This window comes from Phacochoerus africanus, chromosome 9 (genome assembly GCF_016906955.1).
Source record: "Phacochoerus africanus isolate WHEZ1 chromosome 9, ROS_Pafr_v1, whole genome shotgun sequence".
Taxonomy (NCBI): Eukaryota; Metazoa; Chordata; class Mammalia; order Artiodactyla; family Suidae; genus Phacochoerus; species Phacochoerus africanus.
Genome location: NC_062552.1, coordinates 79407870 through 79475051, shown reverse-complemented (window position 1 = coordinate 79475051; position 67182 = coordinate 79407870). Strand labels below are relative to the sequence as shown.

The 67182-nt window shown below is 43.8% G+C and overlaps 5 protein-coding genes and 4 non-coding genes across 12 annotated transcripts; 8 read left to right on the top strand and 1 right to left on the bottom strand.

Moving 5' to 3' along the window:
* The first annotated feature begins 9905 nt into the window (after positions 1-9905).
* Positions 9906-9978, top strand: TRNAT-UGU (transfer RNA threonine (anticodon UGU)). The gene has a single exon. It is a non-coding gene; the product is annotated as a tRNA-Thr (tRNA).
* Positions 9979-11046: 1068 nt separating this feature from the next.
* On the top strand, positions 11047-11136 carry TRNAY-GUA (transfer RNA tyrosine (anticodon GUA)). Its single transcript is given in 2 exon segments — positions 11047-11083; positions 11101-11136. It is a non-coding gene; the product is annotated as a tRNA-Tyr (tRNA).
* Positions 11137-12014: 878 nt separating this feature from the next.
* On the top strand, positions 12015-12086 carry TRNAP-UGG (transfer RNA proline (anticodon UGG)). The gene has a single exon. It is a non-coding gene; the product is annotated as a tRNA-Pro (tRNA).
* Positions 12087-12490: 404 nt separating this feature from the next.
* RNASE4 (ribonuclease A family member 4) lies at positions 12491-30807 on the top strand. Of its 2 annotated transcripts, none has more exons than XM_047795593.1 (2): positions 12491-12630; positions 29555-30807. In XM_047795593.1, exon 2 carries the CDS (start codon positions 29572-29574, stop codon positions 30013-30015), a length of 444 nt encoding a protein of 147 aa, XP_047651549.1. In that variant the 5' UTR covers positions 12491-12630; positions 29555-29571; the 3' UTR covers positions 30016-30807. The 2 variants fall into 2 exon arrangements, with proteins under 2 accessions (XP_047651549.1, XP_047651550.1); XM_047795594.1 differs by lacking the exon at positions 12491-12630 and adding an exon at positions 12691-12779.
* ANG (angiogenin) lies at positions 12502-25019 on the top strand. Of its 2 annotated transcripts, none has more exons than XM_047795592.1 (2): positions 12502-12630; positions 24356-25019. In XM_047795592.1, exon 2 carries the CDS (start codon positions 24374-24376, stop codon positions 24815-24817), a length of 444 nt encoding a protein of 147 aa, XP_047651548.1. In that variant the 5' UTR covers positions 12502-12630; positions 24356-24373; the 3' UTR covers positions 24818-25019. The 2 variants fall into 2 exon arrangements, with proteins under 2 accessions (XP_047651548.1, XP_047651546.1); XM_047795590.1 differs by lacking the exon at positions 12502-12630 and adding an exon at positions 12659-12779.
* Positions 30808-36909: 6102 nt separating the features above from the next.
* Positions 36910-39666, top strand: EDDM3B (epididymal protein 3B). Its single transcript, XM_047797362.1, has 2 exons — positions 36910-36988; positions 38894-39666. The coding sequence occupies exon 2, from the start codon at positions 38912-38914 to the stop codon at positions 39350-39352; it is 441 nt and encodes a 146-aa protein (XP_047653318.1). The 5' UTR covers positions 36910-36988; positions 38894-38911; the 3' UTR covers positions 39353-39666.
* A 6017-nt stretch (positions 39667-45683) lies between these two features.
* On the top strand, positions 45684-45785 carry LOC125137096 (U6 spliceosomal RNA). The gene has a single exon (XR_007137400.1). It is a non-coding gene; the product is annotated as a U6 spliceosomal RNA (small nuclear RNA).
* Positions 45786-51971: 6186 nt separating this feature from the next.
* RNASE6 (ribonuclease A family member k6) lies at positions 51972-53891 on the top strand. Its single transcript, XM_047795341.1, has 2 exons — positions 51972-52237; positions 53106-53891. The coding sequence occupies exon 2, from the start codon at positions 53112-53114 to the stop codon at positions 53571-53573; it is 462 nt and encodes a 153-aa protein (XP_047651297.1). The 5' UTR covers positions 51972-52237; positions 53106-53111; the 3' UTR covers positions 53574-53891.
* A 5103-nt stretch (positions 53892-58994) lies between these two features.
* RNASE1 (ribonuclease A family member 1, pancreatic) lies at positions 58995-60846 on the bottom strand. Of its 2 annotated transcripts, none has more exons than XM_047797158.1 (2): positions 60684-60846; positions 58995-59793 (listed from the first exon to the last, which is right to left on the bottom strand). In XM_047797158.1, the coding sequence occupies exon 2, from the start codon at positions 59766-59768 to the stop codon at positions 59313-59315; it is 456 nt and encodes a 151-aa protein (XP_047653114.1). In that variant the 5' UTR covers positions 59769-59793; positions 60684-60846; the 3' UTR covers positions 58995-59312. The 2 variants fall into 2 exon arrangements, with proteins under 2 accessions (XP_047653114.1, XP_047653113.1); XM_047797157.1 differs by having other exon boundaries at positions 58995-59797; positions 60684-60838.
* Between the last annotated feature and the right edge of the window lie 6336 nt (positions 60847-67182).

The window sequence follows — 67182 nt, the reverse complement described above, 5'->3', positions numbered from 1 at the left end:
CGCTGGTTCCTTCCCCAGCATGGCACAGTGGGTTAAAGGAGCTGGTGTTGCCGAAGCTGTGGCATAGGTTGCAGCTGTGGCTCAGATCTGATCCCTGTCCCTGGAACGCCACATGCCATGTGTGGGGTTGGGGGGGCAAAAAAGAAAAAAGAGAAAAAAAATATTCTTTTTTAGGAATCTATCCAATTGCATCTCCATACCAGACATTGGTTACTCTAGGTTCATGAAACTTTTGATCTTCTCACTTAATATTTGTCTACTTGTTTAACATTTACCGAGAGAGGGTTGTTCAAATATCCAATGATGATTACGGATTTTTCTTTTTCTTTCTTTCTTTTTTTTTTTTTAAGGGCCGAACCCACGGCATATGGAAGTTCCCAGGCTAAGGGTCCAATGAGAGCTGTAGCTGCTAGCATGCACCACGGCCACAGCAATGCCAGATCCAAGCCAAGTCTGGTACCTACATCACAGCCCATGGCAACACTTAACCCACTGAGCTAGGCCAGAGATAAACCTGAGTCCTCATGGATGCTAGTCGGGTTCCTTACTGCTAAGCCACTACAGGAATCCCTGATTTTTCTATTTCTATTCTCAGTTCTGTCAACTTTTGTTTCTTACTTTTGAATAGTTGTTATTAGATACACAAAAATTATAGAATATTGTGAGATTTAAATAGAATTTCTTTTTAGGGCAGTTTTATGTTCATAGCACAATTGAGTAGAAGGTACATAGAGTCCCCATATACCTCCTCTCTCTATACAGCCTCCTCCACCATCAACATCCCACACCAGGGTGGTACTGAATGGTACATTTGTTATAATCAATAAATCACATTGAGGAGTTCCTGTCGTGGCTCAGCAGAAACAAATCTGACTAATATCCATGAGGATGCAGGTTCTATCTCTGGCCTTTCTCAGTGAGATAAGGATCTGGTGTTGCCATAAGCTGTGGTGTGGGTTGCAGATGCAGCTTGGATCTGGTATTGCTGTAGCTATGGCGTAGGCCTGCAGCTGGAGCTCCGTTTGGACCCCTAGCCTGGGAACCTCCATATGCCTCAGGAGAGGCCCAAAAAACAAAAAATAAAAATAAATCACATTGATACATCATTATCACCCAAAACCATAGTTTACATTAGGGATCACTCTTAGTGTTGCAGATTCCATGGGTTCTGACAAATGTATGATGTGTATCCATCTGTATCAAATAAAATAGTTTCCCTGCCCTAAAAATCCTCTGTTCTCTGCCAGTTCATCCCTTCCTCCCCTCTAGCCCCTGGCAAGGAACAACTTTTTGCTGTGTCCATAGTCTTGCCTTTTTCAGAAAGTCATATAAGTGGAACCATTCAGCACATAGCCTTTCAGATGGGCTTCTTTCACTTAGTAATATGCATTTAAGTTTTTGTCTTAGTCAGGTTGCTGTGCAAATACCATAGACTGGGTGACTTAACAGAAGTGTATTTTCTCATAGTTCTGGAGGCTGGAAATCCACAATTAGATTATAGTGATAGTTCTCTTCTTGGCTTGCAGGCAAGCATTTTTCTCTCTGTGTCCTCACATGGCAGAGAGGAAGAAAGAGAATGCAGGCTCTCTGGTGTTTCTTCCAGAAGGGCACTAATAGAAGGGACCCCATCCTCATGACTTCATCTAACCCTAATTACCTCCCAAAGACCTATCTCCAAAATACTATCATATTGAGGATTAGGGTTTCAACATATGAATTTTGGGGAAACATAGGCATTCAGTCTATAGCAATTCTTCCATGTATTTTCATAGCTTGATAGCTCATGCTACAGCTCTTAATGATGAACAATAGTCACTGAATGGATATACCACAAGGAATATCGTGCTTTTGTATTGAACTGACCCTTTTATAATAAAATAGTCCTTAAAATCTCATATAGTACATCTCATCTTAAATAATCTGTTGTCTGATATTGATATAGCTACATCAGCTTTTTTTCTTTTAAAGAGTTTTCATAGAATGCCTTTTCCATTTTTTTACTTTCAGCCTTTCTGCATAATGGAAGAAATTCTCACATATTGAGGTAGGGGAAAATCATTGGCTTATACATGATCTGGCTTGAACTTTATGCTAACTAGAATAGCCTGGCTTATGACTGTCAAATCTGCATTTTTGATCTGCTATATTAAAATCTAAATTAATTAACTGTGGTTTAGACATTCAGAATGGAGTTGGGTGGCCATTGTTGATGTGGTTTCAGACAGTTCCAACATCAGAACTTGAGTTTTATGAATTGAATCAAACTCAAGGACATCACCAGCTATTCTCAAAACAATACGTGCTAGCAGTTGCCAGGTGCAAGATTATGATCTCAAGATCTTATTGAAATGAGTCCCCCCCCTTGGCTAAAAAGGCAGCTGCAAGCCTTTTCAGCTATTCTTGCCTCATACCACCCTTCTTGTAATAATGTACCTGTACCCTATGTTATAATGTACTATGTATCCTATGTCCAAGCCACCAGCCCTGCTAATCCTGTTCCAAGCATTGCTTACCAGTTCGCTTTAAGGAGGAACACTGTCTGCTCTGGGAAGGGGGGAGGTTCCAGGGATGCTTACATGGGAAAAACAAGACCCTGTAATGTATAAAATTTGCTGAGAACAAAGACCTGGTGCTCAGACTCTGGAGATGACTCCTCTGAGCCTACTCCCTGGTGCTGAATAAACCTTGCTTTTCCACATCCCCAGGTGCCATTTGTTTCCTTCCGCTGCCACAGTTTTTTTTTGCAGTTTCTGCAACATTTTAACTATGCAACCACTTTGCACCCCAATCTATCCTTGCTTAACAAGCACTCTTGCTTCTTGCCAATTCCAATCCTAAATTTTGATAAACAACTTACCTTTGTGGTTTTTCCCAGTGTAATATTTCCCTATTTTGTAGGCCAGCAGAACACAATTCAAATGCTGCTCCAAATGGTGTCTTGGAGTTCCCCATCATTGCTCAGTGGTTAACCAACCCGACTAGCGTCCAAGAAGACTTGGGTTCCATGTCTGGCCTCGCTCAGTGGGTTAAGGATCCAGCATTGTTGCAGTATAGGTTGCAGATGAGGCTCGAATCTAGCGTTGCTGTACCTGTGGTGTAGGCCTGCGTTTGCAACTCCAATTTGACCCCTAGCCTGGGAAACTCAATATACCGTTGGTGTAGCCCTAAAAAAAAAATAAAAAAATAAAATAAAATAAAAAGAATTAAAAAAATCTGTTTTCTATAAATAGCATAAAATTGGGTCTCATTTTTACTCAGTCTAGCAGTTTTGGCTTCTAACTACCATATTTGTTCTACATTAAGTGCATTTCTGATATAGATGAGATTAAGTCTACCAACTGCTATTTGCTTTTTTAGGGCTGCACCCATGGCATATGGAAGTTCCCAGGCTAGGGGTTGAATCATAACTGCAGCTGTTGGCCTATACCACAGCCAAAGCAATGCCAGATCCAAGCTGCTTCTGAGGCCTACACCACAGCTTAAGGCAACATCGGATCCTTAACCCACTGATTTAGGCCAGGAATCAAACGCACATCCTTATGGATACTAGTGGGGTTTGTTACTGCTGAGCCATGGCGGGAACTTGCTATTTGCTTTCTATGATTCCCATCAATACTTTTTGAAAACAACTTTATTGAAGTATGATTTACATACCTTAAATTCATCCTTGTCAGTGTACAATGTAATTATTATATCAGTAGGTTTACCAAATTGCATAATCATCACTATAATCAAGGTTTAAAACAGTTGCATAATCACAGTAAGATCTTTCTTAACTTAAAATATGCACAGCCTAGGAGTTCCCACCGTGGCTCAGTGATTAACAAATCCAACAAAGAACCATGAGGTTGCCAGTTTGATCTTTGGCCTCGCTCGCTCCTTGGGTCAAGGATCCGGTGTTGCCGAGAGCTGTGGTGTAGGTTGCAGACGCGGCTCAGGTCCCATGTGGCTGTGGCTGTGGGGTAGACCAGCGGCTACAGCTCCGATTAGACCCCTAGCCTGGGAACCTCCACAGGCCACCGGAGTGGCCAAAGAAAAGGAAAAAAAAAAAAAAAAAAAGCACAGTCTAAAAGCTGAGAGTTTAGTTTCATTAGGGTCAAAATAAGGACTACAGTTAAGTTTTACTGGGGGGCAAAATGAAGATTATAGCTCTGAAATACCAATCCAAAGAGGTAGGGGGGAATGTCATTATATATGTGATTTTGTGCTTGGGGGGGGGTGGAATGTATCCATGCAGTCAAGCACACATTTTTTACAGGTTACTGTTAATCCCATGAAAGTTACTGCTAGTCATGAGGAGCAGATGGCATCATTTTAAGATTTTAGTGCTTTTCTAGATACAAGGAAATGCAAGAATTGGACACATAAAGTCTTCTCCTGAAAATATCTATCTGAAGACCTGTTCTGCCAGTTTTCCCAGAGCACAAAGTGCTTCACTTCTGATTTCCACCCTGAGCTCCTTTCAGGGGGTGTTGAAGATCAGTGACTGTAGTGGTTAGTGACTTAATCCTCGTAGAGGCAGATAGCAAGTGCCTATCTCCAGTTGGGACTATTTATCTGTTCTTTATCTGTTTGTTTCATTATTCCCTCTTAACCAAGAATTCCAAGAGCAGAGACCTGGTTGAGACCAAAAACAAACAAACAAAAGTATCTGGGCTTTGTTAGGACTGCAGCCTAGGAAGTACAAATCTTTTTTTTTTTTTTTTCTTCACTGTTGAAATCAGTGACATTTCTTTTTCTATTATTACTCAAATGAATTTATCACATCTGTAGTTGTATAATGATCATAACAATCCAATATCACAGGATTTCCATCCCATAACCCAAGCACATCCCCCCACCCCCCAAACTGTCTCCTTCAGAGACCATAAGTTTTTCAATGTCTGTGAGTTGGCATCTGTTCTACAAAGAAGTTCCATCTGTCCTTTTTTCAGATTCCACATGTCAGTGAAAGCACTTGATGTTGGTGTCTCACTGTGTGGCTGACTTCACTTAGCATGATAATTTCTAGGTCCATCCATGTTGCTAAAAATGCTGGTATTTCGTTCTTTTTAATGGCTGAGTAATATTCCACTGTGTATATGTACATCTGCTTGATCCACTCCTCTGTCAATGGACATTTAGGTTGTTTCCATGTTTTGGCTATTGTAAATGATGCTACAATGAACATCGGAGTACATGTGCATTTGCGAGTCATGGTTTTCTCTGGATAGACGCCCAGGAGTGGGATTGCTGGATCAAATGGTAGTTCTATGTTTAGTTTTCTGAGGACTCTCTGTATCGTTTTCCACAGTGGTTGCACCAATTTACAATCCCACCAACACTGTACTAGGGTTCCTTTTTCTCCACACCTTCTCCAGCACTTATTGTTTGTAGACTTTTGGATGATGGCCATTCTGGCTAGTGTAAGGTGGTACCTCATCATGGTTTTGATTTGCATTTCTCTAATAATGAGCGATGTTGAACATCTTTTCATGTGTTTTTCGGCCATCTGTATGTTTTCTTTGGAGGAAGTAAAAATCTAAGGAAGCTCTTGAATTGTGTTCAGTTGGATTACAAAATGAGGGAAGTTGACAAAAGCAAAAAATGGTGAAGTTACATAAATTGGCAAGAATTAGAAGTAAGAGTGCTTATTAAGCAAGGATTGGTTGGGGTTTGAGATGATTACATAGTTATGAAATGAGGAGGGACTACGCATTTTGAAACTACAAGATTGCAGCTAGCAACTGCTAGCAGATACTATTTTCAAAATGATTGGTGATATCCTTGAGTTTGATGTTCAAGTTCTCAGTGATTTGGGAATGTGTCTGAAACCACATCCACATTGGGCACCTAGCTCATTTGGATGCCTGAGCCATAGTCACTCCATTTTGATTTTTAAGTGATCTTAAGTATGTCATCATTTTTCTTTTCTGCCTTTCTTTGTATTAAACAAGCACTTGTATCATTCTGTTTATCTCCTCCATTTTGTTTTACTTTTAATTCTTTAAGTTCTTAACCTTAAATTTATAAAATGCATCATTTTCTTATTATAGTCTTCCTGAAATGAAAATTTTTTTATCTTATCCCAGACAATTCAAGAAACTTACATTGTAAGAAACATATAGCAGATGGAAAATTTTCTTTTTTTTAAAGATTGAATAATATTTCATTGTATACATGTATATGACATTTTCTTTATCCATTCATCCATCAATGAATATTTATGTTGTTTACATATCTTGACTACTGTGAATAATTCTACAATAAACATAGGAATGCAAATATCTCTTTGAGATACTGATATAATTTCTTTTGGATATAAACCCAGAAGTGGAATTGCAGGATCATAAGGTAGGGTTTTTTGAAATTTTTTCAGTAACCTCCATACTGTTTCTACAAGGGCTATACCAATTCACATTCCAAAGTACACGATGATTTCCTGGAGTGCACATCCTCACCAACACTTGCTATCTTTTGTCTTTTTGATAATAGCCATTCTAGCACGTGTAAGGTGATATTGTATTTTGATTTGCATTTCCCTGATAATTAGTGATGTTATTGCCTTCTCATATATCTGTTGGATATTTGTGTGTCTTATTTTAAGAAATGTCACCTCAGGTCCTTTGCTCATTTTTAAATTGGTCATTTAGTTTTTTGCTATTGAATTATATGAGTTTTTATTTTATTTTATTTTTTTGCTTTTTTAGGGCCGCACCCGTGGTGGCATATGGAAGGTCTCAAATCGGAGGGGGTCAAATCAGAGATACAGCTGCCGGCCTACACCACAACCACAACAACCCAGGATCCGAGCCGCATCTGCGACCTACACCACAGATCACAGCAACACTGGTCCTTAACCCACTGATCCAGGTCAGGGATGGAACCTGCAACCTTATTGTTCTAGTCCGATTCATTTCCCCTGTGCCACTCCAGGAACTCCGAGTTCTTGAAATACGTTTTAAATATTAATCCCTTAGTAGATATATGGCTTACTAATATTTTCCTCCATTTAGTAGAAAATATTCACTCTATTGATTGTTTCTTTTGATGTACAGAAACTTTTTAATTTGATGCAATCCCTCTTGCTTTTGTTGCCTGTGCTTTTGGTGTCATATGCAAAAAAAAAAAATCATTGCTCAAACCAATGTTGAAAGCCTTTCCCTCCATGTTTTCTTCTGGTTTTATAGTTTTAAGTCTAACATTTACGGTTTTTGAGTCTAATATTTAGGTGATTCTTTTTTTTTTTTTTTTTTGGTCTATTTAGGGCTGCACCCTGAGGCATATGGAGGTCCCCAGGCTAGGGGTCAAATTGGAGCTGCAGCCGCTGGCCTACGCCAGAGCCACAGCAACGTGGAATCCGAGCCAAGTCTGCAACCTATACCACAGCTCACGGCAACACTGGATCCTTAACCCACTGAGAAAGGCCAGGGATCGAACCCGCAACCTCATGGTTCCTAGTGGGATTCGTTAACCACCGCACGCCGGGAACTCCTGATGAAATCTTCTTAAAAGCATCAGAGTATATATGAGAAACAAAAGCCATACAATTTTTTTTTTTTCAGGAAGACACTTCAGCCTGACCTTGGAAATTCACTGCATTATAATTCTGCAAAATATTGAGCAGATGACCAATTACACGGGGGAAAAAAGTGACATAAATAAGACTCAACCAAAGCAACAGATGGCATACTGCAGAATTATGAGTTACAGGGAATAAAACAACTATAATTATTACTTTAAAAAGATAAAAGAAAAGCTGGCAAAAACCTGCAAGGAATAGGAAACTACAAAATTTCGTTTAGTAGGTTAGAAAAAGAAGCAAATAGAACTTCTAGAACTGAAAATTACAGTTTATAATTACAGTTTACAATTACAATCGACTCAGTGGGTGATTAAACATAGCTGCAGAGAAAATTAGTGGAAAATGAGTAAGAACGCAACATGGAAAGACAAAAGGACAGAAAATATGGAAAGAGGTAAAAAGAAATGGAGGACAGAGTGGGAAGGTCTAATATATGTTTAACTCCAATTTCATAAATGGAGAAGGAAAAACAGAGCAAAAACAACATTTAATTTTAATAGATATATGGCTGAGAATTTTCCAGAATGGAAAATACAATCTATAGACTTAAGAAATCCCAACTCAAGAACATCACACCTTCACCATTGGAAAAATATGGGATATCAGGATTATTTATTCCTGTTTTATATTTCTAAATTGAAATCTTCCCTGGATGCATCTGATGGGTGGACCTGGGTTACATGCCTACTACTCTCAGCTGCCAGGTGGGAAAGCAAGTTTTCTAGGACAGACTTAGAATAACATGTGAAATTACAAAAAGTAAGGCCATGTTTAAGAAATGTTGGACACTCACTCATAGGACAGATGCCTGCAACAGGGCTATTCAGAAAGCTCAAGTTTTCAGGTGTTTGCTGTTTTCTTTTTCACTCTCTTCCTTCAAGAGCATATAGTTTTAGAGGCTCTAACTCAATGAATGATGTAATTTGACCTAACCTTGACCTATCAGTCTGCAGAATGCTAGAAAGAGTTTCCTGGCTGTCTAAACTCCGATATCCTCCATCCACACCTCAAATTCAGCCTACCTAAATCCTAGCTCTTATTCACCCCTCTGCCTTCTCAGACACCCATCTCTCCTTTAGATTTTTTTTTTCCTCTATCATATTGCTTTTACAAGGTATGATATTTGAGAATCCTCCCTGACACTTTCCTCTTTATTTTCTCTTATTTCTTCTCTATTCATGTCTAAGTTCAGTAGACTGTCTAACCTGTATCACTCTCATTCATTCTCTCCTCTCCAATCCCATGACTATTACTCCCCTGCACTTTATGTTTGAGGATCTGCACCATGGCCAATCTCTGATATCCCCTTGACTCAGGTTTCTCTTCCCTTCAATTCGTTCTGCATATCCGTACCTGGTGAATTTCCACGTGCAATTTGTAAAGGGTGTACCTTCATTTCAGAAATGTCTTGGTAGGCTGCTATCCTGTCTTACCTTCCCTCATTCCCACAAGAGCCGGCATCTGCCCCAGCCAGGATTCTGCCTTGGCGGCTTAAGTGCCTAGGTCTCTCTCTTCAACTTGGCTCATAAATATTTTTCTACCAGGGATCACCATGCCCCCAAACCTGTATACATCATAACCTTTCTTCAAAACGCAGCTAAAGTCCCATCCCTTCCTTAAGGCCTGCCTCTGTGATGGCTCCCTTTTTATGCTTGTGAACCTTGGCACTGTCCACAGCCCCATCACGCCCGGCACAGCTGCCTGTCATTGTTCTCTTTCCTGAAAACTAAAGTTCTTTTATTATACAAGACTAAGACAGTGATTTCAAGGAGAGACCATAGCTGCATGCCTCTTTCCTAAGTTCAGAGCCTAGCCCAGAATTGGGTCCATTGTTTATTGAATGAAGGGATGAATTAAACAGCGAAGTAATGAGTGCCTGCTCTGCACCGAGACTCGAGCTGTAGAGGTCCCTAGTCTAAGGAACTCAAGGCAGATGGTTGCATGTCATTGGATGGCTTGAGTCAAGGAGAAAATCAAATGCAGATGTCCAGGCTTTATCTCCGAGATCTGTGGTTGGCAAATTCCTCTATGCCGAGTCTCCCTTTTTAATTTACACAATCTGCAAGAATGTGTGGGCGAAAAGCTTTCACTGCTTTAGACTGTGTTAGATTGGGCAGATTTCAGCAATCTTAAAATAGTGGTGGTGGTTTCTATCACTATCACCTCCAGCACCGCCCTGCCATATTGGGCAAAAGCCTACAAACTGAGTTCCAATAATTGGGAAGTAAATTGAAACGACGTTCAGGTTTTATTTGCTTTGCACAAGCAAAAACGCTAAATAAAGGGCCCCCCCCATCAAAGAGTTCCTTTTCTAAGAAAGAGATAAAACGTCTGCTCACAAGGCCCTATAGCTCAGGGGTTAGAGCACTGGTCTTGTAAACCAGGGGTCGCGAGTTCAAATCTCGCTGGGGCCTACCTTGTGTTTCTTATTGTTTTAAATGATTCTCAGCAGCCACTTAATCTCTGCAGAAATTCTGGTAATTCTACCTTCTCACCATTTCCCAGACTTCCCGAGCTGAACTAGGTTCCGGTACTAATGCGCAAGGGCTACATTGATGCCTGGCTTGTGGCGGAGTCTGCTACAAACCGCTGACGCCTTGGCTATGTGGACACACGGCAAGAACCCTCAGGACTGCCGGAGTCGGAGCCCAGAACAAGGTCCCCTCCCCTAAGGGAGAGAGCAGCGTGAGCAGTCCGGTTTAGGCGTCCCAAAGATTGTAGGGTGTCCGAGGTTTCACGCTTCAAGGGGTTTCGAGCTCTTCAGTATCCCAGCGGAAAAATTAGAGTCGAGACTTGAGTCACTAAATTCGTAACTGTCTCAAAGAAACTGTGGCTTCCTCTTTGAAAAGCCTTTAAATATTTTCTCCAAGAGTCAATTCTCATTGCAACATTGGGCTTGGCCTTATGTATTGTACATCACATCCTCTCCGTCCCCTACTCTGAGGACTTGTAAGCGGAAGAAAGAAGAAGCTCGCTTTTGCAAACGCTCCTGCATTGGGAAGAGAGCACAGAAGTGAGGAAATGACAGGCCCAGGCTCGAGCTCCGAGACCCATCCTTTCCCCTGGCTCGAATTTGCGCGATCTGAACAGTGTGTCCCACAGCCTTAGCCCCTAGTTATCTGATGCCCGGGTGATCCCTCCCGATTTTGACGCACATCTGGCCAAGGAGGTCCAGGGCTGCAAACTACGTGAAAACAGTAGCCGGGGGCGAGCAAATTGCCCCATCCAGAAACAGCCTCGAGATGCACAGGCTCTAGGTGCGCCTACGAAGAGCCCACTGGTTGGCCCTACTTAGAAACCCGTCCGTGAAGCAGGAGAATCCAGCTCCAGAGGGGCTGTCCCCAGAACTGTGGGTGCAGGAATTTCTCCCAAGCTGACTGCTCCGTAGGGTCCACTCCCCCGCGACTAGTGGGCCATTACTCACTGGCCTTTGTTTATCGATGTCCTCAACACAGAATTCTAAAAACCGTGTTTCAACACTTCCTTCGATAGCTCAGCTGGTAGAGCGGAGGACTGTAGTACTTCCTGGTGTAGTCATCCTTAGGTCGCTGGTTCGATTCCGGCTCGAAGGAGGGATCCATGTTTTGGGGTTTTGACAGAACAAGTCAAGTCACTGCACTCGGTTTCTTACCCGAGACCTCTCGTTGGCATAGAGTATGTATGTCCTGCACGCCCCCCTGACTCTAATTTGCCAGACCAACTCATAAGACCTTTGTTCACGTTATACACACATACGTTGATGCGGGGGAGGCTCTTTCAATTTTTTCAGCTGGTTACAGATTTTCACAGTTCCGCAAAAATATTTTGAGCTGAAAGAGAAATGGGATTTGACGTGAATTGGGATGAGCCTTGGAGAATTTCAGACTAAGGTAGCAATTTTAGCAAAGGTGTGGGGAAATGGAACATTTGATTGAGGGAAACCGCGAGGGGACTGGACTTTCGAAATCAGCAGCAGACTGGCTCACTTCCAGCAGATCAAAATACTGATTCCCCGTATTTGATGCCCATCAGTCCTACTCCTAGGATTTTGTACTTGTTCGACGTAGTAGCAGCCCGACATATACACATCCCGCGCGTCTGTCCGGGCTCAGGACCCTAGAGTCTTGCAAATGACCCCAGCTCGGGCCTCTCAAGCTCCAAGTCGGTTCTCTTCAGTCTACTCGCAGGCTGGAGCTCAAGGCTAGATTCCTCTGGGCAGGGCTTGTTGGAGCTCAGAGCTGTGGCCTGACGTCTGAAAAGCTGCCTCTTCTCATCCCATCTGTCATCTGGAGGAGTCCAGGATGTGAATCGAGGAGAATAGAATCAGAGTCAGACCTGAAGTTTCATGAAGAGGGAAGAGCTAAGCAAAACCAAAAGTAAATGTCACAGCAGAAAAATCTCCAGAGGGATCCGCCAACTGCTGAAGGAAAAATGAGATTCTGAGAAAATGTGCGCACAGCTGAACCACAGCGGCTCGTTGGTCTAGGGGTATGATTCTCGCTTTGGGTGCGAGAGGTCCCGGGTTCAAATCCCGGACGAGCCCAACTGCTTTTTAAAAAAAATTCCCCCCCCCATCCTTTGGGAACTGCTGAAAAGTTCAGTTTTGTACAAACTTTCTAGCACTTATGAACTATTCTACAAAATAGAGATACACTGATCGAACACATTGTAGGTGTGGCTGATGGCCTGTGCCAGATGAAACTGCCTGGACTCTCGCTGATCGCAAGAGCAGGGGCCAGGGTCCCCGGAGGCCGTGTCCTTGCGGCCGCTGAGCGTGGGACTCGGATGTCCAGGCTCGCTCCCCAGCCAGGCAGGAACACACCCGCTCCGCCTGGTGAGGGGGCTGCTTCAGAAGTCTGCTTTTCTGCTTGGGAGGCGGGTACTGGAAGGAGGGGCCTCACTTCCCGGGAGAGATAGGGCGAGGTCCCAACTACAAAAGGCTCGCCCTCCGACCTTCCTCGCCTCTTTGCACCTTTGCGTTTCTACCGACTGCCCAACGTCTTTACCGGGAGGAAGAAGCGGGTGAAAAACAAAAGCTGCTCTTTCCACGGTCCTGTCCATTTCTGCAGACTTGTTCCGAGGCCGAGGTGGGTTCACACTCCTGCTCCTCTGCTCCTCCTCCTTCTCCTTTTTGGTAGGTTTATCCCGGGCGTTTGGGCTTAGCAGAGGCAGTGTGGCGCTTTCTGGCGAGGCGTTTGAGGAACCCAACTGGAGGAGCGAAGGAATGGGAAGGAAGGTAAGTCTTGTTCTTGAAGAGTTAGAGATTCCGCATTCCTACTCCGATGCCTATTTTCCGCAGCTGAGTGGAGCCGCCAGCGTGACTGCCTATTGCCCAGAACATGGGCTCAATGGGGGACCCCAGAATTGGTGAACCGAAGGGAAATCCGGGGAGGCCCGCACCTTGTCACTACTAAGGATCCTTTGCTTGATACCCAAGTTGATAACCAGGTTTATGAAACAAGCCTTGTCGTTTTTGGAGCATAATTCTTGTTTTCGTTTTCTGTTTACTCCTTTGTCTCCTTGCCCTTACCCAACCCAGTTGTGAAATTCCTTGAGACGTTTTGGCAACAGCCTCTTCTCTAAGCTTTCTTACTGGAACTTTGAGATCCTCAGCTTTCTTACTCTGCGACGGCACATCAAATGGTAACAACACCGGGCTTATTTAGGAAGGACAGTAAAAACAGTTTTAGCACTTTTCAGGGGCTTGGGAAAACCTCAAATGAGCTGTAGGAGAGCAGAATTTGCCACCACCCCTCCCAAATGTCTCTTTGGCACATTATTTTAAGCTGGTTATTCTTCTAAGAAACAGCAGACAAGGGAAAAAATCCTGAAACTTAGTATGTTACTCTTTTGTAAGAAACATTTACATTTATAAGGGAAATCTCCATTTGTAAGGGTGTCTCCCTCTCTGTACCAGGAAGAGAGAGGATGACCAAATCTGCAAACTCTTGCCAGCTGGAGGAGGCGAAGACTTAAGTTTGCATAACTACCCTACCCTTGTTTACTCTGCTTTTCCTAGTAACCTCCAATAAGTGACTCTTCTCTTTTTTTTTTTTTTTAAGCTGAGGGTGGAATTTAAATAGAGTTTGTGCCATTTTGGCAAGTTTTTAAGTTTTCCTCTCTCTCTGATGTATACATATCATTAAACATCTGTTCGATCTTCTGCTGTTAATCTGTCTCCTGTCAGTTTGATTCTTAGACCAGCCAGAAGAACCTGGAAGGGTAGAAAATGTTCTCCCAGTTTCCCTTGTGTTGCAGTGGAAACAAATCTGACCAGTATTCACAAGGACGCAGGTTCAATCCCTGGCCTCGCTCAGTGGGTTAAGGATCCGGAGTTTCATGAGCTGTGGTGTAGGTCACAGATGCAGAAAACAGATCCCTGTAGACTGGCGAAGCCCCTCTTTAGTTTTAATTTAATCTGTATTTGAGCAAAGAACCATCTCTGTAAACAACTGTTCTCAGAAAAACACCCTGACATGACTGGGAAAGAGCTATTCGGTACAGAGTCCAGAGTTTGTTGAAAACTGAATGTTTCATGTTTGTCTTTGGAAATTTAGGCATGTCAGCAGGACTTCGTCCCTGTCCTCCCTCAATCAATAATGTCCCCCACTTCCTGGAGGTGGAGGTATGATCCTTCTTTCCATATGGGCTTCATCCGCTTTTAACCATTACTTTTGTAACTAAATAAGTTTCCTGATTATAGGCCTGAAAAGTGTTAGAATTATAAAGGAATTTAGAGATTAACACCTTCCCTCTGCACCTAATTTTTCTTTTTCTTTTCATGGCCACACCTGCTGAATATGGAAGTTCCCGGGCTAGGGGTCCAATTGGAACTACAGCTGAGGCCCATGGATCCTTAACCCACTGAGCAAGGCCAGGAACTGAACTCACGTCCTCAGAGGGACTATGTCTCAGTCCTTAACCCACTGAGCCACAAAAGGAACTCCAGCGTCAATTATTATAATTAGTCTTAATTAAATGTATGTACTCTGTATAAAGGGAAAAGTACAGGAACACTAGAGACCTTAGAAGGAGAACCCATGCTTCCTGTGTCCATGTGCAGGGAAACCATTGGCTTGAAGCAGAGGCAGAAAAACATTTCAGGAAAAGGGAGATGGCTTTCAAGATCAAGCTGTCAGAACATTTAAAAAATACATGAGATTTTCGGTAAAGGCAGTTGATTGGCTTTTGCTGTGCTCACATACACTTGGGTTTCCAAATAGCTTGATTTGAGGAGAGAAGAGGAGCCTCACCTAACTTTGCAGTTAATACTTAAGATTTGGGGTCCTATATTTGCAGGGAAAGGTGGTAAAGTGAGTAATACACTACTTTGGGAAGATAAAACTGCACAGTTTGAAAATATTGAGTTTGGACACAATATTTAACCCTGGAACTGTGTTTTAAAAAGCAGCAGAGTAATAGTATGTTGCCCAGATCCCCATTGAAATTTATAAGGAATTAGAGGTGACACTTAGGTGTGGGCAAGTATATCGTCCTATGAGCTGGGAGACCCCCGCAGGTTTCCTGTGATGTGAAGACATGTCAACAGTGGCTTTTTCAAACAATTGGAAAGCAGAGGCCCATGAGGACCTATATGTCTTAAAAAAGAGATGCATGTCCAAAAAAAATTTATACGTGAGCATTTTTAAAAATTTGCAGTACTTCACATCTATTAAAGTTACTGACATTCATTAATAGACTAGATGGTCATCCCTCAATATTAGGGGGATTAATTCCAGGACCCCCCCCCAGGTTTACCAAAATCCGATGCTCGAGTCTCTTAAATAAAATGGCATAGTATTTGTATATAATCTGTACAATCCTCCCTCCTCTTTAAATCATTTCTAGATTTCTTATAATACCTAATACAATGTTAACGCTATGTAAATAGTTGCCAGGGCACCACAAATTTTAAAAATTTGCTTTTTGGAACTTTCTGGAAATTTTTTTCAAATATTTTCTCCCCGTGGTCCATTGAATCCAAGGATGGGGAACCTGTGGATATGGAGGGTTGACTGTAATTCCTCATTATAAGTATTTTGAATAAGCGCTTAAATGAATTTTAATGAAATAGTTAAGCTTTCTCTATCTCTCTCTTTTTTTTTTTGTCCAAAATCTTCTTTTCTATTTCATCATAACCTCATTGTGCTACAGGGAAAAGAAAAACAGTTAGAATGAAAGCAATCATTCACTGTTCACCTAACTGGCTTTTGGCATTGTCAGCTCTTGTGGGCAGTTTGCAAAATATCCAAAGGCTGTCAAGTGAAATCCTAGAGACAGAAAAAGGATGCCACTGTATTCAGAGGCTGAAGGCTGCCTCTCAACACTACTGCATAACTCTAAAATTAGAGGCTAGGGAGTTTCCTGATGATATAGTGCTTAGGGCTCATGCTTTTACCACTGCAGCCTAATCTGGGAACTGAGATAAAAAAAAAAAAAAATTTTTTTTTAAGTGGAGGCAGGCAATGGATCCACTTTGTGAGTGGATAAAATGTCAGTGTTACATCGATGGAGGAGATAATCGATTTTACAAGTGTGTTACAAGGAACAGAAGATTGAGTGCTCACAGTCAGTCATTTGTGGACAGGTAAGGATAAAAGGCCCAGGAAATATGAGGATACTTCTAAGGATTAGTAGCTGGGAGGTTGAAGTCAGGGACAGGGTTCTAACAGCTGTCACATAACCTTCTTTGGAAGTGCTTTCCTGGTTCTGAGAAACCTACTTAGCACCCTTTCATGAAACCAAATTATATCCGCATTGTGGCCCCGTGGTTAATGAACCTGACTAGAATCCATGAGGATGCCAGTTCAATCGCTGGCCTTGCTCATCGGGTTAAGGATCCTGCGTTGCTGTGGCTGTGGTGTAGGCTAGCAGCTGCAACGCCAATTCGATCTCTTCCATATGTCTCGGGTGTGGTCCTAAAAAGCAAAAAAAAAAAAAAAAAAGTCAATAAATAGTATAGTGGTACAGCATCCTGCTGGGAGACCCCCATTTCACTCTGCAGGCTTCTTCCAAAGCAACTCTTGGAGCTGACATGAGGAAACCACATCTTCAGGATCCAGACCACTGCATGCGAATAATGAAATCTTGGTCCTGTCCTGGGCAAGAGTAAGAGCCATGGACATCAGAAAAAGACAACTTTGGGGCAAAGGCCATGTTTCCCAAACTTTCCCTCCTAGAACAAGTCTCTAATCCATTCAGGTGTGTTAATAGTTGACCCAATCATGTCCAGGGAAGAGGTGAATGACTCTTTTTGTTTGTCCAAGAGCAGTGTCCTTAGTTTTCATGTCTCTGCCAGGATTGGGGATTTTTAGATCTAATCTCTCCACCCTATTCATCTGATCATTATATAATCAGAACCAGGAAGAGCCTCTGGGTTCACACAGCTGGAACCCATCTCCAGAAACAAACAGCTGGAACCTCTCTTCACTTGGAGGGAAACTCCCAGATTTTTGTAAGATTCTTCCTCCTGGGTAAGCTATGTATTTATATTTATACACTATTTCTAGCTGTCCATCCATTTCAATGAAACGATTTCCCACCTTTTAAAGCCTTTAGACCAAAGCTCATGAATTAAGAAGAAAATGAGTTAGAATCCAAAGTTTAAAATGAAAACATTTCTTTTAGGATTTCCCATGGCGGCACAAAGGGATCAGTGGTGTCTTGGGAGTGTTGAGACACAGGTTCAATCCCTGGCTGGGCACTGTAGCTTAAGGATCCTTTGTTGCTGTAGCTGTAGCTCAGGTAGCAACTGAGGCTTGGATCTGATCCCTGGCCCAGAAGCTCCATATGCCAAGGGGTGGCCGAAAAAAAGAAAATAGTTCTTTTGGGATATCCTATATAGAGCTAAAGGAAAATTAGCAAGACTGGGAGCAAGTGGAGATTTAGGAGGTGTTCCTAGGTTATAATAAAATCTGCAAAGATTTGGGAAAGCCATTTGCTGAAGGGCATCTTCAGCATTGTATATGTTTCAACAAGAAAAGAAACAGCAGTTCCTGTTGTGGCACAGCAGAAACAAATGCAACCCGTAACAGGTTCAATCCCTGGCCTCGATAAGTGGGTTAAGGTTCAGGCATTGTTATGACTTGTGGTGTAGGTCACAGATGCAGCTCAGATCCAGCATTGCTGGGCTATGGTGTAGGCCAGCGGCTATAGCTCCAATTTGACCCCTAGCCTGGGAACCTCCATGTGTTGCAGGTGCAGCCCTTAAAAAGGGCAAAAAAGAAACAGAAGGTAAATATTTTCAGCTCTGTTTTTTCATAACTTTCTCTGCTAATTTCTTTCCTTAAGAAAGTTTTGAGTGCTCTCTGAAAACAAAGTGGAACACATTCCAAGGTCAAAAGAAAGTACAGTGGCAGGTTGAAGAGAAGAAAGAAGGCAAGAAAAAAAAGGGAGGAATACACATTGGGGTAATGCTTTCCTTTGGGGGGGATATTGCCCTAGAACATATCAAAGTGTGAAGCTATATTTATGGAAATTCTAACCACAGTCACTCATCATAAACAGTTGAGTCTCTTATCACATCCCTCTGGTACATAAAGTGACAGATCCCTTGAATACAAAATATTGCTGGCAGGGAGAGGAAGAGAATGTTAATTTTTGTAAAGACTAAGAGATTGGTTTAAGGCAAAGGAAAAAATTAGTCTAAAGAAGAGTTGGAACAAATTTCACTGACAGTTAAGTGCTTAGGTCTAGAAGGATATGTGTAAATGAATTTGAGCATCCTTGACCAAATGCAAGGCTCTACTCTCTTGGCCTAACAAGAGATTCACTTCTACACTGCAAATAATGTCCCTTATTTGTTTTCTCCCAATTCCATTTCACCTCTCTTGGGGGGGGGGGTGGTGGAATTGAGAACTGAATATATGAGTGAGGAAGTTTTGAGTGGGGGAGCAGATGTTAGATAGTGGTGGCTGTGGTGTGTACTTGCTGCGATTTGGTTTCTGGATGTCTTAGGGAGTCAGGATTACAACAAGCCTGAGCAAACAGCAGAGTTGTTACAGAATGAACGTGCAAATTCTGTAAATCAGGAACAAAGACACTCCTTTACCTCCCTAGGTAAAGGGACATGAGGACCTTCAACCTCCCAAAGAGCAAGTGGCTTTTTAGGATGCAAAGCCCTGAAGTAGGTTCAGTGCAATGCCTTAACTAGAGGTGGTGTGGGCTTGGCTCACACACCAAGCCTTAAGGGATGATACTATCAGTGAGACTGGGCTCCAGGTCATCCTATCATCTCTTTCTTCCAGCTAGTGCCTTGTGTCACCAACTAAACTTATACAGACTTAGCTTTACAGTTCCCATGGTCACTGAACTTTTGCTGGTGAAACTAGAAAGGCTGTCATGAATCATGGGAACCTTCACACTTAGAGCTAGCAACATTTATTTTTGCTTTTTAGACCCGTGCCCATGGCATGTGGAGGTTCTCAGGCTAGGGGTCTAATCGGAGCTACAGCTGCTGGTCTATGCCACAGCTCAAAGCAACACCAGATCCTTAACCCACTGAGCAAAGCCAGGGATCAAACCCGAAACCTCAGGATTCCTAGTCGGATTTGTTCCTGCTGTGCCAGGCCGGGAGCTCCAAAACATAAGAGTGACAGTAATTTATCACCACTACAGTCCTCCACTCTTCCAGCTGAGCTATTGAAGGGTCTACTACCTTCACTTTGTATATGAACAAATTTAGGCCTGGAAAGGAAAATGAACTCGATCATTTAAAAAATTGCTATTGTGGATCTATTGTGAGGCAGGCACTATGATTCAAGATGAATAATAGGAACTCTACCCTCCTGTAAATTTCGTACCAGTAGGAAACACTGATAAATAAACAGGTAATTGTTTGCTAAAGATCACATGAATAATGGTTTGGGAATGGCACACATGAAATCTGATAAGAGGTCAATCTTTATTTTGTGATGTCCTTGGGGACATATCCTGAGCTTTGTGACTTTTGCTTTGACACTTGTATCTTGTGAGGTGTCCTTGGTCTTAATATCTAAAGCATAGAGTGTTTGGACAGAGACTCTAAACAGGTCTGCCAGCTCACACTCTTTTTGGTCAACAGCAATATCCCCTCCCTGTGCAGTACTAGCATCTACAAGAACCCAGTTTCCTCTACAGCTTGGACGACACTGGCAACATTCCTATCCACCACTGCCACCTAACGACCCTTTTGGGTACTACCAGCTCAGGTTCTACTTGCTGATTTCTGAGCTCTGGAATTCTGGCCTCTGGCAGACACGTCTTCACTGTGTGACCTTTAGGGATCCTTCCAACCTTGAGAGCCTGCCATTTTACAGTTGCCTTTGATGTTATTTGTTCATTGCAGAGCAAGAGACTTAATTGATGAAAATTCAACAAAACTTTGTCTTTCAAAAAACTAGAAAGAGAAAACCCATCCTGGAGATGCAAACATGTAATGATGTAAATATGAAGAACTCGGCAAATAGGTAGCATGGCAGCCCAGCAGCTGTGTTGCAGCAGCAGCCATGTAGGAATACTTGTTATCCTTTTAGGGGTGGCTCTTCGCTCCCAATTTTGTACCACTTTCTATCTTCCTTTTTAAAATTATTATTATTTTTTGCTTTTTAGGGCCACGCCTGTGGCATATGGAAGTGCCCAGGCTTAGGGGTTGAATCAGAGCCGTAGCTGCCAGTCTATACCACAGCCACAGCCACACCAGATCCGAGCCGAGTCTGCGAGCAACACCACAGCTCAGGGCAACTCCGGACCCACTGAGCAAGGCAGGGATTGAACCCGCATCCTCATGGATATTAATTGGGTTCTAATCCACTGAGCCACAACAGGAAATCCTGTGTACCACTTTCTTGCTGTTCTCCCAAGAACACACTTTTGATGCTTCTGTTACACATGGTATTTTTTATGTGCTTAATGGAAATCTTTTTAGCTACTATTTATTTATTTCAGTGTTGAGGAATGACCAAAAGAATTTCTTTTTTTTTGTCTTTTTTTTTGTCTTTTGTTGTTGTAGTTGTTGTTGTTGCTATTTCTTGGGCCGCTCCCGCGGCATATGGAGGTTCCCAGGCTACGGGTCTAATAAGAGCTGTAGCCGCCGGCCTACGCCAGAGCCACAGCAACGCGGGATCCGAGCCCTGTCTGCAACCTACACCACAGCTCACGGCAAGGCCGGATCGTTAACCCACTGAGCAAGGGCAGGGACCGAACCCGCAACCTCATGGTTCCTAGTCGGATTCGTTAACCACTGCGCCACGACGGGAACTCCCAAAAGAATTTCTTATTGTATAATTTGGTAATTCTTCAGCAGTATACCAAATTTGTCTATAGTTACGATGAAGCAGACAAGGATCAATGCCAAATGCTGATGAGAAAGCAAGGTCGCTTTGCTCACCCTGTCATAGGCCTTCCATGTAACCAGAAGAACCCCAACTCCTCTTGTCTTTCTAGATTCACAGTAGTTCTCCCAGGGCTGTTTAGCCTCACTGTAGGCATCACTACAGTGCTATAATTTGTGGCCTCTTTAAGGGCTACAAAAATATTTAATATGAAAATATGTTTATTGGCTTATACAAGAACAGCACAATATAAAAATTAAGAATTAATGTCCTGACAGTGTGCTATTTATTTTTAAATTTAGGGTTCATGAAGATTATATTACATTTAATAATAAATTGAAGGTCAAATTTTTCTCCCATTTTAAAAATTTCTCAGTAGGTATAATGACTGCCAAGAAATTATGGCCAATTAGAAATGAAGGTGTCCTACTGTGGTTCATGTAAAAAAACCCAACTAGTATCCATGAGGACTTGGATTCGATACCAGGCCCAGCTCAGTGGTTTTTTGTTTTTTGGGTTTTTTTTTTTTGTCTTTTTGCCTTTTCTTGAGCTGCTCCCACGGCATATCCGGGTTCCCAGGCTAGGGGTCGAATCGGAGCTGTAGCCGCCAGCCTACTCCAGAGCCACAGCAACTCGGGATCCGAGCCACATCTTCGACCTACACGACAGCTCATGGCAACACTGGATCCTTAACCCACTGAGCAAGGACGGGGAACGAACCCGCCACCTCATGGTTCCTAGTTGGATTCGTTAACCCACTGCGCCACAAGAGAACTCCAAGCTCAGTGGTTTTAAGGATCCAGTGTTGCTGTGAGCTGTGGTATAGGTCGAAGACGTAGTTTGGATCCCAAGTTGCTGTGGCTATGATATAGACCAGTGGCTGCAGATCCGATTCAACCCGTAGCCTGAGAACTTCCATATGCCTCAGGTGTGGCCATTAAAAAAAAAAAAAATTAAATAAGTAGTTTGCTCATGGCTCAGCAGGTTGAGAATCAAGCACTGTCTCCGAAGCCCAGGAATCTCTGCATGTAAAAGAAAGAAATTAGGGGAGTTTCATTTGTGGCTCGGCAGTAACGACCCTGATGAGTAATCATGAGGATGTGGGTTCTATCCCTGGCCTTGCTCGGTGGGTTAACTATCTGGTGTTACCATGAGCTATGGTGTGGGTTGAAGACCTGGTTCAGATCCTGTGCTGTGGTGTAGGCCAGCAGATGAATCTCTGATTTGAACCCTAGCCTGGGAAATTCCATTTGCCTCGGATTCAGCCCTAAAAAGAGAGAGAGAGATTGAATGAGTCACTCAGGGACGAGCAATTTGAAAAACAAAATTATAAAAATGAGTTTCCAATTTATAGTGGAAAGACATTGTTATTGTTGGATGTGAGATCATTCATGTATATTTGGTATAACGTAGAGCAGGACTACGATGGTTTAAAAGCTTTGTTCTTCCAGATTTTCTCCAAAGAACTGAAGGTATAGTAAGAAACTACCTGCTGAAAACACGAAATGTCTTTCAATTCTCAGCTCTTCGAGTTTCATAAGAAATAAAGTCTGAGTGGCTCATGAGAAATTTGTTTTCTGTTTTGTTATAATCTATGGCTGTTTAATTCTCTTTCACTGAGTTAAAATTGTGCCCCAGGAGAAAGCATAGTATTTACCCTTTGGAAGTGCCTGTGACACACCACTCCTGGGAGGTGTGAATTCTAGTTTGAGTTGACAGCTCTTGAGAGATGAGAGCAGCTCTTTCTCATTTCTTCTTTTAAGGAAGTTGTTAAGAAATCATGACAGCAAATCATAAGGCCTTTGATTTGAGGAAGGCCTTATATTTATTTGTTTGTTTAATCACATAGTAATACCATTTGCCTGTTGTATAACAGTCTATGCATGTATGCAAGGGAAACTGGAAAATATTCTCTGAGAATTATCCAAATTGTTCCCAAGGCAAAAAACTCCTTAGAATAAGCTTCAATTCCTCTTCCTCCAGTCCTCTATAGGAGTTGCCCCTGGACCCACTCCCCAGCATTACGTGGACCCTTCCATGCTCCTCCCTGTTCTTTCTAAGCAGGATGTAATAATTCTACCTCTGGCCAAGAACCACCCACTTCATGAGGACTTCGGTCTGCTTCCTTTCGTGCAGATTGAAACTGCTCTCACTGTTCTCTTCACAGTTAACTGAGTGATTGATAGATACCTGGAATCTGTTCTCTGGTTACCCTCTTCCCTGGGTTCAAGTTTCTCTAAAAGTCCTCTTCTTCAGATCTCTCCCCTCCTATCTAACTCAGTCTCATCTCAACAAATTGCTGCTCCCATCCCTTCCCCATGGATGCTACATCCTCTATTAGGGAGGAATTTGGTGTGTCTTAATGGTCTTTGGGTTCCAGGACCTCACACAGTGGCTGGTACCCAGTAGGGGTTTATGTAAAGTTTGTTATTAAATTAGTTAATAGTTTGGTCTCTCTAGTGACCAGCTCCCATCCAGGAGCCTCCAGGAACCCACCAATTGCCTCATTAGAACCAAAGATGCTGCTAGTGCTCTCATCTTTAGGAATTTATAGGTGTTTCAGAAGCCCTGTGCCGGGAACTGGGGGCAGAGACCAATATATCTTTCTTTTCTTTTCTTTTGATTTTCTGGAATATAGTTGACTTACAAAGTTGTGTTAATTTCAGGCATATAGTAGGGTGAATCAGTTATGTGTATACATGTATCCATTTCTTTTCAGATTCTTTTCCCATATATGTTATTTCACAGTATTGAGTGGATTTCCCTCTGCTACATACAATAGGTCCTGTCACCTGTCTATTTTATGTATAGTAGTGTGTATATATCCATCTCAACTCCCTAATTTATCCCTCCCCCCACATTTCCCCTTTGGTAAACATAAATTTGGTTTCAAAAATAAATAAGGGAGTTGCCTTTGTGACTCAGTGGTTAACAAACCTGGCTAAGATCCATGAGGATGCGAGTTCAATCCCTGGTCTTGCTCAGTGAACAAAGGATCCGGCATTGCTATGAGCTGTGGTGTAGGTCACAGATGAGGCTCGGATCTGGTGTTGCTGTGGCTGTGGCATAGGGCAGCAGCTACAGCTCTGATTGGACCTCTAGCCTGGGAACTTCCTTATGCCACAGGTGCAGCCCTAAAAAGCAAAATAAATAAATAAAATTTAAAAAATAATAAAATAAATAAATTAGTTAATAAATGAATTAAAGAATGTGAATGGATTTTGTAATGCTGCAACTGATAGGTAAATTCTCAGTGACCCTAAGGGCTAAAAAGAGTGATTGGGACTGTATGTCGTGTTTAGGAAACTTTTAAATAGACATTCTGAAAGAATCGGTTGACGAGACACATGAGACTAATGAGGAAAGGAAAAAAAAGATATATTTAGATGCTGGAGGATACCTGATTCATAATGCTCTGCCAGAGAGAAAAGTCCCTGACCCTTTAGACGCCTTGGGCCATGCTGTTCAGTGCCCCTACCATTTCTCCTTTTGCCCTTGGCAGGAGCCTTTGTTGGAAGAGATGGTGATATTGCTGGGCCCCCTGCTGTTGGTCTTCATGCTGGGTCTGGGTCTGGCCCCGCTGAGCCTGGCTAAGGATGACGACAGGTACACACACTTCCTGACCCAGCACTACGATGCCAATCCAAAGGGCCGGGATGGCAGATACTGTGAAAGCATGATGAAGCAACGAGGCCTGACCAGACCCTGCAAAGACGTCAACACCTTTATTCATGGCACAAAGAATGATATCAAGGCCATCTGTAATGATGAGAATGGAGAGCCTTACAACAATTTCAGAAGAAGCAAGTCTCCTTTCCAAATTACCACTTGCAAGCATAAGGGAGGGTCCAACCGGCCTCCATGTCGGTACAGGGCCACAGCAGGGTCCAGAACCATTGCTGTTGCCTGTGAAAATGGCTTGCCTGTCCACTTTGATGAGTCCTTTATCATTACAAGCCAGTAGCCCAGATCTGGCTCTGCTCTTCTTTCCTTGCTTTGGATCCCCCAGACACTCCCACAACCCCTACCCCAGCCCCCGCCACCAGCCTTCCACAGAACAGTGGTGGCAAGATTCATTGCCAGTGGTCTAGAAAATAAGATGTCTGATCTTTCATTTTCTGTTCTACAATATGTTCAATAAATAAAAACATGTCTGAAAGCAGTAAGAATCAAAGTTTTCTTTGATTCTTGGCCTATCATTCTTTCCACGTTTTCTCTATTCAGCTGCCGCCTGAGAGTGTTAGATGGAATAGAAACGCCTTTTTCCTTATCAGTGAGGTCCTTATCAGGCATTAGGGAGGGGGACTTTACCTTTCTGTAAAGGTAAAACTGTTAAATTCCAGGGCTCAAGGCCACTAAGCATAACTTTTAGAAGGGGCAAATTGTTTTACTGTCACCTAATAAGACAATATTACTTTTATAAATGCTCAGCCTTAGGAAGAAGAATTTTGGACTAAATACTGACAAATAATGACACACACACACATTTGTAATCCTGCATGAATACCAAAATCCATTCAGGGTAACTACCTCTTCCCTTAAGCAGAAAGTAGTTTGATAATACTTTGAATGGAATTCTCCCAGCATGTTCTCACATTTCTCTTTAATCTTTTACTTTATCAGTTGATGTCGGCAACTCAGAGTTCTTAAGGAGGTCATAGAAAGATTCCAAGCTTATCCTTTATCCTTTTTCTACTGGATATGTTTTCAAGCAAATATAAACTTGGATTAACAGACAGTCTCTGTAAAATACACATAAGTTCAGTGAGTAACTTTCTGTTACCTAATTTCCTCAATGGGTACCTGGATATTTTATTTAGAAAGTAGTTAATAGATTACAGTTATACATCACTAGTTTTGCCATCTTATGAGTGAATATAATGATCACAGTATTTCCCATGGTGGCCTCTCCTGCTGCCTGCATGCTCTGAAATAGGCAAAAAAACCCTGGTTCCTCAATAACTAGGTTATAGACCAGTGTCCAGGTGCCAGAAAGAGCCTAGCCTCGCTGAAAGTATTCAATTTACAGAGGAAGGAAAGGGTGGAGAAATAGTTTACGGGTTCATACTCAGAACATGAATACCTGTCTTGAGTTAATTTATTTCAAAAGTGAAAATAATGTCATTTCTTTCCTAAAGAGAGAGAAGAGTTTCCCAAACCTCTTTTATTAGAACATTTGTCTTACTAGAAAATCAAAAAACCTTTAAGGAGCAAGAAAGTCCCAGAGTTTGGTAGACTATTTAGATCCTTTTTTCAGGTTCTCCAACCTCATCTCCCTAATATGAGGCAAAGGGGCTTCCATACAGTCTATTGCCTACTTAAAGTCTTAATGTGGACAGACGAATAACACTTTCCCAGGAATTCCTGGGGCAATGGGATTGGGGTGCTTCCCCACCTGCTGAAGGAACTAGCTGCTGGGTAGCCAGCCAATTGGTAGAACTAGCCAATCCTAGTATTTTGGCTCTTGGTCTTTTTCACAACCAAATGTTGTTTCACATGAAATGTTGAGTCACAGGCAAGTCATTTTATCTCAGGTAAATCATTTGAGGAATTGAAATCCTAATATGCTGTGCTTTGTTGACTTTGCAAGGAAAAGAGAAGAAAAACCCCTAAAAGCCAAGTCCTTTGAAGAATTGTGAAATGAAAGGAAAAAAATTCCATGTGCTTTGGAGAGGAAACATTTGTCTAGGGAGACACAGCATAAATACTATTTGAGATATTGTAGCTTAAAAACAGCTTTCTAACACTCTCTGACATAAACGACAGCAACATCTTCTCAGATCCACCTCTTGGAGTAATGACAATAAAAACAAAAATAAACAAATGGGACCTAATCAAGGTTTCTGCACAGCAAAGGAAACCCTAAACAAAACGAAAAGACAATCCACAGAATGGGAGAAAATCAACTGACAAGGGATTAATCTCCAAAATTTACAAACACCTTCTGCAGCTCCATACCAAAAAAACAAACAACCCCATCAAAAAATGGGCAGATCTAAACAGACAGTTCTCCAAAGAAGACATACAGATGGCCAAAAAACACATGAAAAGATGTTCAACATCACTCATTATTAGAGAAATGCAAATCAAAACCACAATGAGGTACCACCTTACACCAGCCAGAATGGCCATCATCCAAAAGTCTACAAACAATAAGTGCTAGAGAAGGTGTGGAGAAAAAGGAACCCTAGTACACTGTTGGTGGGATTGTAAATTGGTGCAACCACTGTGGAAAACGATACAGAGAGTCCTCAGAAAACTAAAAATAGAACTACCATTTGATCCAGCAATCCCACTCCTGGGCGTCTATCCAGAGAATACCATGACTCGCAAATGCACATGTACTCCGATGTTCATTGCAGCACTGTTTGCAATAGCCAAGACATGGAAACAACCTAAATGTCCATCGACAGAGGAGTGGATAAAGAAGATGTGGTACATATACACAATGGAATATTACTCAGCCATTAAAAGGAAGAAATACTGGCATTTTTAGCAACATGGATGGACCTAGAAATTATCATGCTAAGTGAAGTCAGCCACACAGTGAGACACCAACATCAAGTGCTTTCACTGACATGTGGAATCTGAAAAAAGGACAGATGGAACTTCTTTGTAGAACAGATGCCAACTCACAGACATTGAAAAACTTATGGTCTCTGAAGGAGACAGTTTGGGGGGTGGGGGGATGTGCTTGGGTTATGGGATGGAAATCGTGTGATATTGGATTGTTATGATCATTATACAACTACAGATGTGATAAATTCATGAGTAATAAAAAAATGCAATAACAAAAAAACAAAACAGCTTTCTAGGGAGTTCCCTGATGGCTTAGTAGTTAAGGATCTGGTGTTGTCATTGCTATGGCCAGGGAACTTCCACAGGCTGTGGATAGGGCCCAAAGGGGTGGGGGTGGGGCACCAGCCTTCTAATCTCTTGGGAATACAAGTCTCTACAAAATAAGGGAAGTGTGTCAATACTACATGCATTCAGTGTAATCATTATTTTATCCAACTGGAGGGAACAAAGGAAACCAAGAAAAAAGGAAATTGTAAAAATGATAATTGCCGGAGTTCCTGTTGTGGCGCAAGGCAAACGAATCCGACTAGGAACCATGAGGTCGAGGGTTCGACCCTTGGCTTCTCTCAGTGGGTTAAGGATCTGGTGTTGCCATGAGCTGTGGTGTAGGTCGCAGACGTGGCTCCGATCCTGTGTTGCTGTGGTTGTGGTGTAGGCCGGCAGGTGCAGCTCCAATTAGATCCCTAGCCTAGGAACCTCCATATCCTGCAGATGCGGCCCACAAAAGACAAAAAAAAAACTGCCAATGTTTACTGAACACTTAACATAAGCTAGGCACTGTGATGAGCACTTTACATTGATTTTATCGTTTATATCATTTAGTCCTCACGACATTCCTAAGAGGTAGATATTATTATTATTATGCTCATTTTATTTATAAGCAAATATGCTGAGAGAGGTTAAGTAATTTCCCCAAGGTCACACAGTGTGACAGAACTAGGTCTTGGGGATCACAGTATCAAAAAAAGTTCTTACTGAGATTTGATGTGGGTGAGGCAGTGGAGAAAGCCTTCGGGGCAAGCTCTGACCCAAAAGGATTTGTTGGGATGATTTGTGAGTTGTTTCATTTTCTGTTGTAAGTAGAACCTTGAGATGCACCCATTGGCCTTCTGTTCCTGTTATTTTTCCATGTCTTGTTACGTCAGTCAGTTAGTGTGACTGAGGCCATGGGTTTGCTCTTGTATGAATAGTTTCAGTCTTCTCTGTAGCTAGTTATCTTGCTAAATCATATTGTCAGTCACAGGGGTTCCCACTGTGGCACAGTGGTTAGCGAATCTGACTAGGAACCATGAGGTTGTGGTTCGATCCCTGCCTTCGCCCTGTAGGTTAAGGATCCAGTGTTGCCGTGGGCTGTGGTGTAGGCCGCAGATGCGGGCTCAGATCCTGCGTTGCTGTGGCTCTGGCGTAGGCCGGTGGCTGCAGCTCCGATTCAACCCCTAGCCTGGGAACCTCCACATGCCGCAGGTATGGCCCAAGAAAAGACAAAAAAAATGAAAACATATTGTTGGTCACAAAGAAGGAGGATGGTAGAAATTAGACAGAACTGTGCAAAATTAGATTTAGGAAAAACAACCCAAAGTACGCTATCATGATGAAGCTCTTAACCAAGTGCTAAGTGTACCTTCACACGTTGTATCCAGTGGTCCTGGGTGAGCAGTAAATCAGGCATCATTTCTTCCTGTCGCCCTGTGTCCTACAAGTCTTTTACTTCCCTCCCTATTAAGTCCACATCTGGTATCTACAGCTGCAGGCACAGGAATATGACGTAGAACTTTGTATCTTTCTATGAACAGGCAAAAGGTAGCATTTAAAAGCGTGTTAGTTACGTTTGATCCTGGTCATTATCATAAGGCTAGGCTGAAAGAGGAATAAAGTACAGGTCCCTCGTCAGCTGTTTCAGTCACTCACACAATGTGCTCTGCCATCATGAAGCAGCATCTTTGAAAACAAAGGACAGTAGTAACCATACACATCAAACTAGGAGTTCATCTGGGGCCAACTCTGGACTGCACGTGTAGAAAATGGGCCCGTCTGACTCTCCAAAAATTGTCCTTGATGCTTTGGGTTGCTCACTCTCTGTCAAATCAGCGATGGTCTTTTCTGTCTCTTGGTTTCTCCCTAGGCACCTCCAAGGTAGTGATGGCTCTCCAGAGGACCCACGTGTTACTTCTGCTCTTGCTGCTGACCCTGCTGGGGCTGGGGCTGGTACAGCCCTCCTATGGCCAGGATCGCATGTACCAACGATTCCTGCGGCAACACGTGGACCCTGATGCGACAGGTGGCAATGATGCCTACTGCAACTTGATGATGCAAAGACGGAAGATGACTTCACATTATTGCAAGCGCTTCAACACTTTCATTCATGAAGACATTTGGAACATTCGTAGTATCTGCAGCACCTCCAATATTCAGTGCAAGAATGGCCAGATGAACTGCCATGAGGGTGTGGTGAAGGTCACAGACTGCAGAGAGACAGGAAGTTCCAGGGCTCCCAACTGCAGATACCGGGCCATGGCCAGCACTAGACGGGTTGTCATTGCCTGTGAGGGTAATCCAGAGGTGCCTGTGCACTTTGACAAATAGGTGCTCCCCAGCAGGGGTTATGGCCCAGCAACTGGCCTTTAACTTGCTCCTAAAATAGCAATGTGCAATGCCTTTGAGCTGTCCCAGGCTCTGTCTCCTCTGCTTTTTTTTTTTTTTTAATATATATAACCCATTCTGTTAAATATATAGCATGAAACAGAAAGATGAGACAAACTTATAATGAGTCTGGGGTTTTACATAATAAGATTCCTTTTATTAGTCAGCTTAGCTCTCAGATTGTATCCTCTGGAACTTAGTCATTACCTAGCACTTTCAGAATTTCAAGGTGTTTTTATCTAAGTTACCTCATTTGAATACCACAGCACCCTTGGGCTGCTTCCGCTACTGCAATATGCAAGAGCCGGAAGTTAAGGAATTTGCTAAAACCAAAAAGCTAGTAGAAAATCTGAGACAAAAATCCAATTTTACTGGCTACTAATCCAGGCTTTTTCCACTTCATCACAAGAAATGTTTTGAAAGTATCTGGTTTTTGTTATTCCCAAAGCTCAGCTGCTGCGGGAAGTGTTAGAAATTTGGAAATATATACTGACAAAATGAGAGCTATATCTGTATAATTTGGCAAGCTTGCTGTGTTTGGGTCTAATAAGATCAAGAAATGATACAAGGAATTTTCTTTTCCTCTTCTCAAACTTTTGAGTCACCCTAGTAAATCAGAGTATTAAAATGTACTAGGTCATTAAGACGCATTCTCTCTTCCTCTCTGAAAGATTTTTCATGCTTTCCTTATAATAAGAGAAATAAAATACCTTAAATTTCAGTTATTTGAAAAGACGATGTTCTTCTGTGTGAGATTATTTTTTCCCTCCTATCCCCTTTTATTTTTTTTTTTGTCTTTTTTTTTTTTTTTTTTAAGTTCCCAGGCTAGGGGTCAAATGGGAGCTGTAGCCACTGACCTATACCACAGCCACATGGGATCTGAGCCTCGTCTGTGAACTACATCACAGCTCATGGCAATGCTCTATCCTTAGAGTGAGGCCAGAGATGAGACCTGAATCCTCAGGGATACTAGTCAGGTTTGTTACTGCTGAGCCACAACGGGAACTGCCCCTCTTAACCTCTTTTATTTTATTTATTTATTTATTATTTTTGGTCTTTTTTAAAATTTGTCTTTTAGGGCTGCATCCACAGCATATGGAGTTTCTTCCCAAGCTAGGGATCCAATCAGAACTGTAACCGGGGCCTATGCCAGAGCCACAGCAACTCGGGATCCAAGCCAAATCTTTGACCTACACCACAGCTCATGGCAACGCCGGATCCTTAACCCACTGAGCGAGGCCAGGGACCAGAACCAGCATCCTCATGGATCCTGATGTGTATGGTATGTGTGAGAGAGAGAAAGGACTGAACTGAAAGCATTTTGTGTTACAGCAAAGATATTGTTTATATTTAAAATGTACAAGTTGATTTGGTATACATATACATTCTAAGATAGTCACTAGAGTCAAGCTAATTAATATGACTGTCACTTCAAGTGGCTACCTCTGTGTGTGTGTGGTGAGAACCCATAGGATTTACCCTATTAGTGCACTTTAAGTATACAGTACTGTATTAGTACCTGTTAAAAAACTAGGGGTTCAAGAGCGGCATCCTGAAGGAGCTCATCCCTGACTGGGCACAATGGGTTAGGGATATGGCAATGCCACAACTGTGGTGTAGGTTGGAAATATCCATATGCCACGGGTACAAATAAAAAAAAAAAAAACCTCCGCAAGTGTGCTACGTTGGCATATGGATTATTTTGAGCTAACAGTGTGGAAATTCTGAGAACTCAAGAGAATCTACTGCCCCTCACTTAACTACCCAGAAGAATTTGAATTGGGGATTTTTCCCAGAAAAAGTTATTAATAGATATAATATGTATCTCCTTCTTAGCTTCACACATTAGCCTTAGTAGTGTCTCCCCCTGCCTCTACATTTATAGAGTCAATTTTTTTGTTTGTTTGTTTTTTAGGGCTGCATCCACAGCATCTGGAAGTTCCCAGGCTAGGGGTCGAATAAAAGCTACAGTTGCTGGCCTACCCCACAGCCACAGTAACAGGGGATCTGAGCCATGTCTGCAACCTACAACACAGCTCACAGCAAAGTCGGATCTTTAACCCACTGAATAAAGCCAGGGATTGAACCCAAATGTCCATGGATCCTAGTCAGGGTTGTTAACTGCTGAGCCATGAAGGGAGCTCCCTAGAGTCACTCTTGATTTAAGTCATTGTAAGGTTGGCCAAAAGGACAAGACCCGAGTTCAGGCATAAAAGACTTTATTAGCGGGGTGTACTGCCAGGCTGACTCACAAGGGGAGGTCAGCAGTCAGCCTGTTCGAGGAGAGAGGTTATATGTGGGTGCCAAGAAAGGGGGTGTCTGTGCAGAAGCTGATTGGCCATTTCTTATGTAAATAGGGTGAAAAGGAACAGACCAATCTGTTTGGGAGAATTGTTAGTAGGATATGAACAGAAGTTTAGACATTCTCCTGGGGAGTGGGGTAGTCTTTAAGATTGGGTTACATGATTTTGGGAAGACTTAGTCCTGTCTTAGTCACGTCTCTCCAGGAGCTAGGCGAGAGCCTAGAGCTAAGACTTGTTTTTCCCAGGATGAACCTAACAGTCATCTGTGTTGCACTTCAAGGCCCCTTCAAGAAGATAGAACTGGCTGTGCTGGAAAATTCTTTTTTCCGACCCACGCACACCAACCACAACATTAATCAGATAGCACTAACTTACTGGGAAGGGCTCTGGGTATATGGGCACATAGTGGCCACCTTATTTTCTCTTAGAGTCATCTCTCAAGTCCTCCAAACCTTCGTGTCCAGAATCCTGCTTTTTTACTCTCCCTCCAGAATAGCTGGATTTACAGTGTCCTTTGAGATACTCCTATTCAGTCTATGAGCACATGACTCCCTATTATTCACGAAATACTTGACATGAGCTAAGGCTTAAAGTGCACAAAAGCTGTTGTCAATACCAACATGTCCTTATAAACACTAGCATTCCCCATCTAATTCTGATGACACATTTCCTATTCAAAGAGAAGAAACACGGAGTTCCCATTGTGGCTCAGTGGTTAACGAATCCAACTAGGAACCATGAGGTTGCGGGTTCGATCCCTGACCTTGCTCAGCGGGTTAAGGATCCGGCGTTGCCATGAGCTGTGGTGTAAGTTGCAGACACGGCTCAGATCCTGCGTTGCTGTGGCTCTGGTGTAGGCCGGCGGCTATAGCTCTGATTCGACCCCTAGCCTGGGAATCTCCATATGCCGCGGGAGCGGCCCAAGAAATGGCAAAAAAAAAAAAAAAGAGAGAGAGAGAGAAGAAACAGGACGACATTTGCTACTAACATGTATCAACTAAAAAAATACACAACCAGAAAGTTGAGAGGTGACAATTTCTATTGTCTGGGCCAGGAAAGAAGAAATATTTTACCCACTGAGCAAGGCCACGGATCAAACCCACAACATTATGATTCCTAGTTGGATTTGTTTCCACTGCAACCATGCCAGGAACTCCAAGGGGAAATCTTTCTTCTTCCTGTTGGCTCTGCTATCCTTGTAGAGCAAAAGAGCTCCCTCTTCTGGTCTCCTGACTCTATTTAATTGAAATTTCTATCAAAAATTTTTTTTTTCCAAAAGCAAATAGAAGCTTAACAACATGTATATCTCCAATATGCATGGGAGATAGCCAGGAAAGCTGAGTAAAACTCCCCCAGTGCCCAAGGCCCTGCCTTAAATACTATTTTTAGCTAAAGACAAAATATGATGTTGGTGATAGTTTGGTGATAGTATTTTGGGACTGAAACGGACAGCACTTATGACTTCAACCTAGCAAAAATCCAAATTGGGACTTAAACCCAAGGTTTTTAAATTAGAATCACTCGCCTGCTGTCTGGACTTACTGGGGTTTCGGTTCTTTGTGCCTCAGCGCAAAAAGAATTCAGTGAGAGACAAAGTGATAGGCAAGAAATAGATTTATTAAGATAGGACGCTTGTGAGAGATGCAAGCAGGCAGATAAGGAGGCTCTGCCCTGAGGATTAGGTGGGCTACAGTTTTATCATCCAAGGGGAGTGGGGGTGTGAAAAGACCTCCTTTTCCTCTTTCTTCAATAGTAGGTCCTTCTTGGTATCCAGTAAGAGAGTATTTGACCCTATAAAGTCAAACTAAGACTGTCACGGTGCTTATTCAAACTAGCAGAAGGGCGGTTCTTAAACTCCTTGCCCCTGGTCGGAACCTGAATGCAGGCCTCACCCCATCCCCCATTCAATGACCTGAGGCATATCTAGGGCCTACATTAGTCGAGCAAGCCTGCCTTGTTCTGATGGGTCTCTTGAGCAGTTATTAACTTACAACGATCTCCCCAAATCCCCTAGGTTTACCTCTCTAGCTATGGTCTATTATCGGGACTTCGACAACTATCTGTGTAACTATCCTACTCCATCCCTGTTAGGACTACAAAGAGAAAGGCAATTCACCAAAAGATAAAAGGAGCAGATATTTGGCAAACAAATATTTGTTGGGCCATGCAGAGAAAATGGGACAGAGATTTTTTTTGGCCAATTCTGTCCCAGGCCAGGATCAAACCTGTACCACAGTAGCAACCCAAGCCACAGCAATAACAATGTTGGAATCCTCAACCCACTGCAAGAAAACTTGGTCAGAGAGAAATTTTAACAGACTTCCCTAGCTTCCTTCTCGCCTACTGCACCTAGTTCATATTATACCCTAATTATCTACGGTGATAAACTCTCTTCCTGGAACAAGTCCTCTGTCCACATTCGGTCAAATTAAAAAAATGCACAACCTAAAATTTGAAAATTATGTTTTATTCAGGGGACTTAATCTTGGGAGACAGCCTCTCGGATGCTCTGAACGACTATTCTGAAGAGGTAAGGGAGGAGCCAGGATATATAGGTGTTTGGGGGAAAAAATACCAAAAAACAAAAACCACTGCAGGTAGTCAGAACATCAAATTATTATTGTTAATTTTAAAAAAGCCAGACATATCAAGTTAACAAAATTAGCACTTTTCTCTGGGAAGATACAAGTGTCTGGGCTCATTGAAATCATTCCTTTGATATGCACCTTAACCATCTAAGGCCAGTATCCTGTTTGTCTCCATCCTGAGTTCCCCTCAAAGTACACTGTTGGAGGTAGCAGCAGGGACTAATAGCTTGATGGCCTCAATATCCTTTGTTCATTGAAATGGCAGGAATTGACAAAACATTGGAAATCAACTATAATTAAAAAAAAACTAGGGAGTTCACGATGTGGTGCAGGGGAAACGAATCCAACTAGGAACCATGAGGTTGAGGATTCGATCCCTGGCCTCGATTAGGGGGTTAAGAATCCAGGGTTGCCGTGAGCTGTGGTGTAGTTCGCAGATGCAGCTTGGATCTGGCGTTGCTGTGGCTCTGGCGTAGGCTGGCAGCAACAGCTCTGATTAGATGCCTAGCCTGGGAAATTCCACATGCCGAGGGTGTGGCCCTAAAAAGGACAAAAGACGGGAAAAAAAAAACCCAAAAAAAACCTAGTAGTTCCTGCTGTGGTTCAATGGATCAGCAGCAGCTTGGGAGCACTGTGGCAGGTCCTATCCCAGGGCCGGCCCAGTGGGTAAGGATCCCCAATTTCCCCTTGGGTTGCAGCCATGGCTTGGAGCAGATCCCTGGCCCAGGAACTCCACATGCCATGGGGAGGCCAAAGATGAGACAGAAAAATAATTTTTTTTTAATTAAAAAAAAGAAAGGGAGCTCCCGTTGTGGCTCAGTGGTTAACGGATCAGGCTAGGAACCATGAGGTTGCAGGTTCAATCCCTGGCCTTGCTCAGTGGGTTAAGGATCCAGCGTTGCCATGAACTGTGGTGTAGGTTGCAGACACGGCTCAGATCCAGCTTTGCTGTGGCTCTGGAATAGGCTTGGCGGCTACAGCTCCGATTAGACTCCTAGCCTGGGAACCTCCATATGCCATGGGAGTGGCCCAAGAAATAGCAAAAAATAAAAAAAACAAAGAAATAAAAAAAGAAATGTCAGGTGAGATTCTTTATCTACGATGCTTTTAGGCAATTGGGGGAAAATCAAAGTTTCTTCCTGAGAATTTGGGGCCTTGTTTGTTTTCAGCTCAAAATAATCCTCACGCCAAAGCAACACATTTGTGTGTGTGGCAGCAGCTGTTGCTCCCCTACAGAAGATTTGGGGGGGGGAGCATATCTGCTACTCTTCATGACATTCTCATAACAAGGTGGCCTAGTAAGAAATTCAATCAAGGTGGAGTTCCCTGGTGGTTCAGCAAGTTAAAGCTCCAGCATTATCATTGCTATGGCTCTGGTTACTGCTGCGGCACAGGTTCTATCACCGGCCCTGGAATTTCTGCATGCCACGGTGTGGCCGGGGTGGGGGTGGGGGGAATCAACCAAGGTGACTTAGCTAGGAACAACCCTTGAAGAAATCTGTTGATAGAAAACACATTCAAGTATCTCACTTTATCTACAAATTGCACCCCTGACTAGGTATTTTTTTTTCGCCTCTTGATGAAAGTCCCACAGTTTACAACTCCAGATGGGCCATCCAGGGACTTTCCCCTAGAAGTTTGTTGGGAAGTGGGTTTAGGATCCAGATCTCCAGTTGTCTCCTGATAACTCTAGATAACCTCTCTCTGGGGTTACCCTGGGCCTTGCAGTTCTTTGTGTCCACGAGTCAGTCTTTCATGTCTGACACCTTTGCTCCAGGCTATTCTCAGAATGAACCCAAGTGTTCTAGATGAGAAGATATAGGAACTGGTTCTCTTAGCAAGGCTGTTCCCCCGCCCCCCATCACTGCCAATCAGTTGGAGCGCTGCACCCTCCAGTTATTCCTTCCTTCCCTGCTGCGGATTTCTCAGCTCTAAGGAAAGGAGAAAGACACAGACACTCTGCTCTTCAGATCCATATACTGATTCCCTCTGCAACCAGTGACAGGACTGTTGGCTCTAAATAGGGTGAGTTATGGTTAGTAAGATTGGTGTTGAGGATGCTTAGAGGGAAAGGCTTAGGAACACTGGAAGGGGCTTGAGTGGACTTCTCTAGATGGTGGAATTAAGAATAGACAGTGATCCAGAGTTCCCGTCATGGCTCTCGGTTAATGAACACGACTAGCATCCATGAGGACTCCGGTTCGATCCCTGACCTTGCTCAGTGAGTTAAGGATCTGGAGTTGCCATGAGCTGTGGTGTGGGTCGCAGATGCAGCTCAGATCCCATGTTGCTGTGGCTCTGGTGTAGGCTGGCAGCTACAGCTCTGATTCAATCTCTAGCCTGGGAACCTCCATATGCCTTGAGTGTGGCCCTAAAAAGACAGAAAAAGAAAAAAAGAATATACAGTGATCCAACTTGTAAGAAGCAAAGGCTTGGATTCAATCAGCATTAATCTCAGTGATACAGTTCTTATAGCCTCTCCCCACTCTCCCCCCAACCCACATCCTCCCCAGTATTTTTGACCATTAATACCATTGTCCCTTGCTGTCCATGTGGGATTGGTCCAGGGCCTCCCATGCCCAGGATATCAAAATCCAAGCATGCTCAATTCCCTTGTATAAAATGCATAGTATTTCCATCTAACTTATGCACATCCTCCTACATACTGTTTTGTTTATTTGTTTGTTTTTCTTTTTCAGCCATACCTGGGGCATATGAAAGTTCCCAGGCCTAACTATATCTAGTCACTTATGATGGAGCATGATGGAGGATAATGTGAGAAAAATAATGTATATATTGTGTGTGTGATTGGGTCACTTTGCTGTACAGTAGAAAATTGACAGAACACTGTAAATTAACTATAATGGAAAAAATAAAAATCTTTTAAAAAAAAAAGAAAGAAAGTTCCCAGGCCAGGGATCTAATCTGAGCGACATCTGCGACCTACGCCAGGTCTGCAGCAATGCCAGATCCTTTACCTTCTTTGCTGGGCCAATGCTACAGAGACGAGCCTGATCATTAACCCACTGTGCCAGTGATTACTCCTCCTCTTATATGCTTTAAATCATCTCTACATTACTTATAATACTGAATACACACAATGTAACTACCCATGTGCTTCCCAAAGGCTTTGGGGAAGTGTTAGAAGGAAGTCAAGATCCCAAAGCATGGGCTTGCAGGGTCAGGGTCGTTGCCGCCTAGGATTTCAGGCAACCAAAGCCTTCCTGCTTGGAAAAATTATCTTCCAAGTCTCTACTCATCTTTTTTTTTTTTGCCCTTTGTCTGTTTAGGGCCACACATGGAAGTATATGGAGGTTTCCAGGCCAGGGGTCGAATTGGCGCTGTAGTTGACAGCCTACACCACAGCCACAGCAACATGGGATCCGAGCCGTGTCTGTGACTTACACCACAGTTCACAGCAAGGCCAGGGATCAAACCTGCATCCTCATGGATACTAGTTGGGTTCTTTAACCACTGAACCACGATGGGAACGCTTCTACTCATCTTCTATACCTCCTTAAAAGGTGAAAACCCTTTCCACTTCAGAGACATTAAATACCATTTTCTTTAGGACACTAAAGAATTGCTCTCCTGAGAATTGATCTAGACAGCAAAACAACTAGGTAGGGAGAGGGTGATTAGTCCCTCAGTTTGGTGGAGGAAAGGGCACACAGGAGGTGTTTGGGATTCTCAAAAGAAACTTCATCTATTTTTTATAACTTGGTACTTGTCTCACTCAGGCTGCAGCATATTTTCAGTTCTTATAGACTTTACTATCTAATAAGACTTATCATCTTCTAGCCTGGGAACCAAATGGTAAAACTGAGTCCAAGTGCTTACATTGGCAGGGAAGGGAATTATAAGGTAGATCTCAGCTTATAGGGCAGTGCTGAGATAATGCTTTCCTCTCTCTTCCCTGTGGACCCACAGGTGGCCCTGGTGACTGAGATGGCATCCTCTCTAAAGGTCCTAGGCCCTCTCTTGGCCCTGCTGTTCCCCTTATGCGAGCTCCTTGTACACAGCCAGAACCTTTCCTGGAGGGAATTTATGAAACAGCACCACCTGAACACAAACTGGGAATTCAGCAAGTACAGATGCAATGATCTTATGAGGGAAAGAGATATCCCCAAAGACAAGAACAATCACCTCTTTGTCTATACCTTATGGCAAAAAATTGAGCGTATGTGCATCAGGAACTGGAGAGATCGCTATAGAAATGTGTATATATGGGGTCAATATCCTTTCAAAACCCTCAAATGCTACCGGAAAAATAACAAAAGTAACTATAAAGATTACAAGAGCTATAGCTACATTGAATTCCACTGCAGCAAGAATGGCTATGTTGATAGCATAGAGGACATGCGGGTGCTAGAGGTTATCAGCCGCTAGAAAGTCCACCCACACCCACTGCTTTGAGTGTTCTGTTTCCCAAGTGGTGGCCTTGCCTCCATCGATGACTCTTGCATGTACGTGTCAATGTTTTCCAACTAAGAGCTATGTTTCACATGGTTTCTTGCCATCATCACTGTGCCTATGTTGTTTCTCTGCCTGGAATACTCTTCTATCCTCATATACCCGATTTTCTTCTACATTTTTAAAAGATCCAGCCCATATAGCATCTCTTTTTGACTAGCCTAGGAATGCTCCTGACAATGACTCTCTTTACACCTTCACGAGCTGAATGATATTACCTTCCCTAAATAAAGTATATTATTCCAATTGTGTGAAATTTATTTATGTGTGCAGAGTACTGATTAGTAAGGTGTTATAAGTGTGTGGGATACAGATCTGTTGCTGAATATTGGCTGCCTTTGTACATCGATGCCAAATGGAAACTCACAGGCAGTGTTGGAGGAAACAGAAAAAATAGTTTTAATTGCCAGGCAAAGAGGGGAATACAGCCAGCTAGGGCCTCAAAGACTATGCCCCCCCACCACCACAGAGGGGGTAGTGAGGAGTCTTCTAGTGTTTGAGGAGCAGGGCATGATCACCTCTTGAACATTTTCCTGATTGGTGGGTGATGAGGTAATTGGGAGTCAGCATCATCAAACTCCTGGTTCCAACTGGTCTGGGGTCTACATGCTTTTGGGCAGCACACAGTCGACTTTTTCCACCTGGTGGGGGCTTCAGCACCTGCAAAAGAGCTCTAAGGAAATGGAGCTCAGAATGTTATCTATGGTCTTTGAAGAACTGAAGTTCCTTGACTTTGTTGAAAGGCTAAGTGATTATTACTGTTTTCTTTTCTCTCTGTACTTTCTCACTTCTCTGATTAAATTGAATCTTTGACTAAAGTGGTTTTTTTTTTTTTGGTCATTTCGGGGCTGCACCCATGGCATATGGAAGTTCTCAGGCTAGGGGTGGAACTGTAGCTGCAGCTGCCGGCCTACACCACAGCCACAGCAACACTGGATCCTTAACCCACAGAGTGAGGCCAGGGATTGAAGCCACGTCCTCATGGATACTAGTTGGTTTCATTACCACTGAGCTACAGTGGGAAATCCCAAAAGTTTTTCTATAGATAAAAATACAGGTGGAGGACATGAGTTGGGGGCCGGTGTCAGGGGGAGGCGGGGGGCGGGCCTGTTCTGGGAAGACCTCACTGGGTTCTGCTTAGTTACGGCTTAAGATATATATTTTGTTGGAGGAAAGAGGAAGTAAATTGGAGAAGGAAATGTTGAGGACACAAGTAAGTAGGGTCCACAGAAATTCTGTTTGCCTAAGAGGAGATAGAGATACCGAGTAAAAGAAATACTCACTTCGCATAATTTTGCCTCAGGCAGGTAGAGGGAGGAAAAGGAACAAACTAAAGGACCCTGGGTTCTTCAGCCTCCGGCATCATGTTGAATGACTCAAGCCTTGAAACATTAGAAAAAAGACCAAGATATAAACATTAAAAATCAGGTGACATTTTAAATTAAGCTACCCACTTAAGGGAGCAGAATTTTCCACCCTAAAATATATCTCTCTGGCATAAGCGCTGCTGAAACTCAGTCTCTGTCCACCAGTGCCAAATAGAAACAAGGAGACAGGGTTTTGAGCGGAGGAGAGAAAAAAGCTTTATTGCTTTGTCAGGCAAAGGAGGCCACAGCAAGTTAATGCCTTAAACACTGTGCCCTTTGGGAGAGATTAGGAGGTGGTGTTATAGTTTGGGGAGTGGAAAATAGGACCACAGATAAGGATAAGGGTAGACTCAGGTCCTCCTTTTTGGAATGAAGAATGCTTTATCAGGTAGTTAATATCTTCTCTTTGTCGGAGGCTTTAGTTCTGCAGAAGAGCTCAAAGATATTGTTGTGTGTCTCCCTTGAGGTGAAACAGGACCCTGCCCCAAGGCTGCACTGTTGTTTCTGGACCAATTCTTCTGGTCTCTGCAACTGTTTGAACCTATCCTTTGGAACTCAAGGGAGGTTACAGAGGCTGAATGAGGTCTGTTTCCTAAAAACAAGAAATGGGGAACAGGAATTCCCATTGTGGCATAGCAGAAATGAATCCGAATAATATCCATGAGATACGCCTTTGATCCCTGGCCTTGCTCAATGGGTCGGGGATCACATGCTGCTGTGAGCTGTGCCGTAGGTTGCAGACATGGCTTGGATGCCGTGTGGCTGTGGCTGCAGCTGTGGTTGTGGCTGGCAGCTGCAGCTCTAATTCAACCCCTAGCCCGGGAACTTCCGTATGCCACAAGTGCTGCCCTAAAAAGCAAAAAAAAAAAAGGGGGGGGGGGGCAAAGAAAAGTTTTTGTGCCCAGGAGCCTCACAGGGCCCTGCTTGGTTTCATGAGGATTATTTTGGGCTGGTTATTTAAGAAACAGCAGATATGAGAGGAGCTCTGAAAACCAAAAAAAAGTTACCCTTTTCTAAGGTAAAAGAGTGATCTCTGTAAGGATGTTTTCCTGCTGTATGAGGAAAAGAAGAATGACTCATTCTCTAGAAATACTTACTGGTGGAGAAGGCAATGACGACCCTACACAAAAACTTTATCCAGGAGTTCCCGTCGTGGCGCAGTGGTTAACGAATCCGACTAGGAACCATGAGGTTTTGGCTTCCATCCCTGCCCTTGCTCAGTGGGTTAATGATCCGGCGTTGCCGTGAGCTGTGGTGTAGGTCGCAGATGCAGCTCAGATCCTGCATTGCTGTGGCCCTGGCGTAGGCTGGCAGCTACAGCTCCAATTAGACCCCTAGCCTGGGAACCTTCACATGCCGCACGAGCGGCCCAAGAAATGGCAAAAAGACAAAAAAACACTTTATCCTACCTTTATTGTGATTTTCCTGGTCACCTACATGGATTCCTCACCCTCACCATCTTTTGTCTTTAGGCAAAGATGGCATTTAAGGTGATGGCATCAGACATTCTGGCTAGTTAGTTTTCCTGGGTCTCTGCCATGTATTATACATGTTATTAAACTTTTATCTTTCTCCTGTTAGTCTGCCTTCTATCACTTTGCTTATTAGCCCAGCCAAAGAACCTAGAAAGGAGAAAGGCAAAATTTTTCCTCCCCAACAGCACTTTCCTAGAACTCTGGCCTCAATGAGTAACCAGTGAATCTAAGTTGGTCACCATGTTCTAAGGGCAGGTCCTCAGATTTGCAACTTTCTGAGTTCGCCCAGGAATGAACCTGGGAGATGATAACCTATACCAATCAAACCCACTAGAGATTAGTGTTAAACCAGTAGGTCTGTAGCCAGATAGGTTACAGGGTCCACAGAGAAAGAGAACCAGAAATGGCTTTCCTGACATAAGAAAAGCCATTTTAGGAGTTCCCTTGTGGCTTGGGGTAATGAACCCAATTAGTATCCATGAGGATGTGAGTTCAATCCCTGGCCCCCGCTCACTGGGTTAAGGATCCAGCACTGTCATGAGCTGTGGTGTAGGTCGACGATGTGGCTCGGATGTTGAGGTGTTGTGGCTATGGTGTAGGCCAGCAGCTGCAGCCCCATTTGACCCCTAGCCTGGGAATTTCCATATGTCACAAGTGCAACCATAAAAAGCAACAACAAACCGCCCACCTTGGCCAAGCACAACAATAACGGCTTGGGTGGACTGTCTCACAGCAGGAGGCCCTGATTGGGAACTTGGTGCTGCCCTTAAGACTAACTGGGAGAATTGGGAAGGGGGAGCTAGGAGGTAGGAAGGAGATGACCAACTTCCCAGGATCCTTGGCGCTGGAATCCATCTTGGCTGAGAGGTGTACGTGCCACCAAGAAGCACCCAGAGCCAGACCAAGTATGGGCAGAGCAAGACGATTGGCCAGAGAAAATCAGGAAACTGACCCCATTCCGATAAAACCGGAGACCTCAAGGCACATGGTAGAGAAGTTCTCCTGGGTTCCCTTACTCTGCTGCTCTCCCCCCGGTTGCCCCTTCCCAATAAAGTCTCTTGCTTTGTGAGCACGTGGACAATTCATTTCTGAGTGTTAGGCAAGAGCCCATTCTAGAGCCCTAGAAAGGGTGCCCCTTCCTACAACAAATTCTCCTCTACTCAAGCCCCTTCATGAATATGGATGTACCCTTACCTTAAAACTCCCCCAATTTTGCTGTTGGGGGAGACATTACTTTGAGAAATATCTCTGGTATTCTCCTTATTGGCTACAAGTAATAATAAATCCTTCCTTCTCTTGATCTTTGGCTTGACATCCACCCAGAGGTGAACCCAGTTTTTGAGTAACAGTTCTTCATCAATGGTCAATTTTCTTTTTCTTTCTTTCTTTTTTTTTTTCTTTTTGGGACTACACCCATGGCATATGGAGGGTCCCAGGCTAGGCTAGGGGTCAAATCCGAGCTACAGCTGCCGGCCTACACCTCAGCCACAGCAACGCAGTTTTGGAACCACATCTGTGACCTAACCACAACTCAAGGCAACGCCAGATCCCAGACCCACTAAGCGAGGCCAGGGATCAAACCCACATCCTCATGGATACTAGTTGGATTGTTTCCTCTGCACCACAATGGGAATGCCAATGATCAATTTTCATATGGTTAATAGCGAATGTTTTTGTCACTTGATAAAGCCTTCTTCAAAATGTAGTGGCAGGCAGAGCTTCCGTGCCTGCCTGCTTGCATCTCTTGCAAACATCCTATCCTAATAAATCTGTTTCTCGCCTATCACTTTATCTCCGGCTGAATTCCTTCTGCGTGTAGGCATGAAGAACTTGAACCTCAATAAGTCCAGTGACTGGAACTGAAACCCCCAACAAATGGAAGATGATAAAGCATCCTTCATTCTGAAATAAGGATCATCAGAACCAATCCTGGGACCACCCAAACACCAACTCTGAAAATGCAAGCTCTCATCCACCTTGATCCTTAATTGGTCCTATTTTTCACTCCTAAACTATAAAACCACCTCCCTGTCTCTCCCAAGGGGGACACATTCTTTAAGGCATTAACCTGCTGTGGCACCCTTTGCCTGGCAAATCAATAAAGCTGTCTTTTCCTCCTTCACTCCTCCTCAAAAAAGTAGTAGCATATTTTCGTATCCTGGTCATATTTTAGGCTGCTGATGAAACTGACAGCACTATCAGCCTGAACCTAGCCAAAACACAGACTGGGACTTGAACCCACGTGCTGGGACTCAAACCCAGCCAAAACCCAGATTGAAACTTAAACCCACAGTTTTAAATTAGAATCACTCACCCAGTGTCTGGACTCTCTGAGGTTCAGGTTCTTCATGCCTCCGTGCAGAAGGAATTCAGCAAGAGACAAAGTGATAGGCAAGAAATAGATTTATTAGGATAGGATGCCTGTGAGAGATGCCAAGTGGACAGGAAAGGAAGCTCTACCCCAAGGAGTAGGTGGGCTGCAGTTTTATCATCCAAGGGGAGTGGGGGTCGGAAAAGATGCCTCTTCCTTCCTGGGAGTAGTAGCTCCTCCTTAGTAAGCCATGTATTCAAATCAGCAGATGGGTGGTCCTCAAACTCTTGCCCTAGGTCTGATTCTGAATGCAGGGCTCATCCCATCCCCCACCCAATGACCCCAGGCAATTCTCCTCCCTCCACTAGTCTAGCAAGCCTGCCTTGTTCTGATGATTTTCTTGAGCAATTATTAACTTTACAGTGATCTCCCAAAGTCCCCTGTTTCCCTCTTTATCTATGGTCCCTTAATGGGACTTCTACAACTACCTGTGCCTACTCCATCCCTGTCAGTATCATCCTACACAGGCTTCTTTCAGAGCAAGATTAATATTTCAGATTCTTCCTTCTTGATTTCTACTCTAAGCTGTTACTGTAAGTGACATTTAAACTTATGCATTTTTCTGTATGGATCTGCTAATGTGACAGCAGATCCACCCAGCTTTATTTTTTACATTAGGAAGCAATTAAGAAAGATAATGTGAAAAGGAAAGGACTGTTAAAGATAGGGAGAGGAATTCCCGTCAGGGCACAGCAGAAAGGAATCTGACTAGGAACCATGAGGTTTTGGGTTTGATCCCTGGCCTCGCTCAGTGGCTTAAGGATCCAGCATTGCCTTGAGCTGTGGTGTAGGTTGAAGATGCTGCTCGGATCTGGTGTTGCTGTGGCTCTGGCATAGGCTGGCAGCCGTACCTCTGATTAGACCCTAAAAAGACAAAAATAAATAAATAAATAAAGCTAGGGAGAAAAGATGAATGTTAGGCATTTGGAAAACAATAGGAAAATGGTAAACACCTTATTATACTTGAGAAAATTTTCTTGGCATGTAAATGAAGTAAATCTGATCTTCAAAAAAGAATACAAATCTGATTCCATGGTTACTTCATTAGCACATATACTAAAATTTAATTGATACAGAGATTAGCATGGCCCCTGTGCAAGGATGACATGCAAATTCATGAAGTACTCCATATTTCGAAAAAAAGGACAGGAGTTCCTGCTGTGGCTCAGTGGTAAGGAACCTGACTACTATCCTTGAGGATTCAGGCTCTACCCCTGGACTTGCTCAATGGATTAAGGATCCGGTGATGCCATGAGGTGTGGTGTAGGTTGCAGATGTGGCTCAGATCTGTCTTTGCTGTGGCCGTGGTGTAGGCCGGCAGCTGTAGCTCTGATTCAGCCCCTAGTCTGGGAAGTTTCATATGCCTCGGGTATGGCCCTAAAAAGACCAAAAAAAAAAAAAGACAAAAAAGAAACAACAAATCGGACACATTTTCTCACTGATCTCTGATAGGAAAGAGGAAGTGGGGTCCTAGGAAGCTGGCCTACTGGAGCTCTGGAACCCATCTCATCCAATCCTGGTGAATCCACAACCCTCGGACCTGCCCCAGGATCACTTACACCCTAGAGTTAACAAATGTCCAAGCCACTGGCTGAATTTTTACAGGTTGGAACTCTACCTTATAATATTTTCACTTGAATAAAATAGAGGATCCCTCTGTGAATTTCCAAAAATATATATAAAATAATAAAATAAAATGACTTGTTCTGCTCCAAACTTTGACATTTCATTTTGGTAACAAGCCAAACAATAGTAATAAAGGGAGTTCCTATTGTGGCTCAGTGGTAATGAAATCGAATAGGATCCATGAGGATGAGGGTTCAATCCCTGACCTTGATCAGTGGGTTAAGGATCCAACATTGCTATGGCTGTGGTGTAGGCTGGCAGCTGTAGGTTTGTGTGTGTGTGTGTGTGTGTGTGTGTGTGTGTGTGTGTGTGTGCCATTTCTTGGGCCGCTCGATAGGGGTCCAATCGGAGCTGTAGCGGCTGGCCTAGGCCAGAGCCACAGCAACTTGGGATGCGAGCCGCGTCTGCAACCTACACCACAGCTCAAGGCAACGCTGGATCCTTAGCCCACTGAACGAGGCCTGGGATCAAACCCAAAATCTCGTGGTTCCTAGTCAGATTCGTTAACCACTGAGCCACGATGGGTACTCCTGCTGCTGTAGTTCTAATTAGACCCCCTAGCCTGGGAACTTCCATGTGTCACACCTGCAGCTCTAAAAAGCAAAAACAAAACAAAAGAAAAACAAACAAACAAACAAAAAAGCAAACAATAGTAATAAGAGCCAAAGTAGGCTAAACTGGACTTTCTCTTGTAGGAGACCATAATGTACCTCTTTGACATAAGGATTACCTTGAGAAAACAAAAGATAAAAAGGGAAGCTCTGAGAGCAGAATATAAATTACCCTTTTATGAGTGAAATTTACAATTACAAAGAAAATCTCCATTTGTTTGTTTGTTTTTGTCTTTTTTTGCCATTTCTAGGGCTGTTCCCGGGGCATATGGAGGTTCCCAGGCTAGGGGTCGAATTGGAGCAGCAGCTACTGGCCTATACCACAGTAACCGCAACGCCAGATCCAAGCTACATCTGCAGTCTAAACCACAGCTCACAGCTGGATCCTTAACCCACTGAGCGAGGGCAGGGATTGAACCCACAGCCTTGTGGATAATTTTCAGGTTTGTTAATGTTGAGCCATGACGGGAACTCCAAAACATTTTCTTTGAAAGAATGAAGTGTTAAGGAGTTTTTGTTTTGGTCAATCCTACAGTATGTGGAAGTTCCCCGGCCAGGGATCAAACCCAAGACAAAGCTGTAACCAGAGCCACAGCAATAACACTGAATCCTTAACTCACTGAGCCACAAGGGAACTCCAAGAATGATTTTTTTTTTAAGTAAAAACTGGGTTATCATGAAACTTTTAAAAAAAAGCCCATGTCATCAAATAAACTCAAACCCATTTTATTCATCATATGCTCAAATTGACCAATAGGCTAAGGGTTGGTGGTCATTTTGAATGCCAAGACTACTGAGGAAATTGGTAACATGCTAAAAACTGTTGAAATGTAATTTAGGTTTACAGAAATTTATATTCATTTGCATCTCTATGAACAGGAAATATGGTCACTGTTTTCAGGGGTTTTTTTTTTTTTTTGGCTTTTTAGGGCCACACCTGTGGCATAGGGAGGTTCCCAGGCTACAAGTTGAATTGGCGCTACCACTGCCGGTCTACTCTACAGCCACAGCAACATGGGATCCGAGCCGCGTCTGGGACCTACACCACAGCTCACGGCAACACCGGATCCTTAACCCACTGAGCAAGGCCAGAGATTGAACCTGCGTCCTCATGGATAGTAGTCAGATTTGTTTCCACTGAGCCACGGCAGGAACTCCTATTATCAGTTTTATGCAAGTTCATATCTATCCTTCAAGTCACTCAAAGGTATACACCTTCACAGTGTCCATTTATCCCTATTGAGTCTGCTAGACAAATCCTGGCAGGCCAATGAAAAGACTCCCAGTAATCTCTTGTCCATTTGTAGGTCTTGGAAAATTTTTCCCTTCAGAAGATAATGGAAAACATGACTAGTTCAGGAAATAAGCAGAGGTCCTTATGCCTGGTATGAAAAGGAAGGAGGGAGTCACAAGAAATAGTCTAACCTAGCAATTGGGCAAAAAAGAAATGGTATCATATGCTCAAATTGACCAATAGGCTAAGGGTTGGTGGCCATTTTGGATGCCAAGCCTTCAGCTCTGCAGAAACAATAAAACTAAACCTCACAAAGGAACTTGGAACTCATTGCTTAGCATCAGCCTCAGACTCACTATTCTGGCCACTCCCGGCCAGATGCTTGACACAGAAATACATCAGCAACTATGGAGGAGGGAACATTCTAGAGTTCTGAATATGGCTGATAACTGCTGTAATAGGTAACTTTTTTTTTTTTGTCTTCTTGCCATTTCTAGAGCCGCTCCCAAGGCATATGGAGGTTCCCAGGCCTAGGGGTCGAGTTGGAGCTGTAGCCTCTGGCCTACGCCACAGTCACAGCAACGCGGGATCCGAGCTACGTCTGCAACCTACACCACAGCTCACAGCAACACCGGATCGTTAACCCACTGAGCAAGGGCAGGGACCGAACCCGCAACCTCATGGTTCCTAGTCGGATTCGTTAACCACTGCGCCACGACGGGAACTCCCTGTAATAGGTAACTATTAAAGATACTAATCTTCTGTTATTTCATTGACAATAGTTCGAGACTATTTTCTAATTGACAAGCATACAAAGGTCTAAAGAAAGGATAGAAAAATAATACACCTGGAGTTCCCTTTGTGGCTCAGTAGAAACAAAGACAGCGGTTGTTGTCACTGCTGGGATACAGTTTCTATCCCTGACCCAGAAACTTCCATACACCCTGGGCATGGCCAAAAAAAACCCGTTAAATTTGTGTGCTTTTCTCTTATTAATTTGTCTTTTGTTACAGGGGTCCTAGCCAAGAATTTAGAGGGTAGAAGGAAAAGATTTTTTCCTCCCTCACACTTTCAAGATTTGGGATAATTTAGGAGATAGATAAGAGGGGTAGATTCATCCATTCTTTTTTTTTTTTTTCCCCTTTTTATAGGGCTGTACCCGGGGCATATGGAGGTTTCCGGGCTAGGGGTCTAATTGGAGCTGTAGCCACTGGCCTACACCAGAGCCACTGCAACACCAGATCCAAGCCACATCTGCAACCTATGCCACAGCTCATGGCAATGCCAGATCCTTAACCCGCTGAGCGAGGCCAGGGATTGAACCCACAACTTCATGGTTTCTAGTCGGATTTATTTCCACTGCGCCAGGATGGGAACTCCAGATTCATCCATTCTTGTCTTCCCCCATCTGTCTTGCTCATTAGTCATAGCAAGACAGAAAGTCATCTGCCTAAATTAAGACCAAGTGGAAATCTTATCTCAGGAATCAGGCATGAGCCCAGTTTTGAGAACTTGGGTATTGGGTGAAAAGCAATCTCAGCCAAGAAAAATAGTTCTCAACAAAGAATGAGTAACAGGAGTTCCCATCATGACCCAGGGGAGACAATCCGACTAGTATCCATTAGGACGTGGGTTTGATCCCTGGCCTCACTCAGTGGGTAAGGATCTGGCATTGCCGTGAGCTGTGGTGTAGGTTGCAGATGCAGCTCGGATCCTGAGTTGCTGTGGCCCTGTCATAGACCGGCAGCTGTAGCTCTGATTTGAACCCAAGCCTGGGAACTTCCATATGCCACAAGTGTGGCCCTAAAAAGCAAAAAAAAAAAAAAAAGAATGGGTAACAGAATCACTGTGGGGTTATGCAAACGTAGATATGCAAAGACTTCAGTAAGTCCCCAAGGTTGTGATTCAGCAGACCTAGGATCTTGGCATTTAAAAAAATTTCATAGGCAATTCTGATATGAGACTAAGTTTGGGAGAGCCCTGCCTAAGGTATCTTGGTGCTGTTTTCCTCTCCAGTGGATTTGGGGGTACCACCAACTTGTGAAACAGCAGGGAGAAGGGGGGCTGTCCTAATACATCTAGCTGTAGAATAAAATACATGAGGACTAAGTAAACAGAAAGCTTTATTTATTTATTTATTTGTTTATTTATTTATTTGCTTTTTAGGGCTGCTCCCAAGGCATATGGAGGTTCCCAGGCTAGCGGTCTAATCGGAGGTGTAGCTACCAGCCTACGCCACAGCCATAGCAACGCCAGATCCAAGCCGCGTCTGCAACCTACATAAAAGCTCATGGCAACACTGGATCCTTTACCCACTGAGCGAGGCCAGGGGTCAAATCTGTGTCCTCATGGATGTTAGATTTGTTAACACAGCCATGATGGGAACTCCAGAAATAATTTTTATCCTAAAGATAATTGGAGCCATAAAAAGCATTGGGCAAGAGTGTTTCACTGTTACATTTATGGTGAAGAAATACTAATCTGGAAGTACTACACAGAGTGGATTGGAAGGAAGAGACTAGAAGTCAGGGAATCCATGTAGGAAACTTTTATGTGAGCCCTCTATGTGACAATGAGCTTCTGAATAAGGATATCGTAGCACCAATGGAAGTGTAAGAACAGATTTAAGAGGCAAACACCCTAAATGTGCGTGTCTCCTTCATGTGCAGGGGTCTCTTCACACAGCTTCATCTTTGGGATGAGTTTACCATCTTCCTCATCTAACTTCTTCTTTTTTTTGTGTGTGTGTTTTTGGTCTTTTTGTCTTTTTAAGGCTGCACCCGAAGCATATGGAGGTTCCCAGGCTAAGAGTCTAATCAGAGCTTCAGAGCTGTAGCTGCCAACCTTCACCACAGCCACAGCAACACCAGATCCTTAACCCACTGGGTGAGGCCAGGGATCGAAGCTGCAACCTCATGGTTCCTCCTCAGATTCATTTTCGTTGTGCCACTAAGGGAACTCATCTAACCTCTGACTAATCCTCAAAACTCAGTTCAGGTGTTGCACTCTCCAGTAACACATTCTCTCTACTGTCTCCACACAGTGACCTGTAGTTTCCTTCATCACAGCTGTAAGTGCTATTTATATTTATTAATATATTACAAATTTGTCCCTGATTTTTTTTTCTTTTTAGGACTGTACCCACAGCATATGGAAGTTCCCAGGCTACAGGTTGAATGGGAGTTACAGCTGCCAGCCAACACCACTGCCACAGCAACAGAGGATCTGACCTGCATCTGCGACCTACACCACAGCTCATGGCAACACCAGATCCCTGACCCACTGAGCGAGGCCAGGGATTGAACCCGCATCCTCATGGATACTATCGGATTCCTCTCTGCTGAGCCACAACGGGAACTCCTGTGTTTGTCCATTTACCCTATTGTTTTTTTCATTAGATTACAAGCTCCTGAATCTGAGTAGCCCATGATGCGGCCCAATAAATATACATATACATGAATTATCCATTCAAGTCTATTGTTGAAACTCACATTACCAAGTATATGGCAGCTCTTGTGTCAGATTTTCATGTGTATTTTCTCCTAAGAAACTGAAATCATGAAACTTAAAAAAATTAAAGCTTAGAGTTCTTGTGGATTAAGAGTCTGACTGCAGTGGCTCCAGTGGCCTTGGGTTAGATCCCCTGCCCCCGGCGCAGTGGGTTCAAGGATCTGGCATTGCCACACCTGTGGCTCGGGTTCAGTCCCTCACCTGGGAAAACTTCCATATGCTGTGGGCATGGCCACAAAAATTAATTAATTTTTAAAAATGCAGCAGAATTGAAACTTCAGATCAGGAAGAAAACGTCACATCAGGAAGTGATGAGTTCCTCAAAACGGGGCTTTGAGTCTCATTGTTTCTTTAAGTAGGCTTACTCTTCCTGTGTCTACAGTGTTGATACTATTTTCAACAGCGAGTCTGAAAATTTGAGTCTCATCCACACCGTGCACAAGAAGTTCAGCTTCCAAGCCCTAGATTTACTCTTCTAGGGTTCAGAGCCCTTCTCCTGCTGCATGTGGGCAGCCCTGGCCTGCCTGGGAGACCAACAGATAAAAGCCTCTGAGCCAGGACTAACTGCTGCTTCTCTTCTCAGTGGGAACCCCAGCGTGGAGACCTGGTAAGAGGAGAAGCCCCTGGGCTGGGGAGGGTGGGCAGTGAAGGTGGCTGGGAGGTCCAGGTCAAATAGATGGAGGGTAAATATTTCAGGAGGGGCGAGGGAAGGGACAAGGTTAATGGCATGGGGAGCTTCAAACACATGCTTGCAGGGCAAAGAAAAGAATGAGATCTATCAATCAGAGGAAAGGTCCTCTTACCTCAGGTGCCTCCTCACTGGGCTTACGCTTCTTCACAGAATTGTGAGACTCAAGTGAGAAAGATGGTTTAAGAAAGAAAAAGAGCTGTGAAATCTTAAAGGGCAGAGTAAAAATCTAAATTCTGATGTATGGGGAGTTCCCATCTTGGCTCAGCAGAAACAACTCTGACTAGGAACCAAGAGGTTGCAGGTTCAATCCCTGGCCTCGCCCAGTGGGTTAAGGATCCAGCATTGCTGGCAGCAAGAGCTCCAATTAGACCCCTAGCCTGGGAACCTCCAGATGCAGTGGGTGTGTCATGGGTGCAGCCCTCAAAAAAAAAAAAAAAAAAAAAAAAAAAAAAAAAAAAAAGTGAGATGTGTGGGAGTTCCTGCTGTGGCGCAGCAGAAAGGAATCCAACTAGTAACCATGAGGTTGCGGGTTCGATCCGTGGCCTCACTCAGGGGGTTAGGGATCCGGCATTGCCGTGAGTGGTGGTGTAGGTTGAAGATGTGGCTCTGATCCTGTGTTGCTGTGGCTGTGGTGTAGGCCAGCAGCTGTGGCTCCAACTGGACCCCTAGCCTGGGAACTTCCATATGCCGCGGGTGTGGCCCTAAAAAAAAAAAAAAAACTTGATGCATGGTAATTTTCCTCTAATGGCTCCTGCTACCACCATTATCTTCTCTCTCCTCACAGAGAAAAATGGGGCCAGATCTGAGATGCTTTCCTCTCCTCCTATTGCTGCTGGGACTGTGGTGTTCAGTGCGTCCACTTTGTGCCATACCCAAGAATCTCACCAGGGCTCAATGGTTTACAATTCAGCATATTCAGCCAAGCCCTCTCCAATGCAACAAGGCAATGAACGGTGTCAACAATTATACTCGGCACTGTAAGCCTCAAAACACCTTTCTGCACGATTCCTTCCAGCACGTGGCCACTGCCTGTAATTTACCCAAAATCACCTGTAAGGATGGCCAGAACAACTGCCACCAGAGTGCAAAGCCTGTTAGCCTGACTCAGTGCAATTTCACCGGGGGGAACTATCCGAACTGCCGCTACAAAGATGCCGCCCAATACAAGTTCTTTATTGTTGCCTGTTATCCCCCACAGAAGGGCGACCCTCCTTATCCGTTTGTTCCTGTACACTTAGATAAGATCATTTAAAGTTTCCATCACTTTCCCTCTCACTCAGCATGCGTTCTCTTATGATCTCTTCTGATTTTTCTTTTGTTGATCTTCCTGGTTCCCATGGAAGAAAAAAAAGGAGGGTGTTGGAAAAATCAGAGCGATGAGGATGTTGGACTGGAGTTGGGACAAAAGCGTAGGATTCTTTTCTGCTTTGGAACTCTGTGTTTTGAAGGAAAGTAGTAGGGAAGAGGGCAATGACTGGGGCCAGGCCTCCCTATTTTCAGCCTTAGAACTTTGGCCAAGCTTTGTTGCATTGTATTCACAGCAATAAAACTATGTTCTGTTGCATTCTAATGAGTGAGTAGAAGTGTGTTTGAAATTCTTTTCACCTATTTGCCAGCCTGGAGCTATATTTGCCAGCATTCCAAGGAGAACTCTTTTGTCTCTAGGCAACCTTGGGCATTATTTAGCAACCCAGGGCTCCTGCCACGTCCCTCACCCCTGTGTCTTAGGGACTTTGGAGCAGGAAACTTCTCCATCTGTTCAAACTATGCTCTTGGCTTTATATATTTCCCTGGAAATGATTGGCTAAGTTTAGAGATGGCGGTGATATTCAGACTGTTGATGGTACTTTCATACACAGATTCTAACACTGGCAACTGAGGCTTCCTAGATCTTTACTATTTGTTTCTATATTTAATCAGAGAGTGTTGTAAATATAAATAGCAGTAGGGATAATAATTCACTGTAACCTTAGAGTCAGTTCTCCAATTATCCATTGGCAAGGACAAAGAAAAAGCATAGATCAAGAAGAAAAAAAAAAGCACTGAGAAACTTAAAAACATTCTTGCCATACTCAAATACTGGGTATATCACAGAAACATGGGGGTTTTGGAATAGGTATTTGATTTACAAATTGAAGGATTATGTGAGGATGCGGGTTCGATCCATGGCCTCACTCATTGGGTTAAGGATCCAATGTTGCCATGAGCTGTGGTGTAGATTGCAGACAGACGGGGCTTGGATCTGGCATTGCTGTGCTGTGGCTGTGGCTGGCAGCTGCAGCTTTGATTCGACCCCTAGCCTGGGAACTTCCATATGTCACAGGTGCGGCCCTAAAAAGACAAAAAAAAAAAAAAAAAAAGTAAGTCCTAGGTATGGGGGGGAAGCAATTTCCCTAAACCCTTTATGGAAGAAGAAGGGGCAGTTTGAGGGAGGTGGGGAAGAGAAACTGTCAAACATGCTAGCCTGAAGCAGGTCCAGCTCTCAGCCTCAATAAAGACAGTTTCCAATGAAGTTCAGGAAATTTCTGCTCCCTCTCCTGCATTCTCTGGTTGCCACCTTGATCTTGCCTCCACATTAGTCTCTCCCCTCTGCAGGATCTTCCTTCTGTAGGATCTGAGCCAAGCTAAGAACCTCCATGGACTCTCCGTTTCCAGGACACCTGACAAGTCCTAGCAGAGGCTAGCTGCCAGCCAGGACTCTCAGAGGCTGCCTAAGGTTGCTTGAGAGGACAGTCTGCCCTAGAAGCATGTTTGAAGTCCGCTGGGATGATCCAGACCTTGGAACATGGCTTTGAATTGGGAGAAGAGCTCTGAACCAAACTAGACCTCACAGATGGAACTCCTTTAAAGATGCCTACTCATGCCTTGCCAGAAACCGCATGCCAGGGTGTGGCACTGCTAGAAAGTGGATATTCATGCTGAAGGTCCTAACTGTAAGGGGACTTTGAGATTACCAAACCCAACCTCCAGTTTCTATAGATTAGAAAACTGGTCCAGAGAGGGCTGCAGAATTGCTTCAGGGGCACAGGAAGCTGATGGTGGGGCTGGGACTAAATAGGTGTCTTGACCAAGTTATCCACTCAGCTGCAGACTCAGGGAAGGTGGAAAAGGAAGGAAACTGACCCTGAGTATAGGCCCTGCCCAGACACATAGCAAGAAGATATTAGAGAATGATCTACAGTTAAGATGAGCTGCCTTTTTTTTCCCCCCACTCCTGTGGCATGCAGAAGTTCCCTCGCCACAGTAGCAGCCAGAGTCACACCAGTGACAACACCAGATCCTTATCCCACTGTGCCCCCTGGGAACACCAGTGATGAACTTTAAAGTACAATCACCACACTGGCTAGTAAAACACATCCAGTGGGACTGCCCATTCTGATGAGCAACTCCTTCTCTATTGTTAAGAAAACAATAAGGGAGTGGGGACATAGATAAGCACGGAGGGCTGAGATAAAACCATTCTACTTGCACTTACCGCAAGCCACAAAGAAACCCAAAGTGCCTGGGAATTTGCTGAATGATTTTAATGATTTGCAGAGGTACTGGGGGTCTGTGCCCTAGAAAGTGGCTCCTAGGAAACAGTTTTGAGATGCTTCCAGGTGTGCCACTACTTGGTCTTTAGGAGGCACGATTTCATCCTGTACCCTCTAGGTAGGCCCTCCATCATGCATCATGAATCACGAACACAGAGGACTGACCCACATTTGTGATGGATTCTTTTTTTTTTTTTGCTTTTTAGGGCCGCACTCATACATATGGAGGTTCCCAGGCTAGGGGTCAAATCGGAGCTACAGCTGCCAGCATACACCACAGCCACAGTAACACGGGATCCGAGCTGGGCCTGTGACCTACACCACAGTTCACGGCAATGCCAGATCCTTAACCCAGTGTGCAAGGCCAGGGAGCGAACTTTAAGGTTCCTAGTCGGATTCGTTTCGGCTGCACCATAGCGGGAGCGCCTCGTGATTGTTAAAAGCCATATTCAAGTGCTTTCCACCGTGGCAGGTAGATTCAGAACCCCTTAGTGCTCCTACTTGCTCTGTGAGGGCCTCGTTAGTCTGAGGAGGCAAAGGTAGAGATTGGGAGCAACTTTTTACTTCACAGTTAGAGAAAAAGCTCAAAGGGCAAATAACAGTGGGGTGGAACTTGGAAAGAAAGAACTCGATGCCATGATACTCTACTCTCAATTGAAGGACTGGTTTAAGGTATGAATGATTGATCTGTTTCAGGCTGGAGGATGACTGGCTGTTGGAATCGAAGGGAGAATTCATTGCAGAGAGAGACAGGAGAAAATCATACCAGAAGAGGCAGAGGACACTATGCTTTTGTGAATACACATAAAACAGCAAGAGTGGAGTTTCTGTTGTTGCTGCTCAGTGGGTTAAGAACCTGACTAGTATCCAGGAGGATGGAGGTGTCATCACTGGCTTTGCTCATTGGATTAAGGATCTGGCAGCTGGGATCTGGTGTTGCTGTGGCTATGGTGTAGACTGGCAGCTGTGCAGCTCTGATTCAACGCCTAGCCTGGGAACTTCCATATGCCTCTGGCGCAGCCCTAAAATAAATAAATAAGTAAATTAAATAAAATAAAACAGCAGGGGTAAGGAGGAGATGGGATGCTGGACGCTTTTACATGTCCACTGAGAGTGTATAATTCCTGAAGGGTGTTTGGTTTGAAGAGTCTGAGAAATGAGCATTATGCTTCTTAGAAGAATCACTGGATATGATCATTTCTGTCTTTAAGCAGATACCCATCTTCACATGTTAGCACCTCAATTTTAAGATAAATCTGCCTGGATTAGTCTTCTAGAAGAAGATAGTATTCCTTTATTCCTAGGGTAGCAATAGTCACCCCACAGAATAGAGATCTCTGATTTGTCTCCACACAACTGATGGTTCTCTCCTTGATTCTGCCTGTCCATCTCCAGAAAAGGGCTCAGTCTTTCCTCTCTGAGTGTCCTCCTATTCAGAGCTCTTCCTGCCCCCCACAGGTTCCCTGATTGCGCAGGTCTGCACTTGGAGCATCTGTCATCACCTATCACTTTATTCCCCAGATGGTGAATGTGTAGATGTAGATGCAACAAAACTCCAAGTGAGTGTTGGTAAAACTCCACTAACGCGTCCTCTTAGCACTAGGAGGGAAATTAAGGAGATTTGGGTTTGGCACAAGGGTGAAATGAACTTAAGAATACTTCTGCAAGAAATTTCCCTTGTGGCTCAGTGGGTAAAGGATCCGGCTTTGCTGCAGCTGTGGTGCTGGTTGCAACTGAGGTATAGGTTTGATCCCAGAGCTGGGAACTTCCACATGTTGCAGGTGCAGCCAAAAAAAAAAAAAAAGAAAAGAAAAAAGAAAGAAAAAATTCTGTCAAAAGGAAACCTCTAGAAACACAAAGTTTCCCTTTTTTCCTCCTCCATCCTCAAGGTTTGTAAGGAGATCCTCATTAGCACAGAAATGCAGGAATATCTGGCTGCCCCCTCTCACCCCACAGAGTGAGCTTCTACCTCTTACAGAAGCCCCCAGGGCTAAGAATTCACTTTACCTAAAAGAGAGTCACTTCTAGCATTTATCAATGCAGTGCACACTAACGATGACAGACCTGGTTAAACTGGTTGGCAGTAGGACCTTTCTCTAGTTCCATGACCTTGTCTGGAGCCAAAAGCAGGTGTAAACAGGTCATTGGAAATGACTACGTGATGACAGAATGGATGTAAGGAAGGGTTGCCTAGAAGTGACAGACTCACAGGCCCAGCATGCTGGGAACTTGTGAGAGCTATGGGCAAACTCAGGCAGAGAAAGCTGTTAAGGGCAGAGCACTCAGTGCAGGAGGGAGATGGGACCTTCCTCCTTAAGGGGACTCAGGGAGCAGAAGGGGCAACAATGGGGAAGCCAGGAGACCTGAGGTTTAGTCTCAGTCATACTACTAACTAGCAGGTCACTTAACCTTTCTGAGATTCAGGTCACCCTCTGTAAAAGGTGGGGGTTGTATTAGGTGAAGGATGGCCAGTAGGTGGTACATACCCTTCACCTCCCTCATGCCTCCTGCAGAGGCTACTCCTCCATTGAATCGCTGTTTAGGTGTTTTTCTGCAGCATTCTAGGCAGGCACTTCCAATTGAGTTGGTCCAGAAGCTGAAATCTACTTATCAACCCCCCATTTGATAACATCTAAAGTCCCTTCTAGCTCCTGAAAAAAGGATTCTAGCTTTCCAACTAAGAGGGGATAATTTTTCTGATATAGTAAAACTCCCTCAAAAAAAAAAAAAAGGAAAATGGAAATTTAGAGTCATAATTTTATACATGCCTCTTCCCCACCTGAGGCCAATCAAGGTCTTCCCAGGGTCACGCTGTCTTCCTTCTGTGCCAGAGATTTTTGTATCTGAGCTTCACCCTGTCAGCTCACCCGAATAACGGTGTCCCAGACTGTTGCTTCTTTTTATCTAAAATAGTCCAGGGAGTTCCTGTTGTGGCACAGCGGTAATGAACCATGACTATGCGGGTTCGATCCCTGGCCCCGCTCCGGAGGTTAGGAATCTGGCTTTGCTGTGACTGTGGCGCAGCTCGGCAGCGGCAGCTCCGATTCGACTCCTAGCCTGGGAACTTCCATAGGCCTCAAGTAGAAATAGAAAGAAAGAAAGAAGCCCACACAGTACCTGGACACTGATAGCATCAGAAATTCAGATAGTTGCAAATATGTTTTATTGAAAGAAGCAGTGAAGGGGTTAACATGGGCCCACCTCACAACCTACTCCTCACCCTCCAAACCAAGTAAGAGCAAGCCTCAAGCCATTGGCGCATGCTCTTGTTGGATAAGAGCCCTAAGTAACTTGAGTTATTGCCCTCAAGCCAAGGAAGCATGTGTTTGTGTGAGGGGTGGGAGGTGGAGGATGAATAAGAGCCATGGCTACCTTAAGTTATTTCCCCCCAGGGCAAAGAAGCAGAGGGCAGAGGCAGATGCCTTGGTGATGAGGTGGGGCATCTCTCTGGTGGAGACCTACACAGAAGCATCGAAATGGACTGGCACGGGTGGGTTCCCCTCACAGGCCACGATGATGTGTTTCTCCTGCTGGCTGGCCTTGTATGCACAGTTGGGGTACTTGGAGCTGCCCGTCTGGCGGCACTCTGTGATGTGCATGGTGGAGTTGCTCTGGTAGCAGTTGGTCTGCCCATTCTTGCAGTTGACATTGATCTGGGAGCAGACGGCCTGGACATCTGCCAGGGACTCGTGCACAAAGGTGTTCACTGGCTTGCACCGTCCTTGTGTCATGTTCCGGCGACTCATCATTAGGTTGCAGTAGTTGGAGCTGTTGCTGGAGGAGCTGTCAGGGTCCATGTGCTGCCGCTGGAACTTCTTGGCTGGCGATTCCTTGCCCAGGGAAGGCTGGACCCACCCCAGCACCAGCAGCACCAGGGCCAGCCACAAAAACAGGACCAGGGACTTCTGAGCCATGGTGGCCTTACTGCCCTGAAGGACCCTACCTGGGAAAAAGGGAGAGAGGAGGAAAAGCATTTAGCTTAGAGAGAGCTCTTGCTGTGGCAAAGCGGGTTAAGGATTCTATGCTGTCACAGCTGAGGCATAGGTCACAGCTCTGGCTCAGATTAGATCCTTGGCCTGGGAAACTTCCATATGTCACAGGAGCGGCTATAAAAGAAAAGAAAAAAAAAAAAAAAAGGAAAGGGACCCCAGCTCTTGCCTGTAGCCTCCCTGGCTTATAGTTTTCCTTTGGGTCAACCGGGAAGATGACTTTCTGTGAGCTTTGCTAAGTAATGGGGCACTCTCATATACTCTTCTTCACAAGCCTTTGACTGCCACTCCCTGCAGAGAGGCCATCCTCCCCTCTGGCTGGTAACCCTGGAAATGACTTAAAATCCTAGCAGTCCTGTCTTTGAATACAGAAGGATTTTTGATATAAAACATATTTGAAAAATAAAACGCAATTGTACCCAGTGCTCACGTGGCTCAATAGGAGATCCTCTTGAATGAAATCATTAAATAAATAGGCCAAATTTTGAAAAAGCCAAATTGTGTCCCTGAGATGACTACCAAGCATACATCCAGGGTCATTTTCGTTTTCGACAGAGCCCTGTTGTCCTACAACACGAGGGAAACACGCCTCTTGGCCTCAGTGTGGGATAATAGCACCTTAAAGGGATGCCATTGTGTTCTAAAGAGAGATGCTTCCTCCCCCAGCTTGAGAGCTGCTCTGTCTCAGGCTGCATGGGCTCCCTCTAGCCTGCCTGCTCCATCCCTGCCCCCAGCTCTGGCCCCAGTCCTGACTCTCAGGCTAGCCTCACCCACCATGACCGCCTTCTCTCCAAGGTTTAAGCAGAAGCAACTCCTGAGACCACCTCTTGGGCTGCTTACCTGGGTCTCTGGCTTGGTCTCAGAGAGAAGGCAGTTTCTTCAATCACTAGATCCCAAGACTGTCGACTTTATACAGATTAAAAAGGGGCTTGGCTTCTGAAAAGAGAAGGGTGGGAGGAGCATCGTGTTCTCAGCCCACAGGAAAACAAGGACATTTTGAGGAAGGGGTGGGGAATCGCCCAGGCTGCCCTCTTTCCCGGGCTGCTGGGGAAAACGAGCCTTTGCCTGTAAGAAACTTCCTTTCCATAAACAGCCGAGAAAATCACTATAGCACTGATACTAGAACCCTCAACTAAGCCCTTGCTATCTCTTTGGGAGCTGCATTCACCAAAGAGCCCTCAGAGGTTAGCAAAGGACACATAACACGTGATCATAGGGGCGCGGAGGGAGGTAGGTCCTCTCCCCAGAAGTCCTGGATCTGCTTTGGCCGGAATTCCACATCTCCACCAGCACCTTTCTGGGGGGAGTGTGGGGAGAGGTGTCCAACTGCCCCCAGATGGACGGCTTCCCAGATCTGGAGAAGAAGGAGGAGAGGACTTGAATACGGCCCAGTTCTGACCACTTCAACACTCCTGGGCTATTAAAGGTGGGTGGCCCTTATTATCTGCAGTGATCTCGCATTCTGCAGGTCAGAGTAGAGGAATGAAAGATAAACCAAAATGCAAAATCCCCTTTAAAGAAGAAATAGAAATAGAGAACATCACAGTTCTTAGCAGAGGAAGAATTTCCTCCTAGAAAGAGACCAATATTTGCTGGAAGACAATTTTATTTTTTACTTATTTTTTAAAGTATAGTTGATTTATAATATTGTATTAGCCTCAGGTATACCGTAAAGTGATTCAGATACACACACACACACACACACACACACACACACACACCCTAGGCATATATATATATATATATAGTCCCTTTGGAGTGAGATATATCAAAATATATTCTCTAGGTTTACACTGTCTCAGTCCAAATTCTGGTTTAACATTTTAAAAGCTGGGTGAGTTTCCTCATCTCTAAAATGGGTATAATCATAAAATGTTCCTCTTAGATTTATTACTAAGACAAAGTCAGGTGAGATGCCAGGGACTTAGGGCAGTACTTAGAAATCATCAGTAAATGATAATTCCTGGAGTTCCTCTCGCGGCTCAGTGGGTTAAGACCCCCATGTAGTGTTCGTGAGGATGCAGGTTCAATCCCTGGCCTTTCTCAGTGGGTTAAGGGTCTTGCCACAGGCTACATCATAAATTGTAGGTGTATGGATCTGGTGTTGCTGTGGCTGTGATATAGGTCTGCAACCCCTAGACCCTAGGTGCAGTCCTAAAAGAAAAAAAAAGTGCTAGCTCCTGTGACTCTTCCCTTGGGCTGGGGGGTTAAGATCCCTCCCCCGCAAGGTGTGGTGTGGCCTAGCTTTTAGTTTCGTGTTTCTGTATTTCACCCACCACCCAGGTTTTTTGTTTTTGTTTTGTTTTGTTTTCGGTCTCTCAGTCTTTAGCTAGTACTCAGCTTGATCCATGATAGAAGGAAAACTTTTCCTCTACCCATTTCTGTTCCAGTCTGGAGGCCTACTGAATTAACTGACAAAAGACAGATTAACAGAAGAATTGACAAAGTTTATTCATATGCCTATGGAGGAGCACAAAAAAAGCATCTCCCTGAATGGAACATCTAGGGATAAAAATTTATACACCAACTTAATAGGGGAAGGGGAGGCAGCAAACAGGGACTCTACAGGAAACAAACAGGTTTTTTTTGTTTTTGTTTTTCTTTTTTTTTTTTCTTTTTAGGGCCACACCCATGGCATATGGAGGTTCCAGGCTAAGGGCTGAATCGGAGCTACAGCTGCCAGCCTACACCACAGCCACAGCAAGGCCAGATCCTAGCCAGTCTGTGACCTACACCACAGCTCATGGCAATGTCGGATACTTAACCTGCAGAGTGAGGCCAGGGATCGAACTTGCAACATCATGGTTCCTAGCTAGATTCCTTTCTGCTGTGCCACAACAGAACTCCACAAATAGGTTTTTGGTTTTTGTTTTTTTTGTCTTTTTTTTTTGTTGTTGTTGTTGTTGCTATTTCTTGAGCCGCTCCCGCGGCATATGGAGGTTCCCAGGCTAGGGGTTGAATCGGAGCTGTAGCCACCAGCCTACGCCAGAGCCACAGCAACTCGGGATCCAAGCCGAGTCTGTAACCTACACCACAGCTCACAGCAACGCCGGATCGTTAACCCACTGAGCAAGGGCAGGGACCGAACCCACCACCTCATGGTTCCTAGTCGGATTCGTTAACCACTGCGCCACGACAGGAACTCCCAGTTTTGTTTTTTTTAAGAAAAGATAAATGAGCATTTAGGGGAACAAAAGGGATATAAAATAATTTGTGATAACGTTTGTCTGTGCAAGAATGAGTGGTCTTTTTTCTGGTTGTAAAACTCCCCCAAAAGGGGATTTATAGCAAGTTTACTCTCAAAAGACTCTGCCTTTATTCAGATAAGGGAAACTCTGAAAAAGCTTCTTTCTGCATCTGAGTTTCAAATATCTTCAGATTAAAATAAACTTCAGGGAGTTCCCTAATGGTCTAGTGGTTAGAATACAGCACTTTCCCTGCCAGCCTGGATTCAATCCCTGGTCTGGGAACTGAGATCCCATATAAAGCCACACGCAGCTGCTCACTGCAGCCAAAATAAATAAATAAATAACCTTCATATAAACTCTGCAGGATCTGAGTGGGTACATAGTGATCAATTTAGAATTTGTTCATTCATTCATTCAACAGTGAGCCTACAGAGATAAGTTACAGGGTCTGCCCTAAAGGTTCCTGATGGGATGGTTTATATTAGTCAGATGAGTTCCACCAAGGTGTTGGGCATGGCTGTATGAAAGCAGTCATTCTTTTTGGTACCTTTTCAGTGCTGGAAGGCTTTCACAGAGGTGGTCCAACAAGATTTCAGAACCACAGTTCAAATATGAACAAGCTTTCTGCAACCCACAGAAATTTCTTTAGTAGCCTACATCCTAGGCATTCTCAGCTATAAGAAGCCATTTTGGGGAGTTCCCATTATGGCTCAGTGGAAACGAATCTGACTAGCCTCCATGACGACTCAGGTTTGATCCCTGGCCTTGCTCAGTGGGTTAAGGATCTGGCGTTGCTGTGAGCTGTGGTGCAGGTCGCAGACGTGGCTCGGATCCTGCATTGCTGTGGCTCTGGCGTAGGCTGGCGGCTACAGCTCCAATTCGACCCCTAGCCTGGGAACTTCCATATGCCTCGGGAGTGGCCCAAGAAATGGCAAAAAGACCAAAAAAAAAAAAAAAAAGCCATAAATTAAACTGAAAAAACAAAACAAAACAAAACAAAAAACCCAACTTCAAAAAAAAAAAGAAGAGGCATTTCTGTTGTGGCTCAGTGGGTTACAAACCCAAATAGCATCCAGGAGGATGAGGGTTCGATCCCTGGCCTCACTCAGTGGGTCACGGATCTGAGATTGCCATGAGCTGTGGTGTAGGTTGCAGATGCTATTTGGATCCCACATTGCTGAGGCTGCGGCATAGGCTGGCAGCTGCAGCTCTGATTCAAATCGTAGCCTGGGAACTTCCATATGCCATAGGTGTGGCCTTAAAAAGCAAAAACAAAAACAAAAAACAAGGAAAACTGTCCTTTCTACTCACAATATTCTGCAAAGGCTGAAGTGACTAATAGCATCCTTAAATTAAAATTAGCAATATTTTCAAAAACCCTTGAGATCTCTTGCCCACAGCTATTCCCACCACTGTCCCTATGGCCTTACAGTCACTCTGTCAGGAATACATAGATTATCTCCCTATGAATAGATAACTGGAAGGCACATGTATTTAGAATTTCACCTCCAATTCCAGACTCATCCTTACCATATGTAGACATGACAAAATATTTTAAGGGACCCATGTGCTATACCCAGGTCTATCACCAACAGGTTAAGGCCACCGTCCCACCACACATTTCTAAACAATATCTTCATTATCTTCAACAAGAGGATTTTATCTATTGGAAGAGAAAATATTCTTGAACTTCACTGGAAGGAATCTTATCAAAATACTGTTAACAAACACAGCAGTGAAACTCCAGGAAATAAATCAATGGCTTCACAGTTCACAACCAAGGAAGCGATTCAGAATTACACAGAATTGGAAGGCTATTTTGGGTGGGGTGGGGAGCACACCCACAGAATGTGGAAATTCCCAGGTCAGGGATCAAACCCATACCACAGCATCAACCCGAGCCACAGCGGTGACAACCCTGGATCCTTAGCCCACTGTGCCACGAAGGAACTCCAGAGAGGTTATTTTTATTTATTTTTATTTATTTATTTATTTATTTATTTATTTATTTATTTATTTTTAGGGCCACACCGAGGCATATGGAGGTTTCCAGGCTAGGGAGTCCAATTGGAGCTAATGCTTCCAGCCTACACCACAGCCACAGCAACCCTGGATCTGAGCCGCATCTGCAACCTACACCACAGCTCATGGCAACACCGGATCCTTAACCCACTGAGTGAGGCCAGGGATCGAACCTGCAACCTCATGGATGCTAGTCAGATTCATTAACCACTGCACCAAGATGGCAACTCCCTGAGAGGCTATTTTTAATATGAGATCTCAAACTGAGGATTCTCAGAGATCCTTCAGAAATTGCTGATCTTCAGAAGCAGACAGATAACCTAAGATCTATATGCAATGATCGTATAACAGTGGACAGCTTCTACCCAAGATGTTGGATCAAAGCTCGTATCTGATTCTTGTTAGTCTTTTTACTCTGCTTGCTTATAATTTTTCTTACTATTTTTTATAGACCTTTTGCTATCATTCACCTACAATGAGCCCTTTTCACTTTTTTCCCTCTTTATTACAGTTGTTAGGTCAGAACAGACTCATTCTGAAAAGGTAAATATGTGAGATAACCCATGTTAATTAATTTGATGAAAGGAATCCTTTCATATTGTATATGTATATCAAATTGTCACGTTGTAAACAAGTTATTTTACAATTTTATTTGTCAATTATACCTTAATGAAGTTAAAAAGGAAAAAAAAATACTCATTCTAATGCCATTTCTAGATTATCCCAAATAGTAGACACTATTCCCAATCTTATCTGCTCTGAATATACTGACCATCACCTAGAACCCCGTGATAAAAGCCTCTGGGCAGTTTCAATTTCTTTCTTTCTTTCTTTCTTTCTTTCTTTCTTTCTTTCTTTCTTTCTTTCTTTCTTTCTTTCTTTCTTTCTTTCTTCTTTCTCTTCCTTTCCTTCCTTCCTTCCTTCCTTCCTTCCTTCCTTCCTTCCTTTCTTTCTTCCTTTCTTCCTTTCTTCCTTTCTTCCTTTCTTCCTTCCTTTCTTTCTTCCTTTCTTCCTTTCTTTCTTTCTTTCTTTCTTTTTTTTTGTCTTTTTGCCTTTTCTTGAGTGGCTCCCTCAGCATATGGAGGTTCCCAGGCTAGGGGTTGAATCAGAGCTGTAGCCACCGGCCTACGCCAGAGCCACAGCAACACAGGATCCGAGCCGCATGTGCAACCTACACCACAGCTCACAGCAATGCCAGATCCTTAACCCACTGAGCAAGGCCAGGGATCGAAGCTGCAACCTCATGGTTCCTAGTCGGATTTGTTAACCACTGTACCACAATGGGAACTCCTGGGCAGTTCCAATTTCATCAGATGAGGCCACAGGCAGTTAGCCAATGGCATTTCCACCTGCACCTCCATCACCTACATGGACAATGGACTAAACAACTCAGCCAGTGATTTCGCTAATATCCCTTTATCCCAGAAAAAAAAGATTATTAAAATCTACCATTTAGACCCTAGATAATGCTAAATTTGCACTCAACATCTTTATGATGAGCCAAATTCTTAGCACCTGGAAAAGACTAGTAGAGCCAAACATATTACATAAGGCCTTGGTTCCAACCTCATATCATAAAAAACTCCTCATACTAGCACCTCAGAACATTAGGAATAGTATAAGACGTATCTGCATAGAGAGACTTTAATTCTATAAATAACCAAGGCTGGAAATTCCAGCTTAGATGTGAAATCCAGATGTGGCCACTCTGGATTATTCAGGCACTACTTGGGGGAATTACTGGCTCAATTTTTATTTGAATAATCAGAGTGGTGTTCCCATCCATGGGACTCATACAAATAGAAAAGGCTTTAAGAAACCTATTCCTAACTCGACAGAAATTGTTAATCATACCACCTCTGTCCTAGATGGACTACAGATCAGCCTCTACTCATTGTCATGAGTAGCAATAGACAATCATAATCATATTGCTTCAGATTTCTGGTTGACTAGTCATGGTGATGTCTGTGCCTTTGCTAAATCTTGCTTTCAACGCTGTGCAGGTTCCCGTTGATTACCCCTATTTTATAAGACTTCCCATTTCTCTTTGTGCCCATCCCAACAGCACATTGGGAAAGAAAGGGGTTACAGCGTCTGAGCCCTTGTTTGAGGCCAGCTGGGCACAGGCT

Coding starts and splice junctions, on each gene's coding strand:
- RNASE1 (XM_047797158.1), bottom strand. CDS start 59,768: ATGGCTCAGAAGTCCCTGGTCCTGTTTTTGTGGCTGGCCCTGGTGCTG.
- EDDM3B (XM_047797362.1), top strand. CDS start 38,912: ATGGCATCCTCTCTAAAGGTCCTAGGCCCTCTCTTGGCCCTGCTGTTC.
- RNASE6 (XM_047795341.1), top strand. CDS start 53,112: ATGGGGCCAGATCTGAGATGCTTTCCTCTCCTCCTATTGCTGCTGGGA.
- RNASE4 (XM_047795593.1), top strand. CDS start 29,572: ATGGCTCTCCAGAGGACCCACGTGTTACTTCTGCTCTTGCTGCTGACC.